The 72,089-nt window shown below is 37.8% G+C and overlaps 5 protein-coding genes, 2 long non-coding RNA genes and 1 pseudogene across 7 annotated transcripts; 5 read left to right on the plus strand and 3 right to left on the minus strand.

The window, feature by feature from the left end:
- The first annotated feature begins 6,953 nt into the window (after positions 1-6,953).
- LOC130740169 (uncharacterized) lies at positions 6,954-8,186 on the plus strand. The gene has a single exon (XM_057592683.1). The coding sequence runs from the start codon at positions 6,954-6,956 to the stop codon at positions 8,184-8,186; it is 1,233 nt and encodes a 410-aa protein (XP_057448666.1).
- A 9,248-nt stretch (positions 8,187-17,434) lies between these two features.
- Positions 17,435-19,239, minus strand: LOC130733475 (protein DOWNSTREAM OF FLC-like). The gene is made up of 2 exons (XM_057585697.1): positions 18,816-19,239; positions 17,435-17,968 (listed from the first exon to the last, which is right to left on the minus strand). The coding sequence occupies exons 1-2, from the start codon at positions 18,970-18,972 to the stop codon at positions 17,637-17,639; spliced, it is 489 nt and encodes a 162-aa protein (XP_057441680.1). The 5' UTR covers positions 18,973-19,239; the 3' UTR covers positions 17,435-17,636.
- Positions 19,240-20,100: 861 nt separating this feature from the next.
- Positions 20,101-22,335, minus strand: LOC130731941 (uncharacterized). Its single transcript, XR_009016893.1, has 3 exons — positions 21,224-22,335; positions 20,627-21,132; positions 20,101-20,531 (listed from the first exon to the last, which is right to left on the minus strand). It is a non-coding gene; the product is annotated as an uncharacterized LOC130731941 (long non-coding RNA).
- Positions 22,336-27,037: 4,702 nt separating this feature from the next.
- On the plus strand, positions 27,038-32,993 carry LOC130733505 (uncharacterized). The gene is made up of 3 exons (XR_009017487.1): positions 27,038-27,658; positions 28,827-31,552; positions 31,631-32,993. It is a non-coding gene; the product is annotated as an uncharacterized LOC130733505 (long non-coding RNA).
- Positions 32,994-36,353: 3,360 nt separating this feature from the next.
- On the plus strand, positions 36,354-38,621 carry LOC130740175 (uncharacterized; annotated as a pseudogene).
- Positions 38,622-44,849: 6,228 nt separating this feature from the next.
- Positions 44,850-46,448, plus strand: LOC130733529 (FCS-Like Zinc finger 6-like). The gene is made up of 2 exons (XM_057585754.1): positions 44,850-45,351; positions 46,141-46,448. The coding sequence occupies exons 1-2, from the start codon at positions 45,068-45,070 to the stop codon at positions 46,301-46,303; spliced, it is 447 nt and encodes a 148-aa protein (XP_057441737.1). The 5' UTR covers positions 44,850-45,067; the 3' UTR covers positions 46,304-46,448.
- Positions 46,449-47,235: 787 nt separating this feature from the next.
- On the plus strand, positions 47,236-50,361 carry LOC130733521 (uncharacterized; the record flags this gene model as incomplete). The annotated part of the gene is made up of 2 exons (XM_057585742.1): positions 47,236-47,487; positions 47,958-50,361. Coding segments are annotated over 2 exons (2,607 nt in total), but the record flags the coding sequence as incomplete, so codon positions are not given.
- A 16,829-nt stretch (positions 50,362-67,190) lies between these two features.
- Positions 67,191-68,450, minus strand: LOC130740185 (F-box/kelch-repeat protein At3g23880-like). The gene is made up of 2 exons (XM_057592700.1): positions 68,322-68,450; positions 67,191-67,844 (listed from the first exon to the last, which is right to left on the minus strand). Exons 1-2 carry the CDS (start codon positions 68,448-68,450, stop codon positions 67,191-67,193), a joined length of 783 nt encoding a protein of 260 aa, XP_057448683.1.
- Between the last annotated feature and the right edge of the window lie 3,639 nt (positions 68,451-72,089).

Here is a 72,089-nt window from a genome sequence, read left to right on the forward strand (position 1 = left end):
CTAGTCAACTCAATTGAAGAATAAAGTTTATAAGTTCAGGCCAACACAATAAGTTTCTACCCTTATACCTAAGTGATAGCAAACAAATCAATCTAATCTCAAGTCCCTTAATCCTTACCAACTTCCGTTGTGCAAGAAGAAAGCAAAACACTTGTGTGCACTCAAGAGAATATTGATTCAGAGACAAGATACATGGAAAAGAAACTTTATTCATATAAGAAAATAAGAAGATCAAACCATAATCAGAACTAAGGTTCACTTCACCCAAAGTACAAAGAGAAATTAGCCAAGCATGGCTAGAGAATTCATAATGAAAATTAGAAGAACAAAAACCTGAAACAAGAGTGCCAAGAAGCCTCCCACAAGCTCCAAGAAACTAGAACTTAAGTTTTGTTAAGAAAAGTACAAAGATACCTAAAAGAAATCACAAAAACCTAATTTATATCTACGGGTTTAGATATTGTTCCTCCAATAATCGTAGTCCCTAGTACTTCTTGACGAGCTTTAATATGATCAGATTTATAAGTAAGCATCTCTTGATACATTATCATAATTTGTATACAATAAAAATTCATTTATTGACAAATTTCATTCGATTTTTTATTGGATCAAGAATTCCAATTTTTTAAGTATAAGCAAAGGATCCATGGAATAAAGATATAGAAAGTTTATTTCTAATCGTAACTAAATCTTACATTTTTATATTTATTCCATCCATTCCGGTTTTATATTTGTTCGGATAAAATGTTTAGCTAATTCCATGCGCCGAACCAAAAAAATCTTTCTTCTTCCAACTTTTCGGTCTTCCCATTCATTTTCATTGTGCGTGGATCTCTCTTCCCCTAATTCTTTCCACTCTACCAATGAAGAATCGATAACAATTCTCAAATCCAGATCGACTAATTGTTCTCGGATAGCACCCGCGCCGCTACACGCACATGCGTGGCCAATCTGCCCAAATTCAGCTTCCAGGTCTGCTTAATTACCACGCATGTGCGTGGCCATGATGGCGCACATGCGTGGTCTTCACGTCCATTCCCTCTCTCATAACAGAACAGCCACGCATGTGTGTAGCATAGCTGGCGCACATGCGTGGCTCAGCAGTTTTCTTCAGCAACTTTGTAACTCCCTTTCCCACAATCATCATTGCTCATTACTTTGCCTTCAACCATCATCATTAGCCATCAAAAGTCTATCAAACCTGAAAAGCATCTCAAGAACTCTATGAAAACAACCATGTAACTCCTGAAAATATCTCATTAATGAATATTTCATCAATCCCCCATTCAATCCAGCAAAACAAAAACCCCCAAAAGCTCATCAACACTCATAATCTCACAAAGTTTCAGTTTAAGTCTGACCAAAAGAATTAACCCCAAACTAAAACTAATAGAAACTAATAAAAAGACTAAATAAATAGATTAAAAAAACTAAACTAATGCATATGCAATAATGAACTAAAAAATGACTTAACTTGACTAACAACTCAATAAAGGACTAAAAAGGGAAAAGAAAGAAACAAGAAGGACTCGACAAAGATAGAATAAACCTCGGGTCATCAGAAACTTTTTTCAATTTCTTCTGGACTTTTTCTCTTCTCATGCCTCATTTTCAACTTCATATTATAGTATGTGAAGACAAGTTTTCGCAACTTTTTATACTTAAGCATATTCCTTATATTTGTATGTATATAACTGAATGTGCTCCAATTTCTCTCACAATTTGTGGCTGAAGTTGTTTGACCAAGAACTTTTATAGCCAAACGTGTAAGTTGCGGAGCACATTCACCAAATACTTCCCACCATTCAGCTATTTTAAATAAACAACCAAAATAAAGAAATTATTAGCTATATAAAAGATAAACATGTCAATAATGAATGTGTTGAAATAGAGAATTTTTACCTGGATTCATTTTAGACCACCCCATTTGAGCTTGAGGTGTACCAAATGTCTCACCTTTTTCTTTAAAAATCATCAACTACATAACACAATATAGGGTGGGTGCCAATACGTGAATGTATAATAATATGATAAAATTACAATAACAAGATTAAATAACTATTTAATAGTAACCTGGTTCAAAGCTTGTATTTGATCTCTCATGTTTCTTTCCAATCTCATTATGACCTTAGGTTCCATCAAATGTTTCTTTATATACATCACTCTCATGTTGAAGTCCATATTGAAATTGCGGATTCAAAAAATAACCTAAAAAGGAAGTAACCATTTTTATTTTTCATAAAATTATCATATAGCATTATACCATGAAAATAAACATATAAGTTATACTCACGTACCAGCAGAATGAAGATCGCTATGCATGAACCTCCAACACTCATCTATGTACTCATGGTAACGTTGATAATAGCAATCATCTTTTTGAATTGATTGCTTAGCTCGATCAATTGCTTCATAAAGAAAACTCATTGTAGGTTTCTCATCACCATCACACAACCTCAAAACTTTTACCAGAGGCTCAAATATATATTTTCAATATGTCAGCAGACTTCGCCCATAATTCTTTATCATTAACAATTTCTTGGGCTTCAAATGCAAAACCATATTTATCTCTCCCAAACTGAGATCTTTTGAACTCTTGAGAGTCAAACATCTTGGTCAAGCCATCCTTTTGTTTCACAATTTCTTGAAGCGGTAAGAATTGTGTTGCAAACCGAGTAATACCAGGCCGGAAAAGTTCTCTATCATTTGTAAATTTTTTCATTAGACTCACAGTCCATAAGTGGTTGTAGATAAAATTAGTCACAGTATTTGCATCATTCAATACGGCTTGCACATTTTTCTTTTTCCCTATATCCTCCAAGCAAAGATCTAAACAATGAGCAGCACATGCAGACCAATACAGATGGGGCCTCTTTTCCACTAGCTTTTGAATAGTTGCTTTTAATGTTGCTTCATTATCTGTAACCACTTGAACTACATGTTCTTCTCCCACCTCTTCAACAATTTTATCTAACCACTGGAAGTAAAAATCAGTGTCTCTTGTCGCTGCACCAGAAACATCAATAGAATTCAAGAAAACTTTCCCCTTACTGCTATAAACCAGAAAATTCATAATATGTGTATGATTCAAACCATATGTCCAACCATCACACATTATTGTCACACCTTTATCTTTTCATGTGCCTTTCAAAGTTTTTATCCATTTCTGCATGGTATTGTATTCCGCTTCTAAATAAACATCAGAAACTTCATAAGGTGTTGGACATTTAACATTTTTTCCAACTTCATCAACTACAACTATCAAATTGTGTAGCCAAGGAGAGTTGGACAAATTCATGGGTAAGCGTTCATAAATAATAAACTTGCTTACTGTTTCTCGAAGCTTCTTCCTTAATGTTTTCAATAAACCCCCCTTAATTTTCAGTTGCTTCATGCTTTTGGTCCTGGCAAGACTAATATCTGTAGACCTCAAACCAAAAGCAATATCCTCAGGCCTTTCACCACCACTAACACTTGCACGAGAACTTCCCCTTGATCATAAATATTTTTGGATCCTCTAGTTTGATGTATGAACATGTGCCTATCCTCCCATTGATGGTGTGTTCTGAGGCTTTCTTCTTGAGATAACCTTACTTTCTCATCAATAGAATAATCATCTTCTTCATCATTATGTCTTAGACGTTCCTCAAATTCCTCTTTTCTTCTTTTTTTGAATCTTTTTCTTTTGCTTTTGCATCAACAAGTAGTTTCTTCATATTTTCTCTAATCAATTGAGTGATATTAGGGCAAGGCTTTACTTGTCCTCTGTCGTGGGCTAAGAGTTGCTTCAATCTTGTGATACCACCCTTATATATCACATTCTTGTCTTGGAGGCATAGTGATATTGAGGGTCTGTTTGAACAGTGGAAGTTGAATGGTGATGAGAAATACAAACTAAGGTAATGACTAGTGACTACTACGGTCAAAGACTACCATTCTTTTTTTTTTTTACAATAAAGACTACCATTCTTGTCATAGCATAAAAATAGAATTTTGAGTTCACATAAAAAAACCAATCTTCCAATCCAATCTGTATCAATTTACATTATTGTTGCTCACATATATAATATATAATGTTGTAAAGACAAGAAATTGACACATTTAATAGTCATACTAGTGACTACAATTGTCAAAGAGACAAAGACTACCATGAGTTATTGAAATTGATTTTTTGCAAATATATATAAGGTAAATTGCTTGGAAAAAGGAACTGAAGAGATAATGACTTCCTATTAAAGGAGATCAGAAATCAAATTACAGAGTTATAGAGAGACAGAGACATCAAAAATCAAAATATCAAAGGAGATCTAGTGGTTGCTTACCGGTTACCAAGTTCAAAGAAGTGAAGAGGAGACATTCATCTGCCAACAACTCACAACCACAAGCACATATCCGGAATTTTGAAAGGGTAGCGGCAGGAGTGACCGAGAGAGTAGCAGAGAGCCAAAGAGAGAACTGAGTACAGAGGTGAAAAGATAAGGTTAGTCCTTTTTGGAGATCTAAATGAGATTAGATTCCATAAATAATTTGTTTTTTTACCTTTCAAGAGCTAAACGGAACGATGTTTGTTGATCGGAAAACCCTGTTCCGGTCCCCGAAACCCCGTTGCAGACAATTTTGTCGTTCGATTGCGGTAAAAATGCAGTTACGTAATGGATTTGACTGAGAAATCAAATCTCACCGCAATTGCGGGCTGATGCGGTTGCGCTCCGCAACGAAAATATTGCGGCCGCAACACGCGTTGCGGTCCGCAATTTAGAATCTTGCACAAGAACCCCAGAACAACCGCACCATCAAACACATATGCAACACAATATTTTAGGCTAGAGCCCAAAAAACAAAGGGCCAAGCAAGAGTAACAACCCAACCTCCAAAACATCACCTTATAGCCTCCAAACACCACCAGATATTGGTGGCTCGGCTGCATCCAGACTTAGCTAACTTATCCGCCATGCCATTTGCCTCTCTAGAGATATGGTAAACCCCCAAGCAGTTCACTTCCGCCATCAAGAAATCTATATGACTCAATTCGTTAAGGAGCTTCCAAGGTCTATTTACTTTTGACTTTACCCATCCAACAACTATTGTTGAGTAGCTTTCTATAACCATGTTCTTGAAATCGTATTGTTGACAAAAAGCCAAGGCTTTTAAAATAGTCTTCACTTCAGCTTCAAAATTCCAACCGTAGCCCATTTTTAAGGTAAAGTAGCCCACAATTATATTTATGGAATTTCTAGCTGCACCCCCCACACCTCATGAGCCAGGATTCCCTTGGGATGCACTGTCCATATTAAATTTTAGAAGACTTGTTCCTGGTGGAGACCAAACTTCTAGCCTTGGCTATGCTTCCTTCCTGTTAACCTTTATATTACAGAAATTTCTACAGAACTGATCACTTGTGTATGGACAATCTTTCCACACGCCCCTTAACCACCAACTGATTCTCAGTATATGCAGATCTGAAACCTCTATGCTATTGAAGACTTTCCCCTTAAAAACCACTCTATTCCTTTCTAACCACACTGGCCATATGAGAGAATACGGAATTAAACTCCGCAGCAGAAAATCCGTACCCATTGCTAGGGAATTTCATTCCTTCACTAAGGGTGATGGACTGGGCGAGACCCTAGGGTCCCTCGCCCAGGCGCGCCAGCTTGGGGCGACGAGTGAACCAGGGAATTTAGCCTTCTCCCGGGAGGCCCAACTGGCCCATTAAGAGGAGTTAAGGGCGACAAACCCAACCCTTGAACCTATAAATAGGGAGCAGTTACCAATTGTAGGGGACTCTTAGCTCATTTGAGAAATACAAGCTTGAAATTCAGTTATTTTCTCTCTCGCTAAGCAGTTACGCTCTTACTCTCTCAAGATTCTCACATAACGATCCTCTCACTATGGGTACCATACCTCATCTCTATGTTCTTGGATAGAACATTTGGCGCCGTTTGTGGGGATCTGTAGATTTCGATTCCCGGACACGTGGATTGTGATTTGGTTGAGAGAAGTTCGATTTTCCGTGCAATTCTATTCAGTTTTCTGGGATTTTGGTTTAATTTTTTGTTCGCTTGTGAAGTCTGATGGAAACATGTTGTCGGAGACGCGACGGAGAGCAGGAGCAGCGGCGCGGATCTCCACCGCGTCGTGTGAGAGGCAAGCCGCGACGGGAACAGGTCCGCCGGGACGAGTCCGAGCAATTGACTCCTCCTCCGCCTCCTCCACCTCCTCCTTCTCCAACACCTCCTCTGCCTTCTCCGCCGTCCTCACCGGAGCAACAACGTTCACCAACACACTCGCCAGGAGCCTCACGGGGAGAAACGCCGCCTCTACAAGCTCCGATCACCGGTCGAGATTGGCAACGTTTGATCCGAAGTGTCGACGACATTCGGCAGCGGAACAATTACTTACGGGAGCAGTTGGAGTATTATCGAGTCGAGCAACAAGATGAAGGAGAGCGGGAAGCCGAAGTCGTGGCGGAGTTTGAACCGTTCTCGGCGGCGATAAGGGAGGTGGCTATTCCGGATAATATGAAGAACCGCGTTTTCGAAGCATATAGTAGCAAGGCCGGCCCCAAGGAGCACATGCTTTATTTCAACACGAAGATGGTGATAAGTGCAGCTTCTGGCGCGGTAAAATGCAGAATGTTCCCGTCATTTTTTAAAGGCATGGCGATGGCATGGTTCACGACCTTGCCTCGCGGATCTATCACGAACTTCCTCGATTTCTCGTCAAAGTTCCTTGTTCAGTTTTCTGCAAGCAAGAGCAAGCAGGTTACGATAGAGGACTTATACAACGTGCGCCAGTAGGACGAGGAAACTCTGAAGCAATACGTGAAACGATTCAGCCCGGCGTCTGTTGAAATTGAGGAATCAGAACCACATGCTTGTGCGCGCGCTTTCAAGAACGGGTTACAACCAGGAAAGCTGAACAGTAAGTTGAGCCGAAAGCCGGCTCGATCGATGGCGGAGATCCGCGCGCGGGCAAACACTTACATTTTGGACGAGGAGGATGACGCTTTCAAACGAAAACGTGCAAAAACGGAAAAGGAGGGCGATCAGAGAGATGCGTCGTCGGAAGGGAAACCAAGTAAGGAGAAAGGAGAAGGTGGTAGGCGACGAGATAAGAAGACAAAGCCAGGGTTAAGGACTGCAAAGGAACCGTTGTATCATAGGAAGGAAAGCTTCGAGCGTCGTCGCCCTTGGAATCAGACCGACTCTCGTCGGCGTGAGGAGTCGGGGAAGAGTCTAAACGCGCATTTGACAGAACTACTTCGGGAGGTCAAGGCGACGCATGCGGTCGAGGCGGGAGAGAAGGAGACCGACCCGCCTCGAGTGGCGGTGGACAAAAGAAAGTGGTGCGAGTACTACCGCTCGGCGGGCCACGACACCGGAGACTGTTTCACTTTAAAGAACGAGATTGAAAGGTTAATTCGGGCGGGACGCTCGCAGTTAAACGACCGCGGTGACCGTTGGCGCGGCGAGCGACAACAGGGGAATCGATACAAAGGGGACCGTCAGCAAGATGATCGCCGTCGTACACCGATTTCTTACAAGAAAGAAACGCTGGCAACAAGGAAGAAGGGGACGGAAGAGACCTTCAACAAAGATATCGAGCCACCAGTTGGGACGATAAACACGATTGCTGGGGGTTTTGGTGGAGGTGGCGACACAGCTTCAGCGAGGCGAAGGCATGTTAGGGCGGTGATGTCAGTGCGAGAGTATGAGGCCCCATTTGGTTTCCATCACCCAGATATCGTGATATCATCAGTAGATTTTGAGGGAATCAAGACGCATAAGGACGATCCGGTGGTAGTAATGGTAAGAATCAACAGCTTTAATGTGCGAAGGGTTCTTCTAGACCAAGGAAGTTCCGCGGACATTATCTACGCTGATGCATTTGATCAGCTGGGTTTGACAGACAAGGACTTGATGCCATATACTAGGACTTTGGTAGGTTTTTCAGAAGAGCAGGTATGGGTGCCCGAGTACTTGGATTTGGATACGGTTTTTGGTGTTGATGAAAACGCCAAGCTTCTGCGCGTACACTATTTGGTATTGCAGGTCGTGGCATCCTACAACATCATTATTGGACAGAACACGCTCAACCGTCTTTGCGCGGCGATTTCAACGGCTCACCTGGCAGTGAAGTACCCTCTGATCTGCAGAAAGGTAGGAAAAATAGCGGTTGATTAGTGGAGGGCAAGGGAGTGTTATAACAACTGTCTCAATTTGTATGGAAAAAAGGGGACCGGCAAGGGACACAGTTGCCACAAGATTGAGCTTGTGGGGGAGCGAACAAGGTGGTCCGGGCGTGCAGGATCAGGGGGGGACGAACCAGGAAGGCTAGAGCAGATGATCGATCGGAAATAGAAAGGATGAGGAACAGCCAAGGTCAAAGAAGGCCAGGGGACAGGACGGACAGTTCACGGATGCACATGCGGAAGAACGCTGGGCGAATGTTATAGCAGGTTTGGAGGAGTAAAAGTTCAGCAGAGGCGTGCTCGCAATCGAACCTAGGCTCACGACCAATCAGGAAAGGCGCCTGGAAAAGCTGGTAGAGGACAATTTTGACCTCTTCAGTTGGAGTTAGAAGGACGCGACGTTTTGGAGATTTCCTAGATTCAGGAAGCCAACTTTTTTGGGAACGGGCCGGAAAGAAAGAAAGGACAAGAGAGCAGCGAAGCAAATGACGGAGCGACAGGGTTTTCAACGCGGGGGCAGCGAGCGGAAGGTAGGGAAAAGGAGCCCGACTTTCCGCCGCGTGGGTAAGAAGAAGGGGAAAGCGGGCTATTGGAGACCTATGGGGGCGGCAATTGTTAAGCCAAGAGCAACTAAGCGCGCCAAGGGAAAAGGTAAGTTAGGCGAGAGCCCGCGTTACTCTGGGGCGAGCTGGCAGAGGGATCAACCCTGCTATGACGACGAATGGGAGGCGAGCACGTCAGGGAAAAAAGACGAGGTGCTTGGCGTGGTGCTCTAATTTGGGGGAAAAAGCCAAAGGCAGGAGCAAGGATGCGGCGAAAAGGCGGGAAAATTAGGATAAAAATAAAGATGCACTCTTTTTCTCCATCGCGGGAGTTTTTTAATGAGGCGTCCCTCAATAAATGTAAAATCTCATTTTACAATCAAATACAAAAAGGATATTCCCAGTAATACTCCTAGCTCGACTGAATTATCACGGTCGCCCGGTGGGAAAAATTCCCTGAAGGTGGCGATCCCAACACGACCTTGATGTCTGGAGATCGCTCCAGAAAGTCCGGCGCGAATCGCTGCTACACGCTTAGCAACTCAACCAAAATATCACGGTCGCCTGGTGGGAAAAATTCCCTGAAGGTGGCGATCCCAACACGATCTTGATGTCTGGGGATCGCTGTTGGTCAATTCGCAAGTGTACGAATACCTCCGGGTTTTAAATTATCGAACCACAGGGAATTAGATTGCAAATTCAGTTTAAGATTCAAGTTTAAGGTTGAAAAGCAAGTAAAATTCAGTTTTAATAATTGGTTGTTTCTTGAGTTTATAAAAAGACAAGTAATCAAGTAATAAAGCGATTGAAAAACAGAGATGAGATTGCCTTGGGTTCTTGTTCAACTATTTCAGTTTTAGCAAACTTCCTATTCAATTAATCCCGAGTCTCTCCTAGATGTTCTAGCCTAGTTAGTTGTCTTTCGATGCCTCGCAAAGAAAACCCTTCCTAATCAAAAGATAGGTTCAATTCCTTGATAACCTAAACATTTGCTAGAAGCACTAAGCATACAAATCAGGCCAACAAACCCCAACCCTTCCTCTATTCCTAGCAGCAAGTATAGAAGGAGTAATCTCACAACAAGTCCCAATTCTACAACAAACTATCGTTATGATTATAGAAAAGTAAGAAGCTAGCATGCATTCAAGCTTGAAAGATAAAGCATAGAAGTGAGATTCAAGGGTTTACTCAGAACTTCATGAATAGAAAAGGATTGATAGCTAAAACATTCAAAGTCTTACACAGAACCCAAAGCAGAAGGGGTTTTAGCCAAACATGGCTATGAAATCCATGCTAGAAAATAGAGATAAAACCTGGAACAAAAGGCTTAGGGAAAGCTCCTCAAGCTCCAGAACTCCAACTCTCTCTTCTAACTTATGAAAATATGATAAAAATGACAAAAGGTCCAAAAGAAATGACAAAAAGCCTATTTATAGGCAAACAGGTCGAGTCTGGGCGCTCAGGCGCCAATTCAGAGCGCCTGAGCGCCAATTGCATGCAAAAACATGCTCTCTGGACCCAATTGGCGCCTAGGCGCCCATACCCAGCGCCTAGGCGCTTAAACTCGCCTGAAAATGGCTTTTTGGCTTCTGAAACTCCTCTTTTCAATCCTCTTTAAGTTTTCCATCAATTCCATGCTTATTGGCCTTCTTTCTTCTTCTTCAGCTCCTGATCTGAAACTTAACCAACAAGCCAAGGAAAATTCTAGAAGCTCAAAGAGCTTATTAGCACAAGAAATCCTTCAATTAACACAATAAAACCATGCAAGTCCTAAACTTACTTAAAATGCAAGAAAACTCCCTATAAAACTACAAAATTACCAAAACGAAGTAAAGACTCAAAGAAAGATAAAAATGCATGAGAATGCATGAAACACTACATGAGACTCAACAAAAAGACTCAAAACAAAGAAAGAAATGACCCTAAAAACACCACTAAACAAGGGTCATCAATCGCTCCGGAAAGTCCAGCACGAGCCGCTGATCACTCGTTGGCGATGTGTGCGGATAAGTTACTTATCCCAAAAGTCTCGCCGAAATATGGGCGAGCAAAACCTCCCCGAAATATGAGCGAGAACCCAAAGCTAGGCTAAGTCTTGGGCAACCTATAAGGCCATTGGGTCCCAAGCAGTCATAAGTCCTCGCCAGGACAAAACTGGCAAGGCCACACCTGATCTTACGGGAAATACGGTGTGAATAAAGCCTCGGTTCAAAACTGAGCGAATGTCTAGCTATCGTTAGCACACACTCAAAATCGCTACACGACGACTAAACCCAAAGGTGTAAAACGAACGAATGGAGAAAATATAGCAACGCGATGAATAAAATAAGACAAGCGAAACTATAGCGAAATTATGTTCATTAAACGCAAAACAACATTAGGTACAAAGGGGTAAGGAAAAGTCAATACATAATATTTAAGTTATATTAACATTCTCCGTTTTCCCTGCATTTTCAGCAGCCGCAAAGTATGCGGCGTTGAAGCCTGGAGGATCGCCAGGGCCGACCAAACCCTCGGGGGTAATCTTCTTGAAGGCTCTCATTCTGCTGAGATCTATTCCCTCATAAAGGTACTAGACCTGGGCTTTGGCGAGGAAAAAACCGTGACTGTGCCCCTCTACAACCTGAGCAGCGGCTTCGACCTCCAGCCTCGCTCGAAGGGTTTTGGCCTCAGAGACCGCCCAGGTCTCCATTTCCGCAATAGCTTTAATTTTTTTCGCGAGTTGATTCTTCACTTCGGCGAGAGTCTCATTCGACAGCGCCAACTCGCTGCGCAGGGCCGCTATCTCCTCATCTTTGGCGATACAGGCGGCCCTGCTCACGGCGATTGCCTCGTTCTTCGCCTCCAACTCCTTCTGCAAATCGTCCCACTCGTCGCTAAAATCCTCCATTCTCTCTTCACAGGCGGATAAGTCGGCCTCGCGATCGTGCATCTCGATTCCCAAGTTGGTCAGCTTAGTTACTTGGGCCGTCACCTGAGTCAGCAACCTGTCACGCTCTTCGTACGCCTCAAGTGTGGCGAGACGATAACTTTCAGCCTTGTGGCGGAGCTCTTCAACTTCAGTAGCAGAGGCTGAATCCTGGGATAACTGGGCAAACAGACACCCCGCGCGCAGGAGGCTCGAGATGGCTTCTTCTGCCACGCCATCAAGGTCGGAATTCTCAGTTCCTCTCACAGACAACATGAAATCGACGGGAGTAAGTTGCTGGTTTGGAGGGGAGTTTTCTTCCTCGACAACGTTTGGATGAATCATGGCAGGAGAACAGGGGCGAGGGGAAGAAGAGATAGCAGGAGCTTGATCCTTGTCATTATGAGCTGTTTAATGGGTTGGGGAAGCCCTGGGAGAGCTTACCCCAACTTGTTGGGATGCGTGGACAGAAGGGGATGGTATTTGAGTAGGATCGGGAGCGGCGTCTTCAGAGGAACCTTGGCCAAGGGGAGTCTCCTTAAGAATTGGCGAGGTTTCCACCTCACTGCCTTTGGGGTTTGGTACGTCCTCACCCGCCACATCCTGGTGAGGAATAGACTATTTGACGGTTTTGACCCCCTTGGTCCTCTTTTTCCTCTTCTTCAGCTGAGAGGGGGCAGCCAAAGTTTCTCCGTCTGGGCCAAAGTCAGCTTCTTTGGATTTGTGGGAATCTTCCGCCAAAGAGGGAAGAGTGGTGTTGATGGAAGAACCCGGCGCCGACTCGTCAGTCTCCGGAGGAATGACAGCATCAGGCGTGGGTTCGCTAGACTCAGGGACTACAGTATGTGGCATGGCACCGCCGGCCTCAGGAGAGGGCGGCGCAGGTTCAACTGGTGCGGATATGCATACTCGTTTACTTGGGGAGGGGGCGGTGGCCTCGGCGTCGGCATCTACGGCAATATGCTTCCTCTTACTTCCGTTGGTGTTGAAGACGGGAGGAAATTCGACGGTTGCGGTGGCCAGGGCACGCTCCAGTTCAACTTTAGTAAAATTCATTCCTCCCAGGAATGAACCAAGGGTGTTCTTGCGAGCGGCCTCGAGCAATTGGGAGCACTCAAGGACCGGAAGCCCAGCGAGAAAGCTTAGGATGATTTTATCTTCATCACTCAGTGACACATCTGACGGCGGCGGAACATCGCGAGGGTTCTTGGTCCAATAGAAGGGAAACAGGGCAGTCCCGTCCCGAAGGGTAAAAGCCTCAGGATAGGTGGGATGCACGGTTATACGGAAGTACCAGCGCCCGGGTCCCATATTGACGTTGCTCTTGTAGGGGTAGAGACGCTGGCGGCCCGTGCGTGATTTCAGGGAAACCCACCCTGGGTTTTGGTTTTTAGGGACTTCGGCTCCACGGCGTAGAAGTAAAAGAAGTGGGCGGTTTTGGTTCAAGGCCAACGGCATCGCAGAGAATCTCAAAACAGCGAGCGAAGGCCCAGGCGTTCTGATGTAGTTGGCAGGGGGCCACGTTGATTTCCCTCATGACCTGGCGAAGAAAAGGGGAGAAGGGCAATTTGATTCCCATATCAAGGATTAGATATTCGTAAACATAAAAGAAGTGGGGTCTCTCCACGCCATGATCGACTGCACGGTGCTGCCAGGGCCGACAAATTGATAGGCATCTTCCCGTAACAAGAACTTCCTTGAGAGATTTCTGATAGCAAAGCCCACCAGCCTGGCGGGCCAACTCAGTAACAGACTCATCAGAGGACAATTCAGAAGTTTGGCAAATGACCTTTTGAACGGGGGTTTCATCTGCGGACTCTGGGAGAGTGGCGAAAACCCGGTTCCAGAAAGCAGTGATCTCTCCCTCGCCCAGGGGAAGTCCTCCGCAGGGAGGGAGGTCAACTGGAGGCTAAGGCGTAGGGGCTATGCTTCGGGATCGAGAGGATTTCTTAGTACGGCGTGAGGAAGCCATTCTTGCTGAAGGAGAAGAATGGGGTGAAGATAGGGTGAGGTGCTAGGGTAAAAGTTTTGGCAGGGTGATAGGATCTCAGAAGTGGGGAATGATGGAACAAGGGGGGATTTAAAGGTTAGAGTGGGAAGTAGTTGGGAAATAGTGTCCCATCGTGGTATGGTGGAATGATTACGCTAGGAGAACGTGACGCGGTTTTTGGGGGAACGGGAACGACAATAAGTGAAAGTTGAAACCGCTGGAGTTCATTGGTCTAAATTCAAAATTGACAGGCTTTATTGTGATTTGAAAGGACATATTGGAGATAGCGGTTAAGATTTTGTAAGAATTCGTTGGACCTTGTGCCATCCTAATGCGTTACATATGGCCTACACGCGTCAACTCATCGTGGCCCACGACGTTCATTGCTGGAACAGGGCGAGGGATCTAAGTGCTGTCGCCCAACAAGATGACTTGTGGACTTATAGGATCAAAGGAATTCGCCGGGAAAGTCAAGGAACTAGCCTTAGGTTCTAGTTATCAAGCCATGTTGGCAATTATTTTTAGTCGTTAGGTTTTTGGCTTTAGGTAACTTACTCGTGATTGTCGCCTAATATCTGTTTTTTCTTTTAAAGACACACTCAGCTCTCATGCTTTGAGCTCGGTGTCTTGTGGACTTGTGGACTGGGCGAGACCCTAGGGTCCCTCGCCCAGGCGCGCCAGCTTGGGGCGACGAGTGAACTAGGGAATTGGGCCTTCTCTCGGGAGGCCCAACTGGCCCTTTAGGAGGAGTTAAGGGCGCCAAACCCAACCATTGAACCTATAAATAGGGAGCGGTTACCAATTGTAGGGGACTCTTAGCTCATTTGAGAAATACAAGCTTGAAATTCAGTTATTTTCTCTCTCGCTAAGCGGTTACGCTCTTACTCGCTCTAGATTCTTACATCACGATCCTCTCACTATGGGTACCGTACCTCATCTCTATGTTCTTGGATAGAACAGGTGAAACAGAAGAGGGAATAACTCACTCAAACCCTTCTCTACCTAAGGGCTGGATCTATGTTAAAGGTGATGGGGTCAATTTCCCCCACGTAATTTTCTAAAAATTTGCCAGTAATATACTGTTGTTTGATGATATAACATTGAGATGGGAGTATACCATTGTATCCCATTGTCCCCGTAGGATAGCTTAAATGGTAGGAGCTGAGGGACATATGAGTTGGGTAGGGGGAAGTCCAGGGATCGATTTCTGGCAGGTGCAATTTATCTTTCCGATGTAAAAAAAATATCATTGTATTCCATTGCCCCGACGTTCCAAAATGTTTGATTTGTGAATGTGCGATTCTTTTTTCCTTTTAGCCACACTGTGATATGTTTCATTTAGCCACACTAATTATATATTGTCAAAAAAATAATGTTTCATTACATTGTGATTTTTTTTTCAAAGAGGCCCACAAGATGTTAATTACGTACTAAAGAAGCAAATAACATTAGCCGAAATAGCTTCAGAAGGAACACAGAGAAAAAAAAGAGGAAAAGAGAAAATCAATGGTAGAAACAGCTTGAGCTCATGATAGAAAAATTGATTTAATTCCAATCCATGGGGAAACCAGATGTGATTTCTTCTTTTTGTTATTTTGACAGTAATTTAATGTATTTTCTTCAAACGGTTTGAAAAGGAAAAAAACATCAAATTTGTTGAAATAAAAACGAAGCCACTTACAACTTGAATAAAAAATATTTATAAAAATGTTTCTCATAACTGTAAAAAGATAAATAAAACGCAAAATATATTTCTTGATCTCATTACATACTACACATGGTGCAAATAAGTTAAATGTTGAAACTCGAAATTTATATATTTTGAAATCATATATTACATGAATACTCATGTTTTAAAAAAAGTATTATTAATCAGTAAATTAAAATCAACCATTTTTAGGGCAGATTGTGCATTTGAGTGATTACCAATAGTAATATTATATTTTTGAAATTATATATTCTATTTGGTGAAATTGGCTGATTGATAGAGTGTTATTTTATATTTTGTTACAGATATGTTTATATATATATATATATATATTTATTGCCTCCACAACATAAAATTTATGGATTCATCACTGCTCTACCTTGCTATGTTAATCTACTTTCACTAAATCAATGATAATATCTGAGTGATATTTAGATCTTTTCATTAAATTAAGAATAATATATAAATGTATACTATTAGAAAAATTACTAGTTTTATTTCACTAAATTAATGACAATATATATTTTAAAGGCTAAAAAGCATTTTTGGCCCCTAATGTTTTAAGTTTGTGCAAATTCTACCTTACTCTATTTTTGTCGACGTTTCTACCCCTCATGTTTTCAAACAGTGCACCGTCTACCCCTCCGTCAGTAAGGCTTTCTCAAGAGAGGTTCCTAAGTGGACTGGAGAGATGAAAAGGAGTATATGAAGTTGATGATAATCAAGGAAATGATATAAATTAAATTTGCTTGATGTATATATCAATTATGTATGTAACTGAACTGGTTAAATGCATGTTTTGCTACTTACAGGTCTTGAGTTTGAATCTTTTATGCCCAATTTTTTCCAATTTCACTTGTAATTTCCACGTGGCAGGTCCAAAAAATATAATAAAAAAAACTAAATCAGCTCATTTTGTTAGTTTTTTAACGTATGACTGACGGAGGGGTAGACGGTGCACTATTTGAAAACATGAGAGGTAGAAACATTAACAAAAATAGAATAAGGGCAGAATTTGCACATACTTGAAACATCAGGGGTCAAAAGTGCTTTTTAGCCTATTTTAAACAAATTAATGACAATATATTAAAGATATATAAGTTTAAGAAGTAACTCTCTCTCCTACATGGCAAACATTAATTGGATGTCAATATTAGAGTGACATTGCATATTCATTAAACTCTAAATTTAATCTCATTCTTTTTTTTTTCAACCACCATAAATTTTAAAATTTTGTATTAATATATTAATTTGAAGCCCACCACGTTTTGTCCATCTAATTTAACCCTAAGTTATTAACCAAAAAGATTAGATCTGGAGAGGGAGGCAGGGAGCCACACAGAGAACAGAAAACAGAGGAGAGGATAGAGATGAACAAATAGGAAGGAGAAAAGGTGGAGATCGAAGTAGGAAGAGGCAGATCATGGAGAATTTTGGGAACATGCCTTTTTATTTTTCTGTAATTCCCTTCTCTTCTAATATCATCCCCACATGCCCAAATCAGAAACAGAGGCTAAAGTGCAAGAAGAAGAGGTTGAAGACATAGAGTGGCTTCTTGGAGTATGAACTGAAACAACCACACCGACCAATATGCCGTGGTGGAGCTTGATCGAATTGCACTCATTCAACCCATACCATACCATGAAATCAAGTCCCCCCATCAATAGAAGCCCACAGGAAGTTCTAAAGATCTAAACTTTAACTAAAGCCTGAACTCAATATCACTCTTCAAAATGGATCAATCCCTATCAACTTACCCACACCTACATATAAACACAATGCAATTATTAAAGGAGATTTGGTTAACATTCTAGTGTTTTGTCAGAGAAGTGACTTATCACTGAAACAGGACTTCATTTCCCAAAATCAAATATGCTAGGAAGAAAATCACAACCCTCAGGACTCCATACTAAGTTACTAACAAAGGCAACTAAATGGAATTTTTCGTATTAAAATCGCATGAGAGGTCTCAGATTACAGATTTATTTCACATTGTGCCCGGCAAATCCTCATGGAAAGAAGCCAACCAAAGATTGGCCCTTTGTTACAAAGGATTCTACATTGCGAACAAAACACATTCAACAGATTCAGATATAAAAGAATACTATATGATAGCAACACACAGTAACTACATCCTCTAGTCCAAGACACATCATTTTCACGTAATAATAATATTGTTTAGCAGGGTACACTAACATACAAACATAAACTGAAAATGTCAAGATAACACTCCATCAGGATAGAATTTAATAGACACGTGGAAAACCAATTCCAAAGTGAATAATACCCTGAAATTAGTTCTCATTATCGAGCTCCTCGTATTGCTTGAGGATCTGAGTACAGCCAGCAGCAACATTCTCAGACATGAAGCCCATGGCATTGGCAAACCTATCATCAGAGGCAATGCCATTGTAGCGGGTGAGAATAACACGGGCTTGGTCACGGCCTGGGGTGGCCTCTTTGCAGGTTGGATGAGGGCTGCTTATAAGCTTGGCATCACAGATCTGGTCGCCGTGATCCTCAGACACGGAGATTGTGTATTCACCCTTTGAGTTAGTCCAGCCCCGCTTTGTGTATACAACTTCGTTGGAATTCTTCTGCCTACACAGCAGCATAACCTCCGCACCTGGGAAGAATCATCAACCACAAAAATATGTTACAAATTTGCAAAAGATTTCAGGCAATAATCACCAATACCTAACCAGCAATAAAAAAACAAAGGCATAGCATAGAAGTAACAATCAGAAGTCCAAACATTTAGCCTATTAATAGTAATAAACCACGAGAGGTAGTTTCCAATGTTCATATAATCCTCTTCAGTCTTAACTACTTAAGGTGATCACATCAGTCCCCATAAATTTAAATAGTTTGATGACTTAAAAATGTGTGTTTCTTTAGCTTAGACTAACATGAAGTAGGATGAGGATTATTTAGGGGTTACATCAATAAACCATTAACTAATAGAGCTATCATCAAAGTAAAATTCAGGGACTGCATTTCTAGATCTGCACACTGTTAAGTGTGTTTGAATGTCAATTAAACACAACTAAGCATAGTATTTGATTTTAGCTTTAGAATGAAGGATATCAAAGCATACGGTTACTGATATAGAAGAGTTCAGTTAACTTTCTGTAAAGTCGGTTAACCAAACACGCATAATGAACAATAATAGCTCCAAATCTACACCAATCTAACTAAAATACACAGTCAGATCAGATCTGAAACCCAAGTAACACAAAAAGCTAATCTCAATAGTACAATAAAAATGAAATCTAAAATAGCAACACAAGTAAGATTCAAAACTAAACACCACATTTCCCAAAATCAAAGATTTCAAGAACGATTAAACTCAAAATTTTGACACTGAAACAACAGGGATCCACTTCAGGAAACAGATCTGAGATTTTGCATCATTCAAATAAAAAATTATGCAAAAATTAACTGATAGAAGAGGTGAAGACTGAAGGAGTTACCAGCAATGCGGGTAGTGGCTGAGGTCTCAAAACCAGCACGGCATGGGTCACAGTAGACGCAACCTTTGACGATGAAAGGGTTCTTAGCTGGGCGAATGGCAGCAACCATCGCCGGAACCACACACAGAACAAGCAGAAACGCAAATCTGAAAGCCATAGCGAGAAAGAAAGAGAATCACAATCACACACACACAAGAAGAAGATGAAGAAGAAGATGAAGAGGGTTATCTGTGGTTATGGATGAGTGAAATTGAGGGAAAAAGTGTGAGTGAAGTAAAGATGGGGAAACCGGTATACAGAAAAAGAAAACAAAAGCAAAACGCGTGGTGTATGTTAACCTGTGCTGGAGCCTACTGTAGAAGATAGTGGTATCGTGTTTAGAATGTGACACGTCATGATTGGGAATGGATTGGTGGTGTGGAGTGAGAGTGAGGAGGGGTGTAGGGAAGGGAGGAGGGTAGAGGAAAGGAACAGTGGCGGTGATCATGGGTTATTATAATAATTGATGTAGCTGGCGTTGTCGGTGCTGCATGTGATTTTCAAATTAGTGAACACAAGCTGGAGTTATGGTAATGGAAGTGGAATCTGTTAATTCCGCGTGACGCGCCGAAAATTTTTCTCATTTGATTAGAGTGTGGGATTAGCTAAGGATGAACGTTTACTGTCACACACATGTTGTGATTTTGTTGGAAACAAAATTGGACTAATTCCACTTTTTGTATTTAAGAGTATCTCCAATGAGGTTACTTAGGCTATGTTTGACATGCCTGACTGATAAATTAGGTGAAATCTGAAAAACTAGCTGAAAGTTTATAAGCTAACTGAAAGGTGAAAACACTTCATAGACTCTAAAGGAGGTTATTGGACACCTTTTACATGTTCCTAGTGCAGTGCTTTCTTCCAATTGGATAGTGATGTGATTGAAGTGTTTGGTTAATTCCAACTTCGAATTCCCTTTTGAATCTTTTATTTGTTGATGATTTTGCTTTCAATTGTACTAGATTAATAAATGAGATTTGTAATAGTTTTCTTATGATAAATAAATGATAATTTTGTATTAGTTCAGTTTTTTATCACATGGTTCTGTTTCTGACAATTGTTTCTGTTAAACACACGCACTTCAAACTATGTTCACTATGCACCTCTAAGGGCGTGTACAACACACTTATAACTTCGAGGAAGAGATTTGCACACTTCTAAGTGTGTGGCCTATGCACCTACACGTGCGTTCAATTTAAAACACAACCCCAAACCGAGGCAGAATCACAAACAAACACAAATACATTCTCAGATATTAGGAACTCCAAACAAACAGAAACATAAACATATCCAAAGCATACATAAACCAATGCATTAACATAATGGCACCTAACATAATTGTGCATTACATAACCATAATCATAACATAAAAAGCAAAGATTAAAGGTTCATTGTTTTGTTACATAAACACAAACACAAACACAAAACCAAACAAGAGCCATATTCCTTCCTCTTTTCTTTCTTCTTGGCCTTTTCTTGTTGTTCTTGTCGTGCTCCCTCTCCTTCTTCCCATCCGCCTCCGCCACTACCACCAGAAGCTTCAGCACCAAACAAAGTCTGCTCTATCATTCGGCGCATCTCATGGTTAGTATCACAGATTTACGATCCCTAAACATATCCTGGGGTTGCGGGGTTCACCTTTACCAAGCTCAATGTCCTCAGGTCCTCTAAAATAGTCTGATATAAAGAAGAAGGCAAATGTAACACAACAATTAGAACACATTTACCGCAAAACAAAGAGTAAATAAACATACACAAAAGTTCAAACTAACCCCGGAATTCGCTGCAATATTGGCTCTCGTATCCAGACGAACTATTATGGGGTGGGAGACCGCACGGTACCACAACATGTAACCATCAGTTGTATGCCCAGGGTATGTGGCGGGACCCCCCTACTGAATGCGATGGCTATAAAACTCTGCATACATCTCATCAACAACCTCACAAGATACATATGCGGGTGGCAAATTAGGAACATCTTCAATCCAGCCAAATTGCCGCAAAACTCTCTCTGGCAGATGAGGCTGAACCATACCGCTGTGGCGGATGAACCCGGTGTAGAGGCTGGCCTGGGCAAACTCCCTAGATGGTCTGTGTCGGGTGTATGGTGTCCATGTCACCATGCTCGTGGTAAGGTCATCCAAAGCACACCTCTTCTCATGGAGTTCCCTATTCCCCCGTTGGGGTATCCATCGTATAGACCTCAGCATATCTTCACTGTAATTGAGGTTCATCCGCCTATCAAACACAGAGCGGGAAAGTGCTCAAAGATCCAGGCCTGTATCGAAGCAAAATAAAGTTTTATTCTTCAGTGATTAGAAATGCACAAATATCAAAGGTAACGAAATCAAATTGTGTCAAACCTTTACCTGAAATAGAGTCATGTACCCTAAACAAGCTTTGGTGTTGTCCCTGCTAGCATCCTTCAAGTGGTCATAAAGATAGGCTAGTGCTGCTGCCCCCCATGCATAATTGCCAACATTGAAAAGGTTCTCGAACAGCTGCAAGTAAGAAACATCCACTTTGTTGTTTCTCTTGTCACAAAATAGGGTCATCCCCGACCAAGCGCAACAAAAATGCCTTAGCAGCTTTATCCAGAAAGTCCTTTTGACTTGTCCTGTGCAACCTTCACTAGCCATGAATAGCGAGCAAAGGGTCTATAGGTCTTTTGAACCTCCTCGAATGGATTTTGCTCCGACACACCAAGTTGTTGAACCAGTTTAACAATTGCACCCTCCAGGGTGAGTCTAACAAGCGTAAAGAAAGACCCTGTGACAGGGGTATGCAGCAGGGATGAGACGTCATCAAGAGTAGTAGTCATCTCGTTGAATGGTATATGAAAAGACGACGTCTCAGGATGCCACCTCTCTACGAATGCAATCAACATGGCAGCATCCACGTGGGGATAATTGTAGTACAGCAAAGTCTCTAGGCCCTTTGAACCACCTGCTCAACACCATCACTGAAGAACACCGCCGGACCCTATAGATGTCAGCTATGGTAGTAAAATTTCAACTAATCCCGGCAAAGCTCCTCCTCTAAGGCAATGTAATGCTTCCATATTTGATTGGAAACATGAGCTTTAAAACTTTTAAGGAGGTCCCCCTTGGAAGTAAAGACTAGCCTCCTCTTCCTCCTCAAACTCCCCCCTCTCCTCAGTCTCATCATCATTATTAGGCTCTTGCACAATATGTCCAGGCTCCCTAATGACCACCCCACGTGAAGGGTATGTGGCGAGCACCCCCCGTTGAGGCTTCCAAATCACCACTTTTAGTGAACGGTTTGCTTCCTCCTCCTTCTTCTTGCAGTTCGACCTCGTGGGACGATTACATGTCGGGGCGACTTGATCCTCATTAACTACTTGTTTACTCTTCACATTCGGGTTCTTTGTACTCGGCGCCTTAATCATAAACAAAATTCATTTCAGACAATTGTAGTCAACATACACAACGCACTTGCAAGTGCGTAGGCCACGCACTTGCAGGTGCATATGCTTCCCGAAATATACGAACCTCTTCCAGGTGCGTGGCCTACGCATTTTAATGTGCGAACGAAACCAGAAATGAGAAAAATCGTGAAAACTAATGGTACCAAAACTAACCATGAATGCTGCGATTGCTAAAGGCTGTGGTGGGCGGCGTCGATGTCGTCCGATAGTTACGGTGGCAGAGCAGGTGGCGGTGGCTAATGGTGGTGGTACCTTGCTCTCTTTGTGAGTTTGAATGAATAAGAAACAGAGTGAGGTGTACAAAATTATCTAGTTTGCAGTGGCTTGGTCCTTGTGGCTCCACCGAAACTAGATAATATTCAGAGGAAAGGTAGCAAGTGAGGAGGAGGTGTTAGAAGGGGCTCTCATCAGGACGTGGCACTGGGCAAACAACAGGGTGAAAGGCTTCCATATTTATGTTTATGAATGGCTTTCTCAACTAGAGTTGTGCATTAGAATGGTGGGATAATTTTGTTGATTTGGATCCATGGTAAAGAATGCAGGGTATGCAGATGCTTTAAGTGGGGTAACATGGCAGAGCTATTGGTGTTCATAGCAAGAGATTTGATGGGCTTGGATTGTCCTTTGCGTGGCTAGATGCTCTTATGTTTTTAGTTTCTATCCACTTAATAGAACTCGTGTGGAAATTTGAATTATTTACAAGGAAGGAGTTTTGTTTTGATCCTAGAAGATTGTGGCTGTACAGTGGGGATGGAGCTAGAGAATTAGTATATTGTTTTTCTGCAGCAGCATAGGGCTAGTGAATATTTTCCTCTCTTGTTGCTTTCGGATCCTGAGTTGTAATTGTCACTCTCTTGATCCCGCTTTTCTTTCTGTGTAGTGCCTGCTTGGTACTAGTTTTTGTTTTCTTTTTTTTGACTACTTTACTTTGTTACGGGTTTGAAGTACCCCTTATACTTCATATTAATACAATTTTGCTTATCCAAAAAAAGGAAGAAGAAGAATGGAAAGGGATAGTGAAAATATGTGGGTGGGGGTGAGGGATTAGGGATTTGAAATGTGGGGGTGGTAGTTTTGGGTGGTTATGGGAAATTTTTTATATTAAAGGGGTATTTTTGTATTTTTGCACTTTTTTGCGGGTGGAATTAGATGACAGGGGGTGCCAATAACAATTACCTCAATTAAATTGCTAACTCTAATGTCTTAGGCCCTATACAAATTCAATTAAAGATAATTTGCACAAGTTAGCCTGGCTAACACAACTAAGAGTTACCCTTATGTCTAAAACACTCTCAACCAATTCCTCACGAAATCCCTATTTCAAACCAATCTCTCAATTGCATAAGAAATAACAAATTACTTGCATGCACTCAAGTTCAATTATAAACGGAAGAGAAATTTATAGATTAAAATAAATGTTCATGAGTAGAAGAAAAGTTAGAGCATAAAGACAACCAAATCCATCAACCCCAATTACCTAAGGAGAGTTAGCCGCTCATGGCTAACATGATTACAACGATAAAAGTCCAAAAGGAATGATCTCACAAGCCTTCAACCAAGCTCTATCTCCCTCTCCTTGAGTGTCTAGAGAAAACAACTAAAAAAGACTTCAGAATGATCAATATAGATCAAAAATGAAAAGTTGTCCCCCCTTTATGTTGACTGATGCGGCTGCACCAAATACTAGTGTAAAAGTGGCGCGGTTGCGCCACTTTTCCTGATCAGCGTCAATTTTTTCTGATTTGGTCAGTATCTTTACCTGAAATCAAATAAACAAAAGATAATAGTCCCTTCGTTCCTATATGTAAGGACCAAACTAAATTTGCACATCCATTAAGAAAGTTGGTTAATATAGTTTTTTGCATTAAATTTGTTCAAAATTGTTATTGTATTTCCAAAATTGTCCTTAACTTTTTTTTTTATCTTTTTCTATCATTAATGCATTTAATTTTCAGATTTCCACAACTCTTTATTTATGTATTTTTGGATACCACATCTCTTAATATCAATACTATATCCTATGCATTTTTTAATGAATTGGAAAACAAATCAAGAGAAAGAATCTGAGGGATTGAATTTAGAAGTAATAGTATCACTCGAAGACGAAATTTTTGTTGATAGTATTGACTAGGAGAAGAATTGACACTAACTAAAAAAATTTGGATCTCACATTTGGCGCAAAAAAAATTTCACATGGCAAAACATATTTCAATGAACTACTTGGCGCACATTACATTTCAAAAGAATTTATATATCCACATCCCAAATTGGCTTTTGACACAAAACATCTCTTGTTATCAATTTTTTTCCAAGTAAAACCAAGTTGCATCTATCTTGCATTAACAAAATGCCTTTAGAAATTGATTTGAATATTAGTCCCTCTGATGAACACATTTGGGAAGACAGACTGCATTTCAATGGTGAGGAAGATGAGGAAAACCAACATGATACTGAGGTGCATGATGCAGTAGCACAGGCAGAACCTCTAGAGTTTCATGCCATACATTCACAAATAGAGGTTGGAAAAGAACAACCAGTTGTTGTTGCTGAATCTGAAACAATTTTTTTCTAATGATAATATTATTCTCCAGAAAATCTATGCAATTACAAAGATATATTTATGATACACTATAAAAAACACGGGATTTAGCTGCGGTTATTTTTGCATTTAGCGTAACCGCCGCTAAAAATGCTTAGCGTAGGTTGAAAAAATGCTGTTGAATCTGGCGAACGCAAATGTTTAGCAGCGGTTAAAACACAACCGCCGGAACAACCGACACTATATTTAGCGGCGGTCAAGCCTGTCCCTGAACAATAAACTCTCATTCTTTTTAAAAGCATTTAACGACGGTTAAAACCGCCGCTAAATCCTTTTCTCAATTTTTAAAAAATTGGTTGCTGTTTCAACTGCACTGAGTGTCTTTTTTAAGAAAAATCAGACTGAATGCTTTCACTCATTAATATTAATTGTATTGGTAGTCTACTAGTCTTCTACTCAAAAACCTTCACATCAAGGAAACAAAATACTAATGAGAAAAATTCATTTGCAATGAGCTTTAAGCACATAGTCCTGAACCTCATTTTCTATTAATAAAAAAAATACAAAGGGTCTGGGTCTTTAGTAACTGCAGAGAAGACTACCAAGTTCCAATCTATTTTCCACACAAGAATCATTTAAAATCAATCGGCAATCAAAATCATCATGCACAACATAAAGATAAAAACTTATATATGCCACAGAAAATCCTAAGGTCATGTCAATATTGGCTAAGAGTCTACCATGATTGAACTACATAAGAAGCACAATAATTAAGTTTCATGGTATAGTCATACATTTGAACTGCATAAAAAGGATAATAATAACTCATTGGCTTGGCTGTAGCACATTAAGTTTAATAATCAACCATTGGGAGAACGGGGAATGTAGTTAAAACATTAGAAAGGATAAGATTGCCATAAAGAAAGATGGTCTAGCTTTCCCTCTGCAGTTGTTGTTTTCTCTTCCTGATGAGACTCAGCTTTTAAGCAAAGGCATCATCCAAGTAACTCAAGCATTATTGTCTCTGAATTCTTCCAAGTTTACCTCCTGCAAATGAAGAAAATTGTAAAGAAGCATATTTAAAGATTTAGAAAAAAACATAGATGATCAATCACACCATTGAATTGTAAGAAAAAGGAAATATACATGAGAATCGAAACTAACCATAAATTTCTTTGACCATCAAAATAATGTACTGCTGCCCTTGATGTGCTCATGACCCAGGATTTTTTTGCTAAGCTAACCATAGATTTCTTTGAGAATCAAAATAATTCCACCCTACTAAAGATGCAAAATTAATCATTATTGATTCACTAATTCACATGTCACACGTATATGTACACTTATTATTAAATGAGAAATGTCACGATGCCCCCAAACCTATATCACATATGATAAAATCAAATTTACCAGTGAACTAAAATGTGTATGATATGCTAATTATATAAATTAAAAGCACTTAATACAAGTCAAAACAAAAAGGGGTCACTTTCTATATACTGAACAACATGCATCACATAACCTTAACTAATCAAATTTCATTCAAATAGAAATATATGTGAAAGGAACCTGTCACCTACTACAATCAGAATTAGATCCTTTGCAAGCAAATATACAATCAGAATTAGATCCTTTGCAATCAGAATTAGACATTTATAAATCTCACTGTAGGAAGCACCTACAGTTCAAGTGTAATCAAGCAATTCATTGGTGATTGATATAAGTGCAAAAATCTAGAAGCAAAATTCATCAAATAAATATTTGATATATGTATTACAGAAGATCAGGTTATGGTTCATGGCTAAATAAATCATCCCTTTCCAAATTTATCTCATTATCTATAGGTTTACCTTCTAAAACCAACAATGCTATTGCCTATAACTTTCAACATTCACTCATAGAAGTAAACATTTGCTAGAATGAAACAAGCTTTATGACAGTTTGTAACCCAATGCATGCTTTCAAAAATAGCTAAATGACAACATGTGTGTACTTGCCTTGAGTAAGATCTTCCTCGTCCCCAATAAAAAAGCAGCAGCATCAGTGACTCAAGCAGATGTGGTGTGAGAATCAATTAGAATTAAGCTCAGTACAACATAAAAGAAAAATAAAAGTAGGTGTATTCATAAACAAAAACTATTACCACCATAATCACATTGAAAGCAAATAGAATACATAACAATAGACCAGGTTTACATAAAGAGATTACTTTCTGTTAGCTAGGAGCTTCATCAACATTGCATTTTCGTGGGAAACAAATTTCAAATGTCCATTAGTGATGTATACATATAGAAAAGAAACACAAGAAGCCCAGAGATGTGATAATTTAAGAATAACATACATTGAGAAGCTGGCCAGAAGTGATGCTAGGTAGAACAAGTGTTGCAGCTTGTTTCTTTGCTTGTTGGATAATGGGTTACTGTTGTTGGTCCCAGTTGGTAATGTCAGCTAACTTTTTCTTCTGAGCAGTTCCCACAGAGATAGAATCTCCCTTAACCAGTTTTCTCAATTGAATCCCAAAAAACATCCAATCCCTAATTTCTGCCCTCTGAAACTCACTACGTTTCATTTCTACTCAGGTCCGTTCCTCCCTTTCTCTTCTCTTCCCTTCTTTGATTTAGGTTTTTCTTTTTCCGAGTCGGTGTTGGTGGCCCTCTCGCACTCAACATCGTTGTTCCTCGGTCAGGCTCTTGTCCATCCCTCTCTTTCTCTCCTATTCTCTTCTCTTCCCTTCCCTTCTTTGATTTGCATTTTTCTCTTTCAGATTCGGTGTTGGTGGTGACCCTCTCGCACTCAACATCACTGTTTGGAGGCCCGGTACAACCCTCTCTCCTATTCTCTTCTCTGATTTCATTAATATTGTGCTTCCTGTCAAGTTCTGTTCTTGGATAAACTACAATCAACTTCTTTTTTTATATGATTCTTTGGATTTGGACATTAGATTTTGATTTGCTGATATGGGTATCAAGCCAAGAGATGAAACAAACTGAAAATTTAATTTTTTGAATTTGCTTTTGTATCTATTTACTTTAGATGTTTTGTATTTGGGAATAAGTGCATCATGCTTCTCTTGTTATTAGGTAAATGCAAAGTAGTCATTCTTTGTCATTGTTATGTACAACAATAAAACATTATAATTCCAGAACTCCATATTTTGGATGAGTTCTCTGAGGTAATTATCTAATTCAATAAGGTCGTAAACTCAAGCTGAGAATTTATTTACCTTCACCATTCGTCCCCATCTTCTCATGTTTACACTTTGCCCTTTTTCTTTTCTTTTCTTTTCTTTCCTTCCCTTTCTTTTACTGAATACTGCTACTCTCCTATTGCTTGGCATGATCTTTTCATTGACATACATGATTTGTTTTTGGGTTCGTGGTGCCATGATGTATAAGACAAGTTCAAAGAATGACATATATTATGGGGTATAGTGTTGGTGGAACATTGAACTTTTCTCTAGCATGAATGAGTCCAAGAAGTGGTCAAAATTTTGGATTAGTATTCAATGGGGAGGGTTAGAGGTTGTATGTTCTTATTTAATGGTGTTTTGTTTGAGTGTGGAGAGTAAGATACAAAGTTTAGGAATACAATCCTTCTTGTAGACTTTAGTTGTTCTGCATTTGTTACTACCCTAGTTTGGAATAATCTTGATAGAATGAAGTCCTTCTCTTTAGCATGAATGAGACCAAGAATTGATGTTAATTTTGTTTTAGGATTGAATGGGGGAGGGCTTAGGATTTATGTGAACGATAAGGGTTAGATACATAACTTATGAATACGCATGTTATTAATATATTTATCTATCTATTGGTGGCCTATATATCTAGGCAATTTGTTTAATTAACACTTGAATTCTCGTTCCCTTATTCTATAGCAAATCCTTTGATTTATATAATAATCTGAATTACATAGTTTTGAGTTATTTATTATTAAGTTTAAAGATATGCTTGCTAAATAATCTGAATTACATCCTTTGCTTTTTCAGTGTTAAGTTTCTCACTGTGTTTGTGACCTGTGTTCATGACACTCTCTATTGTGGTTCAAGTGCCTCACTTCTCCTTTTGACTCCTCTCTTCTTTAATTTTCTCTGATTATGGTATGTCTGTGTCTTTTAATAATGTCCTTTTGCTTGTTGCCTTGTTCTGAGTTCAGTTGAATAGGGCATTTGTATTATTGATGTCAGAACTTCTATATTTCCAAATTGCTTTCTAGTGTTAGATGTTTGGATTTGGTAATTTAACATAGTGAAACTGAATGCTTATTGATTTAGTGAATCATTTAAATGGTAGTTAATACTTATTAGTTGTTATACTTGTAGCATATTAGTTTGCTGTTTTTTTACAGCCAAGAGCTATGTAGTAAATTGCAAGTTTGTTATATTTCTTGCTTCATAAACTAAAGCAATGGATAAGTCATGGATTTCGATGCCCCGAAATTCACTTGCATATGAGAAAGGGGTTAAGGGCTTTTTAGATTTTGCTTTTGAGCGTAGTCTGTTGATGGTAAAATATTATGCCCATGTGTTCTATGTGAATGTAGAAAGTGGCAAATTAAGGATGTGGTATATGATCACTTAATTGTTAAGCAATTCCCGAAAAATTACACCTTCTAGTTTTATCATGGGGAGTCCGGTCATGTGGAAAATGAAAAGGTTGGTAGGGCCAATGTTTCAAATTCAACACAAAACATTTTGACCCATGAAGATACTATCCAGAACATGCTGAATGAAGCTTTTGGAGTTGACAGGCACCGTGTGAATGAACCAAATGAAGAATTCGCACAAGGTGAAGGAGAAATTCCAAATGTAGAGGAGCAAGGACATCAAGCTAGAGAATTTTACGACTTAGCAAAAGATGGGGAACAACCATTGTATGAAGGGTGCACACGATATTCTAAACTCTCTTTCATAGTTAAGTTGTATCATATCAAATGCCTATGTAAGATGACAGATAAGGCTATGACAATGATACTAGAACTACTACATGATGCATTTGAACATGCTAAGATTCCAAGTTCATTCTACGAGGCGAAGAAATATTTAACCAAGCTTGGATTGAGCTATGAAAAGATACATGCATGTCCAAGAAATTGTATGTTGTACTGTGGTGCGGATTATAGGGAACAATGCAAAGTTCGTAAGATGTCTAGATGGAGCGAACCTAAGACAAATGGTGAGAATCAGATGTCTGCTGATGAAAATTGTAAGAAGAAAGTTCATAGGAAAGTATTTCGTTAATTTCCTCTTAAACCTCGATTACAAAGATTGTTTATGTCTTCAAAGACTGTTGAGGATATGAGATGGCATGTTGTGTATGCTAATAATGACAGTATGATGAGGCATCCTAGAGATTCCGCCGCATGGAAGGAGTTTGACACAACAAACACATCATTTAGTGGAGATCCACGAAATGTTCGTCTTGGATTGGCTGCTGATGGTTTTAATCCCCATAGTGTATTGAGTGCGAGTAACAACATCTGGCCAGTTATTCGCATACCCTACAATACTCCTCCATGGGTGTGTATAAAGTAGATGTCTTTTATCCTTTCAATGATAATTCCTGGTAAAAAAGCACCAGGAAATGATATAGATGTTTACTTCTAGCCTCTAATCAAGGAGCTGAAGGAATCTGGAATGATGGTGTAGATGCTTATGATGCTTCAAAGCATGAGATGTTCAAATTGCATGCTGCTTTGATGTGGACCATTAGTCACTTCCCTATGTTCAAATCTTTCTGGATGGAACACCTACATAGGATTGGCTTGTCCTACATGTAATTTTGACGTTGTCCCTTGCCGCCTTCTGCATAGTAAAAAATGGTGTTTTATGGGCCACCGTCGATTCCTTGATACAAGACATAAATTTAGACTGAACAGGATTCGGTTTAATGGAGAGCAAGAATTACGTGATGCACATAAATCATTGTCTGGCTTTGAAATTTTTGCACAGGTTAAGAACATTAATGTGGTATTTGGTAGAAAAGATAAAAGAGTTGACAAGCGAAAGAGATCTCGTGGTGACCGAGATTCCTCACAAAGTGGCACCCAACAATGGAAGAAGAAAAGCATATTTTTTGAGCTTTCATATTGGGAGCACAATAAGTTGCGTCACAATCTTGATGTCATGCATATCGAAAATAATGTGTGCGAAAATATCCTATTTACCTTGCTAAATTATGGAAAGTCAAAAGATCACTTGAAAGCTTGAAAAGACCTTCAAGTCATGGGCTTTAGGCATGACCTTTGGCCAGACGAGAATGGAAAATGTCCTTTAGCTATTTATACAATGACTAATCAAGGAAATAAGTTCTTTTTAACAACTTTAAGCAATATCATTGTACCAGATGTTTATTCCAGCAACATTTCTAGGTGCATTGATATGGTGAATTTTTGATTGAGTGGAATGCTAAAAAGCCGTGATTATCATATATTGTTGGAGAAATTGCTACCGTTGGCCATGCAGACAACATTTCCCAATGAAGTCTCAAAAGTATTGAATGGATTAAGCTCATTCTTTAGACAACTGTGCTCAAAAGTGTTGAGTGTACCTGATTTAGAACGAATACAACATGATATTCTGCTCACTCTTTGTAACATGGAGATGTTATTCACCCCTTCGTTCTTCATGGTCATGGTTCATTTAATTGTCCACCTTGTTGAAGAAGCGAAGCTTGGACGTCCTGTATATTATCGATTGATGAACCCTATAAAGAGGTAAAGCATAAACTAGTAATTTTCTTTTCAATGCCATGATTTTCAGCGTGATATTTATCAGATGTTTCTTATCATTAGGTACTTAGAATTTTTAAAATCCTACGTGCGCAACAGGGCACAACCTACAAGCTCTATTGCAGAAGGCTACCTAATGCAAGAGATCCTAACATTTTGTTCAAGGTACCTCGATGACAAAGAGACTGTATGGAATCGACCACATCGTGTTGATGATGAGTCTATTGATACACAACCTAAAACACGAGAAGCAGAATTGTTTCCTAAAGTGGGAAAATCAGTTGGTTGCCACTCACATTTCACCCTTTCATCTGTTGAAAAACTATTAGCTCATCGACATGTTCTAACCAATTTCCCAATATTTGATCCATATCTCCAGTAAGTACTTCAAATAGCTTACTTAAATCATCCTTTTACATGCCTTCTAACTTATATATGTATAGGAAATTTGAAGATATTGTGCAAAGGCAACTAAGAAGGACTACAAGAAGTGCAAGTGAGATAGTCAAGAAGGTTCATAAAGAGTTTGCTAGTTGGTTCTATAATCATGTAAGAAAAATATCAAATTCAAATGGATATTCATTTTTATTGGAATTATACACGTTTCTAACTCTATGACTATCTGTTTAGATTTTTAATAATGGGAACGACCTTACTGAAACAGACAAATAAGTTCTTCTTTGTCTTGCTGAAGGTCCTGAAAGGATTGAGAACTCAAAATAGTGGGGTTTTCGGTTCATTTGGAACAAGAAGTTACTGGATTCGTAGTGATGCCCAAATGAGATTTGGAGGGGTTCCTTACTATGGGAAACTGATAGACATAATTAAGCTCAGCTTTAGTGGCTTATTCACGATTCCTTTATTTAAATGTAAATGGGCTAATACCACCAATCCTAGAGGAATGCAAAAAATATGATTTGGGTTTTACCGCAATTAACTTCACAAGACCTATACATACGGGAGATCATGAAGATGGTGAGCCTTTTATTAAATCTTCGGAAGCCCAAATGGTTTTTTATGTTGATGATGAGAAAGAAAAAGGTTGGAGTATACCCATACATTGAATCCAAGGGACTTATATGACATGGGTGAAGCTATTGAAGAGGTAATTGTATCAAATGAGGCATTTCCATCACAAAACTTGGAGCAAATTTTTCTGAATACTATCGAACATGTACAATTGGCAAGAGTTGCTACAAATGATGATCCTCTAGATTATATCATTGTTGAAAATATTGATGGTGACGATATTCAAGATTATATAGTTACATGACAGACATGGGTAAAATTCTCCTTTTTTAACATTTTATCATAATTTTTCTCTACATCAATATATATTAGAAAAGAAGAACTTTCATTGTGACGTGTCAACACCAGATTAATTCTTAGTGACGTGTCAGCACCAGATTAATTCTCATAAAAATTATTCCACGTGTCAATTTGTTAGAGGGTATATTTTTTAATTAATATATGTTTTAATTTTATATATTCTAAACTAATTAATTGATATTATTTTAGAAGATATAATTTTCAATTGATATATGTTTTAATTTTATATATTCTAAAATAATTGATTCATATTATTTTAAAAGATAAGATTTGGTCTTTTAATTTATTTTTAGAATATATTAATTAATTTTTATTGAATTTTCGATTTTTTTATTAATTCGGGATTTTATGAGTTTTTATTGTGATTTGCTAGATTTTGTTAGTTTTTATCTATTTTATTTTGTACCTTTTTTAATATTATATTTGATTGGGATTTAGGTTGTTTATTTCTTAATTTTATTTTAATTTATCTTATTATTTATTTAATTTTAATTCCAGGAAATATTTTATTTTATTTTTAGAGTATATTAATTAATTTTTCTTGAATTTTCGGATTTTTAATTAATTTAGGATTTTATGAGTTTTTATTATGATTTGCTAGATTTTGTAGTTTTTATCTATCTTTATTTAGTACCATTTTAAATATTAGATTTGATTAGGATTTATGTTGTTTATTTCTTAATTTTATCTTATTATTTATTTAATTTTACGTCCGGGAAATATTTTATTTTACTTTACATTTATTGATAGAGTATAATAATTAATTTTTATTGAACTTTCATATTTTTATTTAATTCAGGATTTTATGATTTTTTATTGTGATTTGCTAGATTTTGGTAGTTTTTATCTATCTTTATTTAGTACATTTTTAAAGTTTAGATTTGATTATGATTTATGTTGTTTATTTCTTGATTTTATCTTAATTTATCTTATTATTTATTTAATGCTAATTCTAAGAAAAGGGAGTTGATTTGGTGCTGAGGGTCCACAAAGCTACCATGGACACGCAGAGATTTGATAGCTGCTATTTCTACCTCTGTCACATGTCGCGATCAGGACAGAGGTATGTCGTAAGATGATGTTACGTGAAGTAGAGTTTATCATGTTGTGATTGATGATTTGTGTCATTTCAGTTTATCCTTTGTTCGTAATTTAATCATGAATTCTTAAATTTCACATATTTTGTGTGTTTTGATCCTAAAGTTTACAAATTTTTGCATAGACCCTTTAACGAATTATTATTGAAGACGTAATGTTTTGATTCTTATGTATTGTTTTTTCTATTGTTCTCCTTCCGCTTTTGTATTTTTTTAAACCAGATTTTAGTATAGTTTGTAGAAATCCATGCGCGTAAAGCCATTCTAAACGAGATTTTGGTATAATTTATAGAAATTCACGAAACTTAGGATAGCTGAATTTATATTCATTTCTCAAATTTTGCTCCTTTTTATTCATCATGTTTGAGTTGTGTGTGTATAAGCATACTTTTTGCACTGTATGTGAATGATGCACAACTTACTAATTTTTTTTTTATGATGCACAGGGCAGTCAAATTGATGAAATTGAAGAGCTCATATTTAATCTTCATGAGTATGTTTAGCCCATTGTTAAGGTTGGTTCATGTTTTCCTCAAACTCATTAGTTTTGCATATAATCATGTTTTAGTATGCCAATTGGGTGACTTATCTTACTTTGCTCTATATATTTCCTTAAGTTCAATTTAAATTGATTGTTAGTATAAGTTCATTGGTGAAGTAACCACAATTATTTTGGGTGGGAGAATTATTTTGTTTTTTTCTCACATATATAGATAATTTGTTGGGGTGCGCACATATGGGGCAATACACCATTTTTTGTTTCTCTTGACTGAAATGTGCCTTTGATTTTTTGTTTCACAAGGGTTCCACCACAAGATTCACAAATACACTAGATACAATTCTTTTACCACAGTCATTTTAAATTGGTGAAGGAGGGTTTTTTGTTCTTCAAGACTTCATTTTGGGTTTCTGTTTCAATCTTCTTCATGAATTGATTTTGTACTTCAGCTAATTGTAAGATGTCATATGCTTCAAGGATTCATGCTTTTCTCTTCTTAATCAAAAGTAAAAAGATTGAGGAAAAGAAAATCTTTTGGGGTGCAGAATATTCATTTATTGGAAAAAAATTACACGTGTCATTCTCAGGTTAATTCTCATAAAAAATACATTTTAAAATTTAAGATTTGATTAGGATTTAGGTTGTTTATTTCTTGATTTTATCTTAATTTATTTTTGATTTATTTTTAAAGTAAAAAAAATACATTTTTAAATTTTAGATTTTATTAGGATTTAGGTGATTTATTTCTTGATTTTATCTTAATTTATTTTTTTTATTTATTTTTTGAGTATTAATTAATATACCCCTAACTTTTTTTAAGAAGAGTGAGTTTGAAAGCTATAGCTTAAGATAATTTGTTAATATATTCCCAAATAATAATAATAATGATAATAACATATGTGTGCGGGTATGAGCCGGTTGGGTACTATAGTGCCCATACCCACTATTTTTTGTGGGTAATTACCTATACCCAACCTCATACCATTTTAACGGTTTTTTACCCTACTCATAGTGAGTATTTTTTGCGGGTACCCTATGATTTTGTGACCCATTATCATCCCTAGATTTAGATTTTGGCAAAGATTGATAGCTTTGTGTAATGACATTGAATTGTCTAAAGGTGGAGAGCTTCGAGTTGCTACCCACGTGAGTATAGGGACGAGTATATGCAATTTTTAAAAACGCGGGTTTGGGGATGGTACTAAAGTACCTACCCATTTTCATCCCTACTTAGTTGGAATAAACACAATAATGTTATACTTTATGATTTATCTTACACAATCCTGATTTGTGCTACTATCACATTCATTTTTTTTAAAGATTAATATGTTGGTAATTTCTTATATCTATGATTTGTGTTATCGTCTTCATATTTACGGAGACTGTGAAACGAGTTCCCGTTGGTCTCAATCGGGCTTAGAAGAGAAGTCCTTATGTCCACTTTACTCATCAATTCTGACTCTTATATTTCATTTGTTGTTTAATATATTTTTAATAATCAAAGTATTAATTGATGTATCAAATACAATAGACATATTCTCCGTGCAACGCGCGGGTAAAAAACAGTAGTTAGCTTAATTTGTATTGTTCTTTTCATTTTATGCATCCTCGTATATACTTCTCTTGTCTATTATTTACTTTCTGGTTAATTAGTGCTAACATTTTGGATTTAAAAGTTTGGTTAGATCAAAGAGGCATGCTCGCAAGGCTTCTTCTACACCAGCACATCCATCGGTGAGTCTTGAGTCTACACCCCAACACAGTGAGCCTATACGTCAGCTCAGTGAGCCTATACCTCAGCAAAGTGATCCTATACCGTGACAAAGTGAGCCTATACCTCAGAAAAGTGAACCTAGAAGTGATGCGGTCCAAAATCAGCAACGTAGAAGACGTGGAGAGTATGATTCCACACAATCTCTTAAGAAAACACCTACGAGATCTTGGAGAGTGAACCTTATTGGTATGCAATTCATGTCTTGACATGTTTGACTATGCAATAGTTTTTATTGACTAGTATTTTGTGCACTAATTTTTTTTTATACTTCACATGTAGGTGAGGATGGGGTTGTGACACAAGCTAGTTTGCGAGTAAAAGATTTGTGTTATGAACTTCCTAGAGGTAAGAAAATTGTGGTTGAATGGAATAGGACTTGTCAACTGGTTGGAAATTCCTGAGGCCTTTTGGGAGGTTATCTAGGGGATCTTGCATCTAATGCCTCTAAGTTTCCTATCAATTTTGTGAATTGGCATTTCTAATACACACAAAAACCATGTGTGGAATGATAGCATAAAGGTAAGTATCATAATTAAATACTTATTTTCTCTTATTGACATTATCTACATGTTACTACTCAAATTTGTTTATTGTAGAAAAAATTCATAGTGAATGAAGAGGGACATAGAAAGTATATATTGGAAAATTTGGGGGGAAAATGCCGCGCTCGGACGTATGCTGATTGTTTTAGAGAACAAAATACCTGGGAACAAAATCTTGAGGCGTGCCCTAATGGTGTTCCATTGGAGCAATGGGTTTCTTTCTTAGAGTATCGTGCCTCTGTAAAAGCGAAGGTAATAAGAAGTATTGTTCTAGATGATATTCAACTACTCACCATTAGCTAACTATTTTTTATATCTCTTGATGCAGAAGTATTTTGAGAAAAACCGACTCAAGCAGACGGTCCCTCACACTCTTGGGACAATGACAATTGCAAGAAAAAATATGAGTTGGTATGGTTTATTTTGTGTTAATAATGCTTTATTAAATATCAAATTTGAAGTTATTATTTCATGAGATTGTTAATTTAATACTTCATAATAGGAAACACAAACTGGAAGATCATACAGTAGAGTTGAGTTGTATTCCATTACCCATAAGAGAAGCGATGGATCTTTTGTCAATGATGAGGCTAGAGAAAAAGTGTGAGTACAATCTGTAATTTATGAGTTTCTATTTGTATTTAGATGCTTACATGTTTCACATTTAAATTGTTTTTTGAATTATGTGGTTAATGTTATATGTAGGAACAACTTGAGATGGCTATTGATAACAAGATGTCTGAAGAAGAAGCTTTCACGACTATAATTGGAAAAGAACACTATGGGCGTGTGCAAGGCATGGGCTTTGGTGTTTGCCCCTCTGAAGTCCTCAAAGGTTTTGAGGGCTCATCGTCCGACAGTTCCTCATTACAAGTTACTCAGCTGCAATCAGAGTTGGAAGTAGAGCGCGCTAGAGTTGATGCTTTGGAAATGTTTTGGAAAAAGAAGTCACAAAGTTTAAGGGTATGGAGGAACAACTTTCATTTCTTATGCAGCATGTCATTGGCCATGGACTTATTTAGGTAAGGATTGAATTTGATAGACAATTTTTATTCACATTAGCTGTGTTTGAAGAAACGAATTCTACTGTTGCTTGGAATCCACCTTGATGTGGTTTGAATGAGAAGTTGTCTAAACTCTGTATTGTATCTTGGGAGTTTGGTTTTGACCTCTGATGATTGTTGCTTGTGAATTTGTTCGTACCTTACGGATGACTTTGGTACTTGTAGGTTAGCGATGTAGGCTCTTCGAATGAAGTAAGGCGATCTTCGTCCGCCAGTCATCAACATGAAAACAATGGACTATCTACTTAGTTTTATGTAAGATTTGTGAAATGATTTGAAATGATGCAACTTAATTGGTTCATTGTATTGAATATGACACTTTATCGTTTTGGTGTAAATTGATGAACTATGTTGCTTATGGTTTTGATTAATGTCATTGTACCTATGTTTTGATTTAAGTTAATTTAGTTTGTTTTCGATGAATGAATTTTCACCAGGTGAACATGTTCTAATGGGAGGCAACAACTTGTGGTTTGATGTTGACTTGATTTTATGGTACTTGATTGAGTATCAAGGCTTGGTGTGTGGTTTGTTGCATCTGGCACTGTCCTTGGAGGCCATGCTGCTTTGATTCATGGTTGTTTAAGTCATGCTTTGTTTAGTGATGGGTTTTGTGTTAGGGTCGCCTAATGTTACTTCCAGAATTTGATGGGTTGTTGTTGCTTTCGTTATAAAACTAGTATTGATGTTTAGCATTGTATGTGTTGGATGTGTCAAGCCTTGGATCCCCAATTGGGAGAGTTTGTTCCCATTAGCAATCTTATTTTGATATGATTATCTATTTTGTTGTCATGAAAAATCAATGATTGAAATTTATTCAGAAAGCAGGTTTATTTTAATATATAATTACAAACAAAAAAAATTAAAAAAAACTTACTGCAGTGGGTCGAACCGCCGCTAAAGGCTAAATATTCTAACTCCCATACGTCATATTTGTGGTGGTTCAAACCGCCGCTGAATACAAAATCAATTTATCCTAGGTGTATCTATTTGCAGCGGGAGAAACCGCCGCTAAATTCAAAGTGGTATGTTGTGGCGGTTAGTCCAGCAGTTTTAGAAACCGCGACAAGAAGCGTTGCGACGCTTGTAACGGAGACGTTTTGAAAACCTCCGCGAGATGCATTTAGCAGCGATTAAAATCGCTGCAAAATGCTCTTACAACCGCCGCAATTTGCACAGTTTGATGTAGTCACGTCACTCCAAACTTAAAATAGTCATAAGTTCTTCATTTCTTATATGATTTAAGAAAATGACCACTCTTTGGAAAGCTATTGAAGCTTACTTTCATATGAACTAAAATTAGGAGTGCTTTAAAGTATTTAAATTGTTCTCATACCCCTTATGGAAAAATATTTCAAATGTTTTCAATTGACTGGATTAATGGAAAAATCATATAGTTTGGCCCAAGGACAACTCAATTTTCATGGAGGGGGTGACAAATCAAGAATTTTAGTACATACCTAGGATTCAAAGCATTCACATCATGAGAGAGTCATTTTCACTTGTTTTCAGTTTCTTTTTAATAGTGTAGTATATTGCACTTGAGTCCTGGTTTCATGTTCTCTGACTGTCTTAATACTTGCATGTCTATTGTGAGAATTTCTTGGTATATGGTTAAAAGTAAATTGATTAGAGTGACTCCATGATTGAAATTGTGTTTTCACTTATTGATGCCATGGCTTGATATGATTGCATGATTCACTTGGAATTCTCGAAGCATAACATGAAAATTGCTTTAAAATCAGGAAAATTTGAAACTTTTTAGCCTGTGAGGGAGTAATCCTATACACTGTAAGTTGAGAGAACATCTCCAAGTTGCATGGTTGATTTTGCTTGAGTCTCTTTGGTTGCGTGGAATTAATATGAAGTGATCAAGGCAGGTTTTGTTCTGTATATATATAACCACTTTTGCAATTGTAACATTGTAGCTTGCGTTTGTTCTAGCAATCTGATACGAGTAAGAGTAATGGTATCGAGAAAACAATAGATCATCTTGAAAATCGATGGACGAATAAGATGAATTTGACCCTAATCGCGACATGTCGGTATAACCAAGGTCATCAAGTTCATTTCTTAACCCAAGAACAAAAGGGAAGCTCTCACAAATGGAGAATACTCAAAATATAATTTATATTCAAATTATGATTTGTACCTTACATTGAGTTCTTATTTGTAGACTAAGTGACCTACTACACTTTCCACTAAACACTAATGCTCCCAGTAACACTTAAGAGACTCCACTAGATATTTATAGCTCCACTAGTGATTAAAAGAGCAACTAACATTAGAAACTAGAGTAAAAAACTCACTATACCTAAAGATGACTTAATGGCTCATAAAAGAGATTAAAAACCAACTAGGGGAAATACAAAATGTCATCACAAAATTCGTCTATAAAATACAGACGATAATTCATAAGAAAATAATAAAATTGGATTTGATTACTAACTAATAAGGTCCAAGAATTAGAAGACTATAATTTGGATAACTTTAGCCCGTGAATGCATCTTGAACATGTAGATTCGGCTCTTGGAAATCCTACCTTCAAGTTGGGTCCAAATTATCATTCTTGAGTTCAAGGAAAGTGACCCACTTAGGAGTTGCCTCTAACTCATTTTGAGCTTCTTTTCCCTTGAGCTCCAAAACTAGTCATTGCAAAGCTTACTTCATTCTTTTGGTCTTGGACCTTATCATTAGACCTCTTATTCCATGCAAGTGGTCTTTGTATGGGGCTTGGTCGATCTCTATCACAACTCTTCTCTTCATGATGCACCACTTATTTGATACTCCTTCATGTCATTGTCCGCTATAGCTGCCTCTTCATCTTTCTTGGAAGTTTCTTCCTCTACCTCTACCTTTGCCTCTTCCAATTCTTCCACCTCAAGAGGACTCACCCCTATTTTGTGTTGAGGGCTTATTTTCACCATTATTTAATTGAGTGTTGAGTTTAGATTGAAAAGCACTCTCAACTGATTTTTCATATCGTCGTAATTACCTTTGCTCATAGAATCTCAAAGACCCCATCAATCCTTGAACAATCATAGTTCGTAAGTCCTCAGTTTCTTCCATAACAACCACAATAAGATCAATTTTTTTTGTCGAACTGATCATAATTTGATCAACAATTCTGTGATAATTTATTGTATTTCCATGTACTTCATTTGATTTACCAAGTTAGAGATTATATTGAGGCATTCATTCAAACTCTCATTCTCCTTCATTTTTTTTCATTCTCGTATTTTCTCTTAAGAATTGAAGTTTCATTGTCGTCACCTTTGAGTCTCCTTTAAACTCTTTTTCAAGCTCCCTTTGATGTTTTTTCTGTCATAGTCCTTCGAAAAATGGATAGAGAGTTTCTTATTTCAATCTTCTTGAGAACTCCATCATTTGTGATCTTCTTCTTTTTAATTCTTCAGGTTGCGCAACTGCTTTGTTTGTTATAGGCGCTGGTTCTTCATACCCATTTTGATTAACTCCAATACATATAAAGAGGTGAACAAAGTCTTCTTTTTTACAACCCAAAAATCATAACTTTTTCCTTTGAATAAAGGAACTTGGACATTACTATAGACTGTTGATGAACAATATTTTACCCATTTTACATAGCCTTAATTTGTCATTATTAATGATTATTCGTAATTAATTGACCTTGCTTGACAGTGATTTTATTATTTGGTCTAATTACGTTTATTCTTATTTTCAGGTCTTATTTGACATCAAGGGCATTTTGGAGAATTGCGGAATGAAGATTTAATTGTGCTGGAGTGGAGATTGTGTTTTAGGAAATATTAGGATTTAGTTTCGGAATAAATTAAGTTTGTTATCTTTAAGATTCAAACTTATTTAGGTTGTTATTTTAAAACTCTATCTTTAGGATTTATTAGGATTTATTGTTATCTTTTAGGATTTGATTTTGATTAGGATTTGTGATCTCAGTTCTTATTTAAGGGTTTGTGCTGAGAGAAACAATTACTTTAGACCTTCTGCTTATTATTCAATATAATTTCGTTTTTCAGTAATTATTAGAGCTCTGCTAGGGTTTATGCTTTTATTCTCTACTTCCTCCAATTTAATTGTTGAATTCGCCCCATCCATGGAAGACTAATTCCCTTCGAACGAATTCCTTTGCAAAGTATATCGCGCTCTTGAGGTATAGTGCTTAATAGAATTCACCTAATTAGTTTTCTTCATCTCTACTTCTGACTTAGGTTTGCGTAATTCCTTATGATTAGAAATAGAAGATGATGCATGTTCGCTTAGTCATGTTAGGTCGTAACCGGTTCTCAATCGCTTAGTTTAGGAATCTGTGAATTAGTTATCGCTTAGTTAATTAATTCTCACGAACTAAGAAACTAATAACAAGAATTGATCTTTAGATACCCATGATTGAGCAACGATATACTGAACAAAGGGATTCGTCCGTCTTTACTTGATTATATTAATCTGTTTTTACTTTATGCTAGTCTTTGAAACTGAATCACAAAAACCCCCTTGACTGTGTGTGCGTTTTTAATATTGAATCTGTGTCGAAACGATAATCCTTGGGAAACGACCTAGGAGTCACTTCCTAGTTACTACAGTTTTCTTAATTAATTATTTGTATCGGGTACGACCTCGATCAACTGTAGAAGAGTTGTTTGTGGAAGCCATGATTCCTCACCTCCTATCTTTAGTTTTTGGGTTTTGTTTACTGCAAGGGTTTACAGCTTTGATACCACTCTGCTGAGAGTATTCTGGAGGTGGCCATATAGACTAAACCCTAAGGAGGAGGGACTAATTTACTAACAACTAATATTTACCTATCAAAAAATAAAAGACTAACACATTGAATGAAAGGTTGAGTTGATAGGCTAAAGTTACCGCATAACTTAGCATAAATTTAGTGTATAAGGAATTGTTTAGAAATTGAATCTGTCTGTATTTAAAGGAAAACCTAGAAGTAAAAAGTATTTCTCTTGTAGTTTTTGCATCTCATACACATGTACTTATAGCATGATAAGTGATTGTTACAAATAATAAAGAGTCATCACTAATTACTAAATACCTCGTCAATCACTTTACTAAGCACTAAGTGTTTCCACTAACGTTAACCACTTATAAATCTCCTCGGACTAATAATAATTATACTCCGCTAAATAGTAATTAAGCACATTACACAACAAATAAAGAAAGAAGAGAGAGAAAATGAGAAAAGAAATATATGAAAAGAAAATAAAATAGAAAATTGAGTGCGAGTATATCAAAACATTCTAATTGTAAGTTAAGCAAGAGTGGTTCAAACCGCACCAAAGTTGGTCATGTTTGATATTCATTCCAGTCTGGATTGATATATATATATATATATATATATATATATATATATATATATATATATATATTTTTTTTTGGTTTAGTAGTTTAGATTGTGATAACATAACCCACCCAATTCTCTCAAATGACATAATTTTGGAAGCTTTATTTCTTCACACTTGGGAAGTGGTCCATCACAGGTTCAAAGCCCTTGTCTTGTCTTGTTTGCTGCGACTCATAGGGCGGGCTTATCTCGCATGTGATTAATTAGATTTGAGAATTTAATTAGAGTGTTTTTTTATTGACATTCACCCCGCCATTGTACCACATTTTGTAGTCCACAAATTACCACCACCATGAAGATGAATTCTCTGGCAATCCCCATCTGGTACTGACCAACACAATTTTCTTATTTTTTTAATTTGCGACTTAATTTCTAATTAATTAGAAAATATCATTTTTTGTCCTTAAAAATTAAATCGTTAAAGATAGAAATCATTAAAAATTTCTTGTAAAAATATGATAATTGATTTAATCCTTGTATCAAGTATTGTAAAAACCTACTTGACGAATAAGATACATATTCAAGTTTGATAGAGAAAATATCACTCGAAAAGTTTTATTAATAAAAAATAATAATTAGTATATTTTATACTAGAAATTATGTAATTAATGATTTTTCCCCCTTAAAATCAAGTGGTAAAGAGTAAAGACCCGTCCTCAAAAGCCACCTTGAAAGATACGGAGTTACTCAATGCAGTAGATTCCAATCTATCGTACAATGATGGAATATTTGGTCGGCCAATAAGGCTCATACATAGTGACTGCTTTTTTGGATACTTAGAGAAAAAAAAAAAGGTATGGAAAAAGTTTGGCTAACACTTCAAAAATACATACTCATAGAGTAAGATAAAAATTAAAGATACCTTGAATTATGTAACAGGAATCGAATAAATGTTGGAAAAATTATGAGTTTTGAGTAATTCAAACTTTTCTTTTTATTCCATTTTATTTTCACTTATTTTTTGTTTTTATTACATTACATATTATATCACTCATTTCTCATTAATTTTTTCATTACTCATATATCTAGTAAATGCGAGACTTCTCATCAAGGTAAGAGAAATAAAAGTAATGAGATCCTCACAATTTTGGAGTCTTACTTAACATGAAGAGAATCAGAGAAATGAGTTGGGAGTGTATTAATTATACCTGCTTTCTCATTTTATCTCTTTATCATTATAATATTCATTTAAAAATATTCTTATATCTACAATAAATATGTCATTTGATATGAATGTAATTTTTTCTTTCCCATTCTATATATTCAATAAAAGAAATCACCGTCATTCTATGTCTTCTTTAATTTTTTATCATACTAAAATTTTTTTTTTTTTTTTTCATCTCTTGCTCTATATTCATCATCTGTATTTCTCTCATAAATCAAATAAGTATCATCATATTAATGAATCTAGACCTAAAAAGAATCCCAAGTTCCCATCCAAGTTGGCATTTAAAATAACATTATTCTAAAATAATACAACACCAATAATAACAATAAAAAAAGAAGAAAAAGAGATGGTAGTACTGTAATTGAAAAGGAAAGGGTATTGACGTGTGATTTCATTTCTCGTTAATGATGAACATCACACTCATTGATAACAAAATCAACGGCTGAGATTCACTCCTCAGTTTCAGGCTCTTGTTTTATCTTCCCAATGCTTCGCCGTTTTCTTCTGCACCTACCTGTAACCTGCTCCCACTCTCTCTCAAACCCTCCTTCTTCAATCACCACCATGCTAACTTAACACTCCACGCTCAAAATCATAGAGCAAAAAAACCAGAAATCTTCAACTTTTTTGTAGCAGAGTTGAAGCAAGCTAGAGTAGAGTGAAGGTTGAAGAACATGATGTTAGGGAAGAGACCTCGTCCTCCGATGAAGAGAACCACCAGCATGTCGGAGATAACCTTCGATCTGAACACGGCGCCGGAAGATGGTGGTGCTACCGGCAACCGGCACGGAGGAGCTGCTGGTTTTAACGGTTCAGATCAGAGCAGGATTTTGGCCACGGTTTCGCCCAGAAATCACAGAACGCATTCTGTGGATTTTGCTCAAACCCCTGATTTCTTGCGTTGTTGCTTCCTCTGTAAACGCCGTTTGGCTCCTGGCCGTGACATCTACATGTACAGGTAGTTACTTATCCCCAGATCACTTTTTCAGTTTCAGAATCTGGTGTTTCGATTTCACTTTTGTCTGTTTGGTACTTTGGTTGTGTGGTGTGTTTATGTTCATAATCACTTTTGGACAAGTTATAAAGTTTTTTATTTTTTATAAGCAAAAATTGGATTTAAGGATGTTTCAGACAAGTGCCTGTTTGGATTTCGTTGAACTCAACATGAACTAATCTTACTTTTCTGATAACTTGTCACATTTGAACTTTGCGCGAATGTCAAATCAAATATGCATACGGTGAAGTCAAAATCATAGTGAATGAAAAATTTCCTTAGATTTTTTTTTGTGACCGTACATCATAATTTTGGTTTTTAAGCTTATCACTAACTTCTAGCGCTGTTCATTAGACTCCCCAGAAATCCAATCAATCTTACACTATTATCTGGACACATAATTATAGTGTATAAATCATATACAAGCCACCAATAACACGTTTGGGATGAGCTTCTCTGCTGTTAAAATTAATTTTGGAACTCAGAAAATGAAGCTCTCCCTAAAAATGATATTTAGCTAAAAAATAAGCAACTGAAATTCTATGATGGAACAGGTTAAAAATCTGGTCAGTGGTCACCCATAAACTACATATGTTTTTACTTTAATTTTTTTTAAGGGACAAAACCCAAAATCAAGTATTTTCAAACATTCCTTTTCAAAAAAAAAGGTATTTTCAAACATTCATCAAACTTTTGCATTTTATATTTCCAATTCAAAATCTCTGCTAATTGGAAAACAATGAAAAATTGCAGGGGTGATAGTGCATTTTGCAGTCTAGAGTGCCGTCAGCAGCAGATGAACCAAGATGAGAGAAAGGATAAGTGTTGTGTGGCATCAAAGAAACAAGTTGTGGCTACTGCTGGGTCTCAAGTCACCAGTACCAAAGGGGAAACTGTGGTTGCCACAAAGTCGTAGCATTCCCCAACAAGGATTAATACTAATGATGCAGTATTATTATTAATTCCTAGCTATGTCGTCTAGCTATGCCTATGCTCTTTCATATAATTAATTAATTAAGGTTAATTCTGTGGTGCCCAGAATTTTTTTGGGTGTGGTACTCCATGTGATATCTTAAGTTATAATTTTGTTGAAAAAAGGTGAAATGAATTATTATTGCAATTTTAAAAAGGTTAATAATCAACTTAAAGAATTAATAACATAGACTTTTAAAGTTTGTTTATGTTATATAATACACAATATGAAAATTACGGTTTAGTTCAACTTGTAATTCTGAGAGATCATCTAAATTCCTTTTATGTCAGGATCTTCTTCCTTCATGCTCCACCCATATTAAACATCTAAATCTTCCTCCATCCTCTTCCTCTAAGTTTGAATTGTATGTTTTCTATTGCTCTATATCATTTTAGGGTACCACACCTTGATCTGGATTAAGGTACCATAGCAAGCACCATTAATTAATGTGTTGATATAAATACATAGCCCATCACTCCCCTCTCCATCTACCTGATTTGGATCTCTTTTTTGCCTTTTGTTCTGGCTTTGTAATTTTTCATATCATGGCTTTTTATGGAGAGTGGTCTTTTTGCTTGTTAATGGGCAACATGGGCATGTGTTTCTGAAGTGCACGCTAGCTATAGTAATTTCCATGGGATTTTGAACAAATATTATAACTCATAGTAATTAGCCCTCTTCTTGTTATCCACAAGGGTAGCTTAATTGCAACACAGATCCGAGTGTGTGCATAGAACTCTCGGGTTTGATCCCCGCACATTACACTAGAATTTGAAATTGGCTGCATCCAGGGGCGGACCCACATAGTGTTGAGGGGGTTCAACTGACCCCCCTGAAAAAAAAAAAAATTCCTACCTACCCCCCTATAATAAATTTTTTTTGACCCCTTTGAAATTTTAAAATTGCACCCAGCCACCCTGACCCCACTACTCACTCACACTCCTTTCTCTCTCTCTCTCTCTCAGTCTCTCACGCTCACGCACTCACCCTCTCTCAAACTCTCACGCACAGACGCACTCATTCACACAGCACCACCACCACCGGCTGCCGCACCGCCACGGCACGACACCACCGGCCACCACCACGGCACCACTGGCGCCACCGTCCATCTTTGCAAGCTGTTGAAGGTTAGTACTTAGTTAGGTTTAGGTTTGGAAAACCCCAAAATTGAAAACCCCAAAATTGAAAACCCAAAAATTGAAAATCCCTTGATATATTTGCAAGCTGTGGAATTTATCCTCTAATTTCTGATTGTCAACCTTCACGTTTTACAGACTTGCTCCTTTTGTTTTAAAGGTTAGTTTCCTTCCCATGGACTTATTTGGCACAACTCCTTTGTATCAGAGGGATTATTTCAATGCAACATTGATGTTCTTTGCAATTGGTTTCTCAGATATTAACTTAAGAGATGTGTGATACAATCATCCAAGTGATTTAACTATAGTATAAAATGTAACAAATCAGTATTCAGAATTTTTTAACTCTCTTTGTAGTTAAAATATATGCTTGTTGTCAAAACTGAAAGGAATTTTGTGTTAAGTATCCGTCCATCTTTGCAAGCTGTCGAACTAATTTAAGTCTACTCTATCTTGTGAAGGTCATGGATAAATTTTTAGTAAAAAGAGCAAGGTCATCAAGTGAGCAATGTGGATCAAGCTCGTCACAACAACAACCACCACATGTTGAAGTTAATCTAAATGAGTTGCCATCGGATCCTGGATTGCGACCAAGAATTACAACATATCATCCTAATGATCAAGATAAGATACGGAGAGCATATTTGCAAAAAGGACCATGTCAACCTAAGAATCACAACTTTCCACAAAAGAAAGTCGGAACCTCAAAAAGAAGATTTTCCACGGCATGGTTCACTGAATTTGGAAGTTGGTTAGAGTACAGCATTGAAAAAGATGCTGCATATTGTTTGTGTTGCTATCTCTTTAGGCCCGATCAAGGAAACCAAGGTGGTGGTGAGACATTTGTCACCAAGGGATTCAACAAATGGAACAACAAAGAAAGGATCACACTTCATGTTGGAAGTCCTAATAGTGCTCATAACATTGCTTTCAAGAAATGTCAGGACTTAATGAAACAAGATCAACATATTGACACTGTCATGTCTAGGCATTCTGACACACAACGCAACATCTACAGAACACGCTTAAAGGCAACAATTGATTGTGTTTGTTGGCTACTAAAGCAAGGCTTAGCTTTTCGTGGTCATGATGAGTCAAAGGGTTCTACCAGACAAGGTAACTTCCTTGAGCTACTTAAATTTCTTGCCATGCACAATGATTTGATAAAAAGTGTTGTTTTGGATAATGCTCCTGAAAACCATCAATTAATTGCTCCAACAATCCAAAAAGATATTGCTCATGCTGCTGCATCAGAAACTACTAATGCTATTATTGCTGATATTGGAAATGAATTCTTTGCTATTCTTGTTGATGAAGCTCGTGACATATCAACTAAAGAACAAATGGCAATTGCTCTGCTTTATGTTAATAAAACTGGAAGTATTGTTGAGCGTTTTTTAGGCATTGTTCATGTTAAGGATACCACTGCTTCATCATTGAAATCAGCAATTGATGAACTATTTTGTAAACATGGGCTTAGTATATCAAGTATCCGTGGACAAGGTTATGATGGTGCTAGCAACATGAGTGGAGAATTTAATGGTCTGAAAAGTTTAATTTTAAGGGAGAATCCATGTGCATATTATGTCCATTGCTTTGCTCATCAATTACAACTTACTTTAGTTGCTATTGCTCAAGAACATGGTGAAGTTTCCTTATTTTTTAACTTAGTCTCCAAGTTAATGAATGTTGTTGGGGGATCTTGCAAGCGAGTTGACATGCTTCATGAAAAACAATTGGAACATATTAGAGAAGAATTAAGCAGAGGAGAAATTTCTAGTGGGCAAGGTCTTAACCAAGAAACTAATCTGGCACGCCCTGCTGATACTCGTTGGAGTTCTCATTATGTCACTTTGGTTAGGATAATATTGATGTATTCTGCTATTATTGATGTTCTGCACATTATGAAAGAAGACGGATACCCCCGACAGGCAAAAGGTGAAGCATCTGGTCTTTTAATTATGTTGCAAGGTTTTGATTTTGTATTCTTCTTGCATTTGATGAGACGTGTATTGGGTATTTCACATGAATTGTCACAATCATTGCAAAGGAAAGATCAAGACATCATGAGTGCTATGAACTTGGTTAACATCACAAAGACTAGGTTTGCATCACTTAGGAATGATGGATGGGAGCCTTTATTGAAGGAAGTCACTTTATTTTGCAATAAGCAATCTATTAGTGTTCCTCCTATGGAAAGTGTGTTTGTTAGTGGGCAGTCACGGCGTCAAACGCGTAGCATTACAACAGAGCATCATTATCGTGTTGAGTTATTTTATACCGTGATAGATATGCAGCTTCAAGAACTCAATGACCGTTTTAGTGAGATTAATACCCAATTGCTCCTTTGTTTGGCTTCTTTGGATCCATCTAATTTGTTCTCTGCTTTTGATAAGGCAAAGGTGTTGGAATTTGCAAGTTTTTATCCAAATGAGTTCACTCCATTTAATTTAGTGATGCTTGATAATGCACTAGAATGTTACATCATGGATATGCGAACAAGTGATGAATTTGCCTCTTTGGAAGGACTCCAACAACTTTCAGAGAAGTTGGTTGAAAAAGGAAGACATGTTGTGTATCCACTTGTTTATCTTCTTTTGAAATTGGCACTGATTTTGCCTGTTGCAACAGCCACTGTAGAAAGAGCTTTCTCTGCTATGAATATTGTGAAGAATAGGCTGCGTAACCGAATTGGAGATACATGGATGAATGATTGTTTAGTTACTTATATTGAGAGTGATGTATTTAATAACATTGACTCTGAGCTTATTGTTCAACGATTTCAGAATATGAAATCGCGTAGAGGACAACTATGATTTGTATAATTTCTTATGTATAAACATATTACAGTTGTTTTTAATTATTTTTTATCGATGTACTCATTTGAAAAATTTGACCCCCTGACCCCGGGGTCCTGGATCCGCCACTGGCTGCATCGGATCAGGAGGGTGACAAGATACCCTTCTTCTTGTTTTTCTTTCTAGTAGTGGCTAGTAGAATGGGAAAAGTCCATTCATGTTTCAATGGGGGACTAGTTCATTGCTTGCTAACCCTGTATGTTACATGTGTGTTGGACATTCATGGGTTGTGATGGGGCAGGCAAGTCCTTATGGCGTGACCACTCCACTGATCTTCTTTTCCCTTTTCTTCCAAGTTGAGTTAAGTTAATTAAAGCTGAAACAATATTTAACAAGTAAGTTGCGTAATCTGACTGACCCTTAAATTTTATATTGAAGATCTAGTATTTAATTATTGATTTTGGTTCAATAATAAATTCACATGACATGCTTAACCAAAAATTATTTGTCCACACCTCTAAATTGAGGTGGAAAGAGGTGGAGGAGGAGAAGAGAGATAGGAAGAAAAGAAAAAGTAAGAGAGAGAAAATATAAGATATGATAGATGATAAGAGAAGAGAGATAAAAATAAAAAATAAGTGGAAATAAAATGTATAAATAAAGAGGTGTGTATATATCATTACTCCATGCTTAACCCACCGAATCTTTCTGCTGTCTATACTTATTATATTGGCAAGTCTATGTCAATATGTCATATAACAGCAATATGGGTTATGGTGGAATCAGGAATTATCATGTAAATTTTGTGTTTATATTTTTTAAACCAACACTCTTAAAGTCACATTTATTTAATATATATGAAAATGAAATAGATATTAAATTTTAGTATGATAAGATCATGTATTTTTTAACATATATGTGAGGAACCTAATACCTCTAATCATCAAGCAAGTTAAAAGAACGATAAAATTATTTAGTAATTAAAATAAAATAGACATCTAAGAAGAAGAAATGTTTATTGGCTTAACTATTGCATTTTAACTCGTAGTTTATGACTTTATGGTTGTGATTATGAAAGATGATGATGCATTGAGAGGGAATCTGTGGCTTAGTCAGCTTCGCATGAAGTAGATCCCACTTTGCACAAATACTAAATGCGATGGGGAACAGATTCATTTTTGAGCAATTTGGGAGAGAAAGGAGAGAAGACACAAGAGACCCCCATCTTCCTTTAATTTGTCAACAGAAAAACAAAAGGATCCACCACTTGTAAGGACAGGAAGAGGAGAGTCACCTAGCACTCGAAAATATTCTCATTTTAAAAGAAAACAAAAGTAAATTAATGACTATAAAGTAGTGATGAGTTACCTACTACTACATCCGTTCTTTATTAATTGTTCATTTTGAATATATTTTTTTATTCCTCTGTATACTTATAATTTCAAGAAAGTATTAACTGATATTTTTTCAAGTAATGTCCTTGTGGGAACAATAAATGATGAAAGATAAAACATCTTCTAAAAGGTAAAAAAAGGAAAACAAATACTCCCTCCGTTCCCTATTATAAGTCACATTTTTTGAAAAAAATTTGTTACAAAATATAAGTCACTTTCTAATATCTATGAAGCATTAAATAATTTTTTCCAAGTTCACCCTCATATTTAATATGAAAGAGATGATAAACTTTAGAAGTATTAACTTGGAGAGAGAAAATCATAGGAAAGTAAATAAGGGTAATCTAGGAAAGTAAATCATTTTTTTTACAAATTTATTACTAGTAACTACTTTTTTTAATCTAAGAGAATTAGTTATTTGTGACTTATATATTAGTGTGGAATTCCAAACGTTGAAAACAAACATTTTATTCTCCTCACCCTTAGGTCTTTTTAAATTCATTTGATGACATGATAAATAAATTTAGGGTAAAGTTTAAAAATTGTTTTGAGTTATGATATATACAAACCTCTCCATTTATTTTCCACCTTCATTTTTATTATTTCTTTTTTCTTTATCAATCAAACCACCTATTACATCTTTGCTTTCTCTCTCCTTTCTTCCTATCTTTCTCTTTCTCCACGTCTCCACACCTGTGAAGATATAATTATTCAAATGTTTAGGGTTATATTGGTAAAAAATACTTAATAACTAACTGAAAACGAACATGCACCGATGCGGGTTATTCATAGTGGGGGCAGCGACATGGATTTAAAAAAATGAGCCAAAAATATAATAGAGTATTATAATACTAAAGTAATTTTTCTTACATAGTAGAAAATTCCTTCATTGTCATATCCAATTGGTAATGTTATACTTTTTTGTTTTCTTTTATGGATCATATCTACCAGGTAACGTTGCACTTTGTTTGTTTGGTGTGGTACATTAAACCAGATTAATGTGTGGTATCCAAAATGAGTTGGTTCAATAATAAAGATTTATGTACTGGTTTAAATTTTGATATTTTTCTATCATAGTAATGCATTGTTCCATTCTTAGAGACGTGAGATTTGCGAGTTGTGTTTTATGAGCTATGTTCATCCATCAACCATTGTCATATTACGCGCATCTCTATCACCATCATTTATTTCCATCACTCATCCATTTTTCATTAAAAAATGAATTTCATGTGATAAAGTTATTTGACAAGTAAAATAAAATCTAAAAATGTAGTATTTACCTTGAATAACATAATAATAATCTATTGAATTACTTAATATGGGTACCAAAAAAAAAATTCAGGATAACATAGAATTTACCTTTTTTTAATTTTTTTCACTGGGTAATATATACTGGATCACTCCTCACTCCCTTTATTCTTCCCTATGAGGCTATGACTAAAATGATACAACACCATGTCTCATAATCTCAACTTACGTCTTCCATTTTTCTTCATCCAGTATCTCTCCCTTCTCATTTTAAAATCTGAAAGTTGCGACACTTGCTCGAGCTTGGCTAGCTGTGAGCTCACTTGCACTGTCTTATAATAGAATCTATGAACATTTTCAATGTTAGTTCTTATAGGTGAGTTCTTAAGCATTTTGCTTCAATCACAAGTTTTTGCAAATTTCACTTCAATCACAAGTTCTTAGTTCTTAACATTATTAATTATTAATTTTCATTTTCTTATACAAAAGAATAATTTATTACGTTGTACATAAAAATAGTTAGAATATTAACTATCAACCATAAATTCAGAGAAAAAATTAAGAAATATATTTATACGTAGACAATATTAATAATTTAAATTAAATAATAGTAAAGATGAAATTTATTAATGAACAATCTAGAAAATTAGTTTCGAAATTAAATAAATGTCTCTATTAGATATTTACTATTAGATACTCACTCCGTTCCTTTTTAAATGTCATTCTAGCAAAAAGCTCTCCAACCAAGATAATGAGTTATTAGAATTTTTTTCCCATTCTACCCTCTCACATCCTAATCATGAAGTTATAAAGTTTTTCAACCAAGATAGTGGATAGTTAATTTTTTTTCCACTCTCTCATATCATTAAACCATTTATCATTCTTCCCTTTCTAGTAGTTATAAAAATTTATAACCTCCTTCTTTTCCTTTGACAAAATTTAATGTTAACACCTTTTTCTATGTAATTTTGAAATATTTTTGGGTACTTTCATTGGAATTTAATTTCCACTTACTAGACAAGACTTTGATTTGATGTAATGGAAATTTAATTTCCACTTACTAGTACATGTATAATTGACAAAATGGACCTTAAAACATCAAAACGACAGTTAAATAGGAACAAAAAATTTCTTCTAAAACGACACTTAAAAATGAATGGAGGGAGTATACTGCATGTGTGTATTATTTGAAAAATAATTTCAAATATGTTTTTTGATCTATTATATAGTAGTAAAAATATTTTCTCAAGTCTTCTTATGTTATTTATAATATTTTCCTTTTCAAAAATTTTTATTAAATTTCAGTAGTATCCTTTATTTACTTAAAGAGAACTCTAATACAAGTAATTTAATGCATCAAAGAAAGTTTAATACTATATATTTAGATGTCTAAACACAGTAGTTTTTCTATTATATTTATTTTGAAGAAATACTTTAATATTAATAATTTATATAATTACACTATAGTAATTATTATATAATATTATAAAATATCGTAAATAGACTCGTGCAACGCACAAGTATAATATCTAGTATAAATATATTATAATATACTTCTAGCATAATTATAATACCACTTTCAAAAAAATCATAATAATAATATCAGTGATAAAATATATTTATATTAATTATATTTATTTTAATAGGTTAGAGTATTAGGTTTAACTTTATAATCTAATTAAAGGCTCACGAGTTAGTTATAAAAGTACTTGTAGTTTATTGGTTAGTTCCACAAGTATGTGGTGATTTCTTAATTTTCATGTAAAATTAACTTTATTTCTATTAATAATATTATATATATGCATTATATAATGTAGTGACTTGTTCACTAAGATGACTTTTACATACGTGATTAATATGTGTGAACAAAATTTTAAGCATAGTTAAAATTGCACAAATCAAAATAATTTTCATATGAGTATATATAATAAAAGTTCATATTATAAACATGAAAAAAAAATAAATTTTTTTAAATCAACAAAAAGTAATATTAAAAAAATGTGTGTGAGCGTGCGTGTGTACGTGTGTGCACTTTAAAAAATGAAATGAACAAAGAATGAATCGAAGCTTCCATCATTTCTATGCTAGGATTTTCCAACCCTAAACAAGGTGATCTAGATGGTGACAACACGAACGACGGAAGCAGTGGAGCGAATGATGAAGGGGATAGACAGAATCGGGGCGACAACACAGTCGCTTCAAGATATGGAGGATGACGAATTTAATAAGTTCCATGGAGATGGGGATGAACTTTTGAGCTTAACCACACTCGACAATGATTGTAATGCAGATTCAGTGGGGTATTACAAAGTTAAAGACTTCTCTATGAAGTACGGGAAGCTTTGAAGCGTTTTTGTTTAAAGGTTGAAAACGCAAGAGAGAGTTTCTCATTTTGGTTTTGCGCTTTTTGTGTGTAGGGGTCATGCCAATTCGGAGATCAAGGGTCAAATTTTAGAGCTTCTCCCCTATATGTTTCTTTGGCTAAATTTCCCAAGGATGATACACGGTCTAGCTAGTAGGCACGATTCCAAGCTCTAGACGCCATTGCAGAACGACGAAGGCCTAAGTTTTACAAGGATGATTGGGGAAAAAGGTCAGCTCTCTCTAAATCGTGGTGTGATGTGTTGTTGGTGAAGATGGATGCACGATGTAAGGATTTTTGCTATGTTCTATCCTAAGAACATAGAGATAGGGTATAGTCCCTCATGTGAGGGGATTGCGATGTGAGGATCTTAGAGAGAAAAAGTGTAACCGCTTAGAGAGAGAATATAACTGAATTTCAAACTTGTAATTTCTCAAATGAGCTAAGAGTCCCTTACAATTGGTAACCGCCCCCTATTTATAAGCTTGGGGTTGGGCCTAGCGCCCCTAACCGTCCTTAGTGGGCCAGTTGGGCCTCTCGGGGAGGCCCAAACTCTCTGGCTCACTCACCGCCCTGAGGCAAGCGCCTCTGGACGAGGACCCCTGGGTCTCGCCCAGTCCACAAGTCCACAAGACACCGAGCTCGAAGCATGAGAACTAAGAGTGTCTTAATAATCAAAACTAACTAACGCGAAAGCCTAGTGATCAAGAATGATTGCCAACATGGCATAGTAAGTAAAGCTAAAGCTAATTTCTGATTCCCTTCACGAGCTCCTCCGAGTCCACAAGTCCACAGGTAGGCTTGTGGTGACGGTGCTTGGTCCTCTCGCCCAGTCGCAGCTGTGTCCGCCGTGAATCATGGTTGCCTGACGCAGGCCACTTGTAATGTACTGAAGAAGTGCAAAGGCCAGCGAATCTACGGAATCCCAACCGCTGTCCTCGAAACGTCCCCTCAAATCATGATAAAGCCTGCTAATTTGATTTTCAAACCAATCGGTTCCAGCCGTTGTAACTCCCATTTAATGCGCCGCTCCCACTCCCCAAAATCCACATTACTTTTCAAAAGTAATCATTTCCTTTTGTCAAAACGGGACACGACCTCCCACAATTTCCACAATCCTTCACACGTGGCCACGATCCCAACCGTTACTCCCCTTAATCTCTTCATTCGCCACTTTTGAAATCCTCATATTCTGCAAAAGAGCCAACAACCTTGCACCCTCTCCTACCCTTGTTCTTACTTTGCCTTTAGCGAAAATGACTTCCCAACGCCGTTCTAAGAAATCTTCCCGCTCCCAGAGCTCCGCCCCTGCATCTCCGCCCCTAGTTGCCCTTCCCCCCGGAGGACTTCCCCTAGGTGACGAGGACATCAAAGCCTTTTGGCTCCGGGTGTTTGCCACTATTCCAGAGCCCACAGACCAGACTCCCATCCAGGAGGCGGTTTGTCAGCCTTCCGAGCAGACCTCCGATGACTCCGTCATTGAAACGGCTCGCCAGGCCGGCGGGCTCTGCTACGAGAAACTTCTTGAGGACGTTCTTGTCACCGGGAAGTGCCCCAGCGACCGCCGGCCTTGGCAGCACTGTACGGTTGATCATGGGGTGAAGATACCCCATTTCCTCTATGTTTACGAGTATTTGTTCCTCGACCTGGGAATCAAGCTACCCTTTTCTCCTTTTCTTCGACAAGTTATGGAGGAGATCAACGTGGCTCTGTGCCAACTTCACAAAAAAGCCTGGGCCTTCGCCCGGTGCTTCGAGATCCTGTGTTGCGCTGTCGGTATCGAGCCGAAGGTTGCCCACTTCTTCTACCTTTACGCCATGGAGCCGAAGTCCTTGAAAACCCCAGGTTCGCTGAAATCCCGCGCGGGCCGACATCGCCTTCATCCCTACAAGAGCAACATCAAGATGGGGCCCGGGCGCCGGTACTTCCGCATTGTAGTGCACCCCTCGTATCCTGAAGCCTTTACCCTTAGGGACGGGACCACCCAATTTCCTTTCTACTGGACCAAAACCCCCCACGTCGTTCCGCCGCCGCCGGACGCGTCGCTGAGTGATGAAGATAAAGTCATCCTTAGCTTTCTTGCCAGCCTTCCTGTCCTCGAATCGTCTCAACTGGTTGAAGCTGCCCGCAAGAACACCCTCGGTTCATTCCAAGGTTAGATTGTCCTCCTTTGCCGCAACATTATACACTCCCTGTGGAGTTTGTCACTTGGTTATATGTTTAACCTGCTTTTCTCAGGGGCAATAAAGTGTACCAAGGCTGAACTGGAGCGCGCTCTTACTGCCAAGGTGATCAAATTTCCCCCCACTTTCAACACTAGTGGGGGTAAAAGAAGGCGCACTACAGGGGATGCCGGTGCTGAGGCATCCGCTCCTCTTCCCAGGAAGCGGGTCAAAACGTCCCTTGGGCCAGCGTCCGGAACCACAAGCGGCATTGCCCTCCCTGGTGGGGCAGCGTTGGGGGTTATTGACGATGCTGCACACCCCTCCCCTTCAAAGAAATCCTCTAAATCCAAAAAGGCTGAGACCAACGAGGATGGGGGCGCAGAGCCGCGCTCCCCTCGTTAGAGAAGAAGAAGAGAAAGAAGATCAAGAAAAATAAAACCGACGAGACAACAATTCCTCGCCGGAGGCCAGTTGGCGAGGACGTGCCAAACCCTGTAGACGGGGTAGGGACTCCGATCCCCTCTAAGGAAACTTTCGATAGCCAGGGTGCAGCCGAGGAGTCCGTTCCCATTACCCTCCAACCAGACCATCCAACTCAACAAGCTTACATGGATTCACCCCGGGCTTCGCCCATTCATTAGATGAGTCGCGGCGAGGCGGATTAGGCTCCTGTCTCCCTGCCATCCCCTCACCACTCTTCTCCCGCTCCTAGTCGCCCAGCTACCGAGGAAAAAGAAAGCTCCCACTTGGACCAGCGACCCACCCCCATCGACTTCATGCTGTCCGATCCTTTCTTTGGTGGTTTGAAAGATGCTGAAAATCCTGATCTGGATGGTATGGCACAAGAAGCCCTCTCGAGCCTTCTCCGCGCGGGATGCCTCTTCGCCAAGCTATCGCAAGATTCAGCCTCTACCGCTGAAGTGGAGGAGCTCCGATAGAAGGCGGAGAGTTATCGTCTTGCCACGCTCGAGGCGTATGGCGAGCGTGACAGGCTGCTAACTCCGGTGGCGGCCCAGGTAATCAAACTGAACAACCTGGGTATTGAGATGAACCGCCGCGAGGAGGACTTACTCGCATACGAAGGGAAAGTGGATGAGTTAGAGGAAGAGCTGGACGATATGCGGAAGGAAGTAGAGGCGAGGGTCGAGGCGATTGCTGCGAGCAAGGCAGCTTGTGACGCCAAGGATATGGAACTTGCGTCCATGCGTCTTTGCGTAGTGATTTGGCGACATCGGACGAAGCCCTCGCCGCGGTAAGAACCCAGCTCAAAGCGAAAGACAGGGCTATCGTGGAGGCAGAAACTCGGGCGTCTTCTGAGGCCAGGGCTCTTAGAACGAGGTTGGGGATTGAAGCTGCCGCTGAGGCCGTGGAAGAGCGTGGCCGTGGCTTCTTCCTTGCAAAAGCCCAGGTCCAACACCTTTACGAAGGACTGGATCTTAGCGGGATGAGGGCTTTCAAGAGAGTTACCCCCGAGGGTTTGGTCGGTCCTGACGATCCTCCAGGCTTCAATGCAGAATATTTTCTAGCTGTTGAAAATGCAAGGAGAGAAGAAAAATTATTAATGCAGTTTAAATACTTGTAACTATCTTTCCCTTACCACCTTTGTAATTAATATTTCCCTGCGGGCTAGCTATTAATGAAAATTTGTCGTGCTGTTACTCTTCCTTCTTCTATTCATCGCCCTGCCGCGTTTTATTTTTTGCGATTGTTTACGATTTGAGTTTGAGTTTCGTGAAGCGATTTTTAATGTGTGCCGAAGAAAACTAGGACTTTCGCTCAGCTTTGAACTAAGGCTTCGTTCACCCCATTTTTCCCATAAGATCAGGTGTGGCCTTGCCAGTTTTGTCCTGGCGAGTACTTACAGTGGCTGGGGTCCAAATGGCCATGTGGGTTGCCCGAGACTTAGCCTAGTTTTGAATGCTCGCCCATATTTCGGGGAGGCTTTCGCTCGCCCATATTTTGGGGAGGCTTTTGGGATAAGAAGCTTATCCGCACATGTCGCCAACGAATGATCAGCGGTTCGCGCTGGACTTTCCGGAGCGATCCCCAGACATCAAGGTCGTGTTGGGATCGCCACCTTCAGGAAATTTTTCCCACCAGGCGACCGTGACAATTCAGTTTGCAAATTTAGGAGTATTGCCGAGAATATTCTTTTGTATTTGATTTGTAAAAAGTTTTTACATTTTGAGGGATGCCTCATTAAAAAACTCCCGTGGTGGAGAAAAGGAGTGCATCTTTATTTTTGTCCTAATTCTTGCTTTTTCTCGCCGCGTCCCTGCTCCATCTTCTGCCCACCTCGATCAGAGCACCACGCCAAACACCCCATCCTTTAAACCTGATGTGCTTGCTTCCTCCTCCTGGCTCTTGTGAGGCAAGTCTCTTCGCCAGACCGCCCCGTGGTAATGAGGACCCTCTTCTAACTCGGCTCTTTGCTTGTCGCGCTTAGCTGGCCTTGAAGGTTTAAAAACTGGCGATCCCACTGGCCTCCAGTATCCGGCCTTTCCCTTTTTCTTGTTCTCGCGGCGGCACGCTCGGTTCCGCTTTCTCACCTTCTCTGGTTTGCCCTAGGGTTGCTCAAATGCCCTCCATCCATTTTGCTCGACGCCTCCCTGTTTTAGATTCGTTTGAGCCACATCTTGCGTCGCCACCCCCTTTTCCGTGCTTTCCTCCTGGCCCGCTCTTAAAAGAGCTGGCTTCCTAAACCTGCGCAATCCTAGAGCGTTGCATCTTTCTGACTCCAAATAAAGAGGTCAAAATTGTCCTCCACCAGTTTCTCCAGGCGCCTCTCTTGGCTAGCTGTGAGCCTGGGCTCAATCGCCAGCACTCCTCTGCTAAATTTGTACTTTTCCAGGTCCCCGATTATGTTCGCCCAGCATTCCTCAGCATGGACATCAGTGAACTGCCCATCTCTTCCTGTCTTACCGTCTAACCTTCTCTGACCTTGGCTGCTCCTTAGTCTCTCGCACTTTCGAGCAACCATTTGCTCCAATCTCCCTACACCGTTCCGTCCTTGGCCTTGAAAGCCCTGCTGGCTTTGGCCCCCCTTTCAGGATCTCAATCTCGTGGCATCTGTTTCCATCGCTAACTCCCTTCTTTCCGTACATACTAAGGCAATTATTATAGCATTCTCTTTCTCTCCGCCGATCCACAACGATCTTTCCGACCCTTCCACAGATTAGTGGATATTTCACCGCTAGGTGAGTCGTCGAAATTACTGCGCAGAGGCGGTTTAGAGTGTTCCGCCCGATGATGACATTGTATGACGCCACAACCTGCAATACCAAATACCTTACACGCAAAAGCTTGGCGTCCTCGTCTATTCCAAAGATCGTGTCTTAATCCAGGTAACCACGCACCCATACCTGCTCTCCCGAGAAACCTACCAGAGTCCCAGTGTACGGCATCAGGTCTTTATCTGTTAGTCCCAATTGCTCGATTGCATCGTTGTAAATATTCTTCGCAGAACTTCCCTGGTCCAAAAGTACTCTTCGCACATTAAAGTTATTGATCCTTACCATTACTACCACGGGATCATCCTTGTGTGTCTTGATTCCCTCGAAATCTGCCGATGATATCACTATGTTCGGGTGATGAAAATCGAATGGAGTTGCATTCTCTTGCACTGACGTTACCGCCCTGACGTGTCTGCGCCTTGTCGAAGGTGTGTCACCGCCGAAAACTCCGACGATTGTATTTATTGTTCCCACCGGCGGTTCGAGATCTTTGTTGAAGGTTTCTTCAGCTCCCTTCTTTCTTGTTGCCAACGTCTCCTTCTTGTCAGCTGTTGGCGTTTGACGACGATCGTCTCGCCTGCGATCATCCTGCTGACGACTCCCTTTATAGCGATTCCCCTGCTGTCGTTCTCCTTGCCAGCGATCACCTCGATTATTCAACTGTGAGCGTCCCGCCCTGATTAATCTCTCAATCTCGTGCTTTAACGTGAAGCAATCTCCGGTGTCATGACTCGCCGATCGATGGTATTCGCACCACTTGGTTTTATCCACGGCCGCCCGGGCGGGTTAGCTTCCCTCTCGCCTTCTTCGACCGCGTGTGTCGCCTTGACTTCTCGGAGCAATTCCGTCAGATGTGCACTCAGACTTTTGCCCGATTCCTCCCGCCGGTGAGAATCGGCTTGACGCCACGGGCGTCGACGCTCAAAACTTTCCTTCTTTGGGTAGAGTTGTTCCTTTGCGAATTTTTCAACTGACTTGCCCCTTTTGTCCTTCCGCTTACTACTTTCTCCTTTTTCCCACCTCTGTTTACCCGTCGGCGAGACATCGTTTTGGTCGCCGTCCTTCTCCATCTTTGCGCGCTTCCTTTTGAAAGCGTCATCCTCCTCATCCATGATGTAGGTGTTCGCCCGAGCACGTACTTCTGCCATTGACCGAGCATGCTTACAACTCAACTTACTGTTCAGCTTCCCCGGCTGCAATCCATTCTTAAAAGCTCGCGAACAAGCATGCGGTTCTGGCTCCTCAATCTTAACAGATGCTGCACTGAACCTCCTCACATATTGTTTAAAAGTTTCACCCTATGACTGGCGGACGTTATACAGATCGTCAATCGTTACCTGCTTGATCTTACTCGCAGAGAATTGAACAAGGAACTTTGACAAGAATCACGAAAATTTGTGATAGATCCCCGAGGTAGAGTCGTGAACCAAGCCATCACTGTACCCTTAAACGTTGACGGGAACATCCTGCACTTCACCACGTCGGAAGCTGAGTTTATGACCATATTCGTGTTGAAATAAAACAGATGATCCTTTGGATCGGTCTTCCCACTGTACGTCTCAAGAACAAGGTTCTTCATGTTGTCCGGGATGGTCACTTCCCTCACCGCCGCCGAGAACGGCTCGAACTTCGCAACGGCCTCTACTTCCCGCTCTCCCTCGTCTTGCTTCTTATGACGATAATACTCTAGCTGCTCCTGCTAGTAATCGTTCCGCTGCCGTATGTCATCAACATTGCGGATCAGGCATCTCCAATCGCGGTCAGTGATCGGAGCTTGAGCCAGCGGCGTCCTATCTCCCAAGATCTCCGGCGAGCGCGCCGGGGATCCCTGTTGCTTAGGCGAGGACGGCGGAGAAAGTAACAGAGGCGTCGGAGAAGGAGGAGGAGGCGGCGGTGGTGGCGGAGGAGAGTCAGCTGCTCAGGTTGCTCGCGACGGACCTCTTTCCTGGCGCGGCCTTCCTCTTACACGGTGCGGTGGTGAACCGCGTCGCTGCTCCAGCCCTCCGTCGCGTCGTCGACGACGTGTCTCCATCAAATACCGATCACAAACTAGGAATTTGGCCGGAAATACGAAAATCAAAGAAAATCCTACAAAAAATCAAACTTCTCTCAACGAAATCACAATCCACGTAGTCCGGGAATCGAAATCTACCGATCCCCACAGACGGCACCAAATGTTCTATCCTAAGAACATAGAGATAGGGTATAGTCCCTCATGTGAGGGGATTGCGATGTGAGGATCTTAGAGAGAAAAAGTGTAACCTCTTAGAGAGAGAATATAACTGAATTTCAAGCTTGTAATTTCTCAAATGAGCTAAGAGTCCCTTACAATTGATAACCGCCCCCTATTTATAGGCTTGGGGTTGGGCCTAGCTCCCCTAACCGTCCTTAGTGGGCCAGTTGGGCCTCTCGAGGAGGCCCAAACTCTCTGGCTCACTCACCGCCCTAAGGCAAGCGCCTCTAGGAGATGACCCCTGGGTCTCGCCCAGTCCATGCTACTTTGGCGAGGAAAATAAGGTTTTTTCTACTTTGGTATTGTGTGATCTTTAGTCAATGATCATGTTGGTTGTTGTTAATGATAGGGACAAAAAAATTGAGGCAAGCGCTCGGAAGGAAATGATCTCTAAATTCAGGTCGGAGGTACGCGAAGGACATGTCTATATGATATCTTATTTTACAGGTGTGTCCAACAGTGGCAACATCATGGCTTCTGACCACAAATTTAAGCTAGTTTTCAATGAAAGAACACAACAAATACTTGAGGAATCCCTTCCATTCCAAAGAATGTTTTTTTGTTCAAGAATTATGAGGAAATATTAGTAACAAGTGGTGAATCTGACTACCTAATTGGTATGTTCTTGTCGTACACTTTCATACTCCATTTAAATAGTATTTTTAACTATCAAATTTCCCAATTGTGAATTCTAATAATTTTCTTTTTCTAATGAATCAATTTCTCATAGACATGATTTGATTAGTCACCAATGTTTCAAGTGAGAAGCAATATCCTAAAGCTGGCAAAGTAATCAGGATGATTGAGCTTTAGTTTTTCAAAGTAATCAAAATTATCATTTGAACTATGTGTTCAATTTGTGAATAAGCCATACAATACTTTCACAGTTTCTTTTGAGGAACATGTTCCATATTTATTTGTGCTTGAATCTTCTGGATTCATAATTAGAATGTATCATATTATGATACTTCTGGAATCATATGTGAATTTTATTTTTGAATCTTCAGGATTCATAGTTTAAAATATATTGTACTGCAAATCTTCTAGAACCGCAAGTATATTGTACTACAATTCTTATGGAATTGTAGTTTATAATAGCAATAATCAACATATATAAAAAAAACATAAAAGAGGAAGACTAACGAATAGAAGAAGGAAACAAAAATTGGACTCCATGGTAGTTTCACCATACCTAATTAGAGCTTCGTGCTAATAACATGTTATGAAATAAAGTCTAAACAAGTGATGAAAGACATGAGAGAAACAAGAGCAAGAGAATATACAAATTTTGTGAATAGAGGTGGTCATCTTAATGCATCTCATTTGTATTTATAGGGGTAGATAAGGATGAAAGACCAAGTTATATGGGCTTGGCCTTGGCCCATGATGATCATCAAAATTATTCATAACAATTATAAGTATAGTCCATTACGACACAATCATTCTTCTAGCATACCACAACCATCTATTTAGATACTACTATAATACAATGGCTAGTCTTTCTAATTTTGTCTAAGTTAAATTGATTATATGCTGCCTTATATGAATTTAATTTGCTTTTGACTATTGTATATGCAGAATGCGCCCCACTTTTACATAATGTTGTGGATCTTACATCCCTTGATATTAATATGACACATGTTAAATTAGTGTAACAAATTTTTCTATATTCACCCTATAAATGCATGTTTTTTTTTACTTAAAATTAATTATTTTTCAACTGTTTTTTGTTTTTTCATTGATCTCCTTCAAATTTAGTGTACTAGTAAGGTCAGGGAAAATATGAAAATTTCGATTTTTTCCAGTCAAGAACAGGGCGTCAAAATAAGGACCTTAAAGAGTGTCAATGTCTTTCCCTTTACACAACAAACATAGAGTTTGAGGCCTCATGTTCAGAGTTTCAACTAAGTGAGTCTTCAAAATCATAGAACATGTACAGAGGACCAAAAATAGCGCATGCCTAGGAGAACCCGTTTAAATAATAGAACAGGTTCTCTTGCTCTTATGTGGTTTTTCTTTTTTTTTTCATGAGAGAGAGAGAGTAAATGTTATTTGTTAGTGAGAGAGAGTAAATGTTATTTGTTAGTAAATTAGTACAAATTATCCTTCCTCAGGATTCAAACTCTGAATTTTCACCTACAATTACTCTTAGCTAACCATGTGAGTTATTCACCCCACCCGAGAGCAAAGGTGTAATAGAAGAAGAAAAAAAAGCCTTGTCTTTGGCTCATTTAGTTCCACTCCCTCCTAAGTCTTAACTATCATCACACGAGGATCTGCAACTTTTCTTAATTGCCACTATTGTTCAGCCTCTTTCTACCTTCAAGTTGAGTAGATTAATTATTTTGATAATATCAACCACGCCTTGTTATTTGAATTTTTTGTTTCATTTTAATTAAAAACCCTTTCATGCAAAGAAACAAATTTATAATTTGATGGAGAGAGAGAGAGAGAGAGAGAGAGAGAGAGAGAGAGAGAGAGAGAGAGAGAGAGAGAGAGAGAGAGAGAGAGAGAGAGAGAGAGAGAGAGAGAGAGAGAGAGAGAGAGAGAGAGAGAGAGAGAGAGAGAGAGAGAGAGAGAGAGAGAGAGAGAGAGAGAGAGAGAGAGAGAGAGAGAGAGAGTAAATGTTATTTGTTAGTAAATTAGTAGTACAAATTATCCTTCCTCAGGATTCGAACTCTGAATTTTCACCTACAATTACTCTTAGCTAACCATGTGAGTTATTCACCCCACCCGAGAGCAAAGGTGTAATAGAAGAAGAAAAAAAAGCCATGTCTTTGGCTCATTTAGTTCCACTCCCTCTTAAGTCTTAACTATCATCACACGAGGATCTGCAACTTTTCTTAATTGCCACTATTGTTCAGCCTCTTTCTACCTTCAAGTTGAGTAGATTAATTATTTTGATAATATCAACCACGCCTTGTTATTTGAATTTTTTGTTTCATTTTAATTAAAAATCCTTTCATGCAAAGAAACGAATTTATAATTTGATGGGGGTTCGCTTGAGCTGTTTTCTTGGAGGGGAGGCAGAGACTTTTGTCTATTTGGTTGCCATTTGTTTGTTGTTTCTGGTTTGTTGGTAGGGTTTCATGGTTGTTTTTTTTTTCTTTGGTTTGTTGAGTAGATTTTTTCATTGTTTAGCTCTTGGCTAGTTAGTGTTCTGTTGGCTCTAAAAGCCTTATCACCCGAAGAGGTGGTGGCTAGCACAATAGATAATGCTTGTAAGCAGACACTGTGTCATCAAGCAGAATGACCTATTATAGGAACAGACCACCCTGAAATGACTAGTAAAGTGTCCTAACGGCCCACCAAAGCGTCAAGAGAAACACGTAAGCATGATGTCATCAAATATAGGTTTTGTCATTCATTTACATAACATGTTATTAATTCTTAGCATTTATGAGTTCTTTAAAGACTATGGAGTCTCTCTTTACTTCTCACTGACTTGAGTGTTAGAGTGTCTTTTGCAGGTACTCCCCATTTCGCTCAAGGCCAACACCTCAGTCATCTCAGGTCAACACCAAGCACGGGGAAGAGGTGCACTCCAAATTCTGGAAAGAATAGTTGATGTCCTGTGTCTGACTATTGTACTTTTATTCTCTAAATTTTATAAATAAATTTTATATTTACAAAAAAATATATTTAGTGTAAAATTATGGAATTAAAATAATCATTTATATATATATATATATATATATATATATACACACACACACGTTAATGGGAAAGTAATTATATCTACGCATTTTAATCTACGAAGTTTCTTAGGCATAACCTTTCGAGCACAAAGAAGCTTAACGAATAAACAACCGCCAATAGAGTTAGCAAAAGTTTAGTGGAGTTAAAGAACCACCAATAGCTATTACCACATGCATAATTCAATATTAATTTAGAAAAACAAATTGTCAGTGAGCAGCTTAATCTTTTTTTTCTAAAGAAAAAGATTTATTGATAAAGGAACACTCATGAGAACAAATCTCTCATGAGAAAAAGAGAGCACTATAGCCGAATTATTACAGACAACACCCCCTCTAAAAAAGCCTTACTAAAGAGCATGCCTCATTAAAATCTTACTAGGAAAAACCCAATGGAAAAAACCCTAGTGAAGGAAAAAGAGTACATACTTTTAAGTATACCACTAACTAATAAGAAGTCGTCAACTCAACAATGGAAAATAAACACCTTGGCCTCATAACACAGCAGCATAAAACACCAGTACACTTGCAAACTTAAGTGCAGCAAAACACTTGATAGCTTAATCTTAACGAGGTAAAACCAAACTTTGCACATAAGTTTTGACATTCAGCCAAAGTTTGTTGTCGGGGTGTTGAACATGTTTCACGCTATTCTCTCTTAGGTTATACTTGATAGCTTTGAAACCATGTATAAGCATCAGGATGTCACCATCTTCACAAAAACATATGTTTGGTAGATAAAATGTATACTCTTCACATCGAAGATGTGCATAACTGACACTCATCAATCGAGTCCAAGACTCTCGAACTTCAAAATCTCTCATTTGCCACACAATAAAATGGGTTTCCTCATGGTCATAATAAAGACACAGACAATCCCCCAAAACTCCAAAGCCTATGCTAGTATAAGGCACGCCACCAGTATCCGGTAATGACAAAAATCTATATGTCTCCTCACGCATGTCAAATAAAACAATCGCCATTTGGATAATATCATTGCACTCATCGTCCTCACTATCCCCAATGTGTTCATATAAATTGTTGGGATCTTCTGTTAACCAATTAACACAGCCACCCACGAATTGCCCATCGCTCCACATTAGCGAAAGTGGTATACCGGGATCGCTCAAAATATTTCTCCAGTGACTATCACCCATGCAATAAACCATTGTCTCCGTTTTCACCTTTCCATGACTAGGATATTCTGAAAGCACCACCACCTTGCAATGAGGAAATATAAAATTAAACCAAAAGGATCATGTGTATGTGTGGAATAATGAAAATTATGTCGTGTTTGAATTTATATTCATGCTCATATTACATTGATTTAATTGTACGCTAAATTCTTCTCTACTTTTTATTATCAAAATACTCCGCATTCATGGTAATATCAAGTGGGGATGACTTGACCAAAATAAACATTATTTTCATATTAAAGACTAGCTTAAGTGGTAAAATTCTCCTTAATACAAAGAATAATATATGATGATACGAGTGAATGAAAACGGTTTTATGGTTTTAAATTTTTGTCAACAACTTGAAGGTTTGCTATCCTAAGTTTTTCACAATATTAAAGATTAACCACTAAAAGTAATCGCAATTTAAAATTTTGATGGTATGTATTTATCTTTTAAAAAAACTTCTATTCTCAAAGATATCAATCCCCAAAAGGATTGGATATTGAAATTTTAACTCACCTTGTAAGTGTCACGTGAATCATCATAGCCAAACCCAAACCTCCTGTCGTCGCCGATACTAAAGGCTGGTGATTTCTTGGACCTCAATTGTGTGGCCGGGTTCCAAATTCGGACCCAAAACTTGTCCATAGTGCCAAAATCAAAATCATAAAGGTTTCCCGAACCCAAACAAACCAAGCCGTTACATGATCCAACGACGAAGTACTTGGCCAACAAATTGTAACATCGGTCTTCATCGATCATGGACAATGGCTCCTCGAGCAAAAAACGCACGGAGCACGGTGTGACGACGCAGGTTCTAGTGCATTCTTCTTCTTCTTTTAAGGTGAGGAGTACATGCTTGGTTTTTGGTGATCTTCCTAGATGCAGTTTTGCAAACTCTTTGTCTGTAGTGATGAGTGATTAAACTTGGAAACAGACTTAAATTGCATGAGAGTCTTCACCGGAAGCCACGACAAGATTTCTCTCACAAGTTCCGAAGGGAGAACAATGGGACCATGTTTGACAGGTTGGGTACGCTTTTTCATTGTTGTGGGAAGAAAATTGTCTGAATCAAAGAGGCCATAAAACAACAATATATATACAACTTAGTAATCACAAATAATATATTTCTAGGAGATTTGTATCTTTTAATATACTTACTCAATTTCCTAATATGAGATTTATTTGATGAATAATTAATTAGAGAATTTATGATTCTAGTAAAAGAAATTTAAATTCATTAGAAATTATCTATACAATTAATATATCATTAATAAAATATTTAATTACAAAATACATCTGTCATTACATTTATAATCAATAATAACTTAACAATGTTGGTCAAGGGGTATGTAGGCCAGCTAGAACTTTGTAAAGATGATGATATAAATTTGAGAAATTCTTTTACTGGGAGAGAATACAATAGTTTTTCAAACGCATTTACACTAGTCAAATTCCAAATAGTATTTTCTTGGTCATGTTGTTATTTTTCGATGTACAAAAAAAAAGAACATTTACCGATGATATTGACTAACTTTTTCTTGAGTTTAAATAATCAAAGCGCATTTAATAAGATTTAATATTGTAAAATTGAATTGTAAAGTCAGTAAATGTAAAATTCCTTCAACATTAATAAAAATTAATTACTAAAAATAAATGAAATGAAATTAAATACAATCAAATAATATTATGAATCATTAAATATGAAATATTAAATAGTAATTAATAAAATTTAATTTAAATTTGAAAATTAATTATGATTGGTGTAAAGTTTTATAAATTTATTTAATAATATTTATAATATATGTGTATATATAAATACATTTAGAAAAAAATTTATATCATTAAATTATTAAATAAAAAATCATCATAATATCAATAATCACTATTAATTTGATAATAATGATTAAATAATATATATTATTAAAATCATTTAATTACCTTGTTGACTGATAATTACTTAACTTGTAATATTTTAAATACAATCAATAATATAATATTTAATATAATGTAAAAATAATTATTACATTACTAAATCTTAAAATTACTCGATTATATATAAGTTATGAACAATAAATTAAAAAGTTTGGAAATAATCAAATAATACCATGAATCAATAATTTTTAAGTTCAAATGTTACATTTTATTATATAAATATTAATGAAAATTGACTTGACCTGAGAAAATTAATTATAATTTGAGACAAAATTTATAAATTCATCATTACAATATTTATATTACTTAGAGCATCTCCAATGGGAGTATGTAATGTCAAATACATACTCCCACCAATATCTATTACCATTGGAGCATATTTTTAATTCTAACATGGCTAGTGAGAGTATGTGAGAGTAGATACTCAAATTAGTCATGAAAAGTGTGTTTGCATTTATTATTGCTTAATGTAAAAGGTCTAAATAAAACTTGCAATTAATAAAATAATTTTTTTATATAAACTTTTAAGAGTTGTTGAATTGGAGTAAAAATTAATAAAATGGTGTAGATAATGTGGCATTATTGGGAGTTGTAAAAAGTAAGACGTAAATACTTTAGTGAATTTATGGTTAAAAATGCTCTTAATGTAGTAAATTGAGTTGACAAATCATTAATTATGATTTTAAGTGAAAAAATTTAAATTCCTTCAAAAACTTATATAAGATTTAACTATCATATATAATGGGACATATAAATACGATTTAACTATCAAATTTAACATAAGCATTGATTAAATTAACTTAATATTAAAAAATTGATAATAATTTAAGATAAAATAATTAATTTATGTAATAATATTCATATTCTTAAATATATATTGTTCAATTATAAATACTACAAATAGTTTTTTTTAAAGTGATTTTAATCAATAAAAATGAAATGACTTCCCGCTTCTCTAGGGCATGGTAACCCTGACGAGCTTTTGCTCTAGAAGGGGACGGGAGGGGTAGGCAAGATAGGAGAGTGCAGAGGTAGGACGTAGATCGAAGAGAGCAGGATTCATCACAGAGGCAGGCGTGGGATCGACACATATCGTTTGCTATTTTCATTAATGGTCTAGGAGAAGATGTTTAGGTGGCAAAAATATTCTCTAAGGTAGTAAATTTAAAAGATGTTTAGGTTCAACATCGAAGGTGTAAGACCCGGAGTTAAATAATTTATTTATATATTTAATTTTCATACATTATAGCGACACGTACTATTTTATTAATTATTTGTGATTGAAATATTATTCACGCCACGATGGTGAGAAATACATTACGGAATATTTTTCTTATATCATAGAAATTATTTAAATGATAATTAATTCTAAAATATTTTATTTTATAGAGTTTCTTTGAAAATAGACATAATATTAGAGTTTTCTTATATTTTACCCCTACCGGTACTTTTTATAAGAAACTCTTTGACAAAATCACACAAACCAAGGAAACTAATTTTTTTATAAAATAAACCACTATGCTTAATTTCAATGATGTTTTTTTTTCTTTTCCCAAGAACAATCATGCTAATTACCATAAATAGTGACAATACTTATTGGGTGTTTGCAATTTCCCTCCAAATTTTTACATGGGGAATATGTAGGGATAACACCCGCGCGGGGCGGGGGCGGGGGCGGGGAGTGGCCCCCCATCCCCGTCCCCGCATCTCTCTTTTGTCCCCGTCCCCATCCCCATTCCCCACGGCGGGGTAAATTTTCACCCCATCCCTAATCCCCACCTCCCCACGGGTCCCCACGGGTGCCCACGGGTCCCCATGGGGACCATTAACACATCATTAAAAATATAATAAAACTAAAATTAAATATAAAAAATACACAAATTTCTTCCTGGACCACAAATGTATAGAAACCACGGATGAGAATAGAACATGTCAAATTCCATGAAAATGTATATTGAAGTTCAAATAACATTGATCAAAATTCATAACATTAAGTCTACAAATAAGAAAATTGACATATAAAATTCAACATTCAATCCAAAAAAATGTGAAGTCCATCATCCAAAATATCTCAAAAGTCAACGCCGAAAAAAGGTATTATTTCAACATTCAATCCAAAATATTTTTTTTGAACTCTATATAATTGGCTATGATACTTTATATGAAGGTATGAAAAACGGTAGAAAGGGGGGGGTTTGAATAACGTTTTCAGAACAAAACTTCCACCTTAAAGATTTTGACAAATCTTTCGAGAACTTAAGTGCTAAAGATAAGAGATAGAAAAGCACACAAGGATTTTATCCTGGTTCACTTGATAAATCACTCAAGCTACTCCAGTCCACCCGTTAAGGT

Source organism: Lotus japonicus, chromosome 1 (genome assembly GCF_012489685.1).
Source record: "Lotus japonicus ecotype B-129 chromosome 1, LjGifu_v1.2".
Classification (NCBI taxonomy): domain Eukaryota; kingdom Viridiplantae; phylum Streptophyta; class Magnoliopsida; order Fabales; family Fabaceae; genus Lotus; species Lotus japonicus.

Coding starts and splice junctions, on each gene's coding strand:
- LOC130740169 (XM_057592683.1), top strand. CDS start 6,954: ATGGCGGAGATCCGCGCGCGGGCAAACACTTACATTTTGGACGAGGAG.
- LOC130733475 (XM_057585697.1), bottom strand. CDS start 18,972: ATGGCTTTCAGATTTGCGTTTCTGCTTGTTCTGTGTGTGGTTCCGGCG. Junction 17,969..18,815: donor AGCCACTACCCGCATTGCTG/GTAACTCCTTCA, acceptor GATTCTTCCCAG/GTGCGGAGGTTATGCTGCTG.
- LOC130733529 (XM_057585754.1), top strand. CDS start 45,068: ATGATGTTAGGGAAGAGACCTCGTCCTCCGATGAAGAGAACCACCAGC. Junction 45,352..46,140: donor CGTGACATCTACATGTACAG/GTAGTTACTTAT, acceptor GAAAAATTGCAG/GGGTGATAGTGCATTTTGCA.
- LOC130740185 (XM_057592700.1), bottom strand. CDS start 68,450: ATGGACAAGTTTTGGGTCCGAATTTGGAACCCGGCCACACAATTGAGG. Junction 67,845..68,321: donor ATTCACGTGACACTTACAAG/GTGAGTTAAAAT, acceptor CCTCATTGCAAG/GTGGTGGTGCTTTCAGAATA.